At 43.5% G+C, this 72089-nt stretch overlaps 1 protein-coding gene across 2 annotated transcripts; it reads right to left on the reverse strand.

The window, feature by feature from the left end:
• Window positions 1-10209: 10209 nt before the first annotated feature.
• On the reverse strand, window positions 10210-52921 carry LOC120056874 (prolyl 4-hydroxylase subunit alpha-2-like). 2 transcript variants are annotated; one of them, XM_039005131.1, is made up of 15 exons: window positions 52821-52921; window positions 45420-45519; window positions 44051-44147; window positions 43619-43770; window positions 41773-41910; window positions 40770-41009; window positions 37653-37852; window positions 26793-26969; window positions 26544-26614; window positions 26350-26449; window positions 25763-25816; window positions 24251-24316; window positions 12514-12582; window positions 12190-12286; window positions 10210-11034 (listed from the first exon to the last, which is right to left on the reverse strand). In XM_039005131.1, the coding sequence occupies exons 2-15, from the start codon at window positions 45499-45501 to the stop codon at window positions 10964-10966; spliced, it is 1614 nt and encodes a 537-aa protein (XP_038861059.1). In that variant the 5' UTR covers window positions 45502-45519; window positions 52821-52921; the 3' UTR covers window positions 10210-10963. The 2 variants fall into 2 exon arrangements, with proteins under 2 accessions (XP_038861059.1, XP_038861060.1); XM_039005132.1 differs by lacking the exon at window positions 24251-24316 and adding an exon at window positions 24364-24417.
• Between the last annotated feature and the right edge of the window lie 19168 nt (window positions 52922-72089).

Raw genomic sequence — 72089 nt, forward strand, 5'->3', positions numbered from 1 at the left:
AGTAATAACACAAATATGACGCTTGCTCTTCCTGAGAATTCCTATCAACCTGCTGTAAAAACATATCTCTCTCCTATCGCTCTCTCTTATTTATAGCTGGTCCAACATTTAAAATAACAACTTAACATTTCAATAGCAACTAAGCGTTCTTACCGTGTAATTAATCTCCACAATGTATTAAGGCCTAAGGTTTTTATACCCGTCCCCATGGCCCTTGGTTTTTTCTCCGCTACTGATCAGCATCAGCAGCCTTACAATGATTCGAGAGCGATGATGCTACGAGACCCCGCCCTCCTTCCCGTACAGCGAGAACGAGCTCCCCGACTTCAGCACCCGGGAACTGCAGCGTCTGTAACTCCACCATTTATAAACCCCGGTTCTGTGGGCTACTTGCCATACCCGAAGAGAAGGCTTGTACACAAGATATACACGGACCTAGTCTCAGTTTCTTTCTTCTTTACCTCCTCTCTATCCCCCGTTCACGGGAACGGTGTCAACCACTCATAGACAAAAGGATGACAAGCAGCCAGAAGCTCTTTCGTCGCAGTGGAGTCAGCCATCACTGTCGCTTTCAGATAGGGCGTTAGGCAAATAAACTATGTAAATGGCAAGGCTAGGCCATTTATTGAGGATGAAGACACAGCCTTCCGTTCACTACATAGATAGCCTAGTAGGCCTGCTTGGCCACACAAAATAAATATCCCACCTACCTGTAAAATATAATATGCTAAAAGTGGCTAAAAGTTACTTTTAAAAATGTAACAACATAAATCAATCAGTGTCATAGTTACATGTAGATGCCCACTGGGTACACACTGGTTGAATCAAAGTTGTTTCCACGTCATTGTTGAACCAAGGTGGAACAGACATTGAATTGAAGTCTGTGCCCAGTGGGTGGTATGCTGCTATTCTGCTAAAAACATAATTCTGGGAACATGTGAGAGTTTTCCCCTACAATGATGAACTAAATATGACATTGATTTAGTAATGATTCACAAGAAGTCGTGATGGGTTATGTGGCCTAGTCAAGACACAGATGTAGCCTACAGTACTATATGCTCCTCAACATCCCACTGGGCACAGACATCAATTCAACGTCTATTCCACGTTGGTTCGGTTATTTAATTCAACAGGCACATCTGAGCTATCTTTTTTGCAGGTGCATGGTAACAGTTGAATAAAATGAGAAAAATAGGAACTTGATAGTATCACTGCTTTTCAAGCTCTGACGAAGGCTGTGATGCCGATACGTAAAGCTTATAAAAGAGCAGTGATACTATTAAGAGCAGTGTGCTGGTTCCTTCTTTGTTGTCATTTTATTCAGTTATTTATTTGAAATGATGTGTAAACAATGTTGAAAAATGTAAATATGTCCAAAAAATGTAAACATAGTAAAGCACTGTCAATACCACCAATCAGCATCTGTAATAATGAGGATATGGGTTGATTCGTCAGTGACTGTAACACTACAGAGGGAGAGTTCAACAGACCCCCAATGACAACGGACTGCCACCCCATGGCAGCTTTCTGAACAGCTAATAGTCCACTCCAATTAGGCTGCAGGAAATCTGAAATCTCACATATTACCAGTGCTTGATTTGGGAGTCTTTTTTCAAGTCAGTCCATTAGACTATGTTCCAAATGACATTATGCTATAGAGACTTCTTATTATTCACTGTTAATGGTTCATACACATTTTGACTGATGTAATTTCATGACTTTTCCATGACTTCCCATGACTTTTAAACAAATTTCCATGACCAATAATTGGTGGTGTCTCTATGTAGCCTACATGAAAATGCCCGGATAAATGTGGTATTGATGCGAGAAGGCTGCTGGTCTACTATCTCCTGCCATTGTGCCCTCGATCAAGGCACTTAACCCCCTACAAAGTAAAATAACTGCACTGTTAGGCTACTGCATAAAACACGTGGTCAATCCTCCATCTGGAGAGCTACTGGGAGTGCAGGCTTTTGATCCAACCCTGAAACACCCAAGTCGTCTGCCTATCAAGGTCCTGCTGAGCAGCTGATGTTTAGGCTATAATGTTGTGTGTATGAGCGGTAACCCAATTACAAATATTGGGTTCTATGTGCATGTATATAGCCTACTATAATATATATTCCCTGTGTTATAGACAGGATGCCCCTCCCCCCACCTTTAAGTTTTTATTTCCTTTGCCATTTCTCTTTTGTTGAGAGGGGGGTTACAGGTACAATTTTTATGACAATACACACTTAGTTTATACTCTTCCCTTTTTTGTGTCCTGCATAAAATAATTGTCTACATTTGCTTGAATTAATAACATTTTTCAATTGACATTGTGTATGTTGCTTCAAGGGCCTTTGCCTCCTATGATAAGTGAATAAACAAACACAAGATTAGATGTACAAATGCATATATTATATCAAGAAGAGCCCCAAAAAAAGAGCAAATGGAACACATAAATGTGATGATGTAAAACAATGTTACTAATAAAACAACTGAACCCACCATGCAAGTGATCCATAAACTGATTCCCTGTTACGTTCGTCTTGTGGTGAATGAACGGACCAAGGCGCAGCGGGTGATGAATACATAATAATTTATTAAATGAAAGACGAAACACCAATGAACACTAGAACAAACTACAAAACAATAAACGAAGGCAACAGACCTGAAACAAACTAACTTACATATAGACGAAGAACGCACGAACAGGAACAGACTACCTAAAACGAACGAACAAACGAAACAGTCCCATGTGGTATACACAGACACAGGAACAATCACCCACAAACAAACAGTGAGAACAACCTACCTTAATATGGTTCTCAATCAGAGGAAACGTCAAACACCTGCCTCTAATTGAGAACCATACCAGGCAACACATTAACCCAACATAGAAAACACATAACATAGACTACCCACCCCAACTCACGCCCTGACCAACTAAACACATACAAAACAACAGAAAACAGGTCAGGAACGTGACAGAACCCCCCCCCCCCTCAAGGTGCGAACTCCGGGCGCACCCCTAAAACTCAAGGGGAGGGTCTGGGTGGGCATCTGTCCGCGGTGGCGGCTCCGGCGGTGGACGAGGACACCACTCCACCACTGTCTTTGTCCCCCTCCTTAGCGTCCCTTGAGTGGCGACCCTCGCCCCCGACCATGGTCCAGGAACCTTCACCAACGCCCCTCCTAAATAGAGGAGACAACTCAGGACAGAGAGGTAGCTCAGGACAAAGAGGTAGCTCAGGACAAAGAGGTAGCTCAGGACAGAGGGACAACTCTGGACTAGTGGCAGCTCCGGACTGAGTGGCAGCTCCGGACTGAGTGGCAGCTCCGGACTGGGTGGCAGCTCCGGACTGGGTGGCAGCTCCGGACTGGGTGGCAGCTCCGGACTGGGTGGCAGCTCCGGACTGGGTGGCAGCTCATGACTGGGTGGCAGCTCATGACTGAGGGGCAGCTCATGACTGAGTGGCAGCTCATGACTGAGTGGCAGCTCATGACTGGAGGGCAGCTCATGACTGGAGGGCAGCTCATGACTGGAGGGCAGCTCATGACTGTGGGGCAGCTCATGACTGTGGGGCAGCTCATGACTGTGGGGCAGCTCATGACTGTGGGGCAGCTCATGACTGGAGGGCAGCTCATGACTGGAGGGCAGCTCATGGCTGGAGGGCAGCTCATGACTGGAGGGCAGCTCATGACTGGAGGGCAGCTCATGACTGGAGGGCAGCTCATGACTGTAGGGCAGCTCATGACTGGAAGGCAGCTCATGACTGGAGGGCAGCTCATGACTGGCTGGCGGCTCATGACTGGCTGGCGGCTCTGGCAGCGCCTGACTGGCTGGCGGCTCTGGCAGCTCCTGACTGGCTGGCGGCTCTGGCAGCTCCTGACTGGCTGGCGGCTCTGGCAGCTCCTGACTGGCTGGCGGCTCTAGCAGCTCCTGACTGGCTGGCGGCTCTGGCGGCTCCTGACTGTCTGGCGGCTCTGGCGGCTCCTGACTTGCTGGCGGCTCTGGCGGCTCCTGACTGGCTGGCGGCTCTGGCGGCTCCTGACTGACGGACGGCTCTAGCGGCTCCTGACTGACGGACGGCTCTAGCGGCTCCAGACTGACGGACGGCTCTAATGGCTCGGGACAGACGGGCGGCTCTAATGGCTCGTGGCAGACGGATGGCTCAGATGGAGCTGGGCAGACGGATGGCTCAGACGGCGCTGGGCAGACGGATGGCTCAGATGGCGCTGGGCAGACGGATGGCTCAGACGGCGCTGGGCAGACGAGCAGTGCAGGCGGCGTTGGGCAGACGGCCGACTCCGACCTGCTGAGGCGCACAGCAGGCCTGGTGCGTGGTGCCGGAACTGGTGGTACCGGACTGGAGACACGCACCTCAAGGCTAGTGCGGGGAGCAGGAACAGGGCACACTGGACTCTCAAAGCGCACTATAGGCCTGGTGCGTGGTACCGGCACTGAGGGTGCACGCACCTCAGGGCGAGTGCGGGGAGAAGGAACAGTGCGTACAGGGCTCTGGAGACGCACAGGAGGCTTGATGCGTGGTGCCGGAACTGGAGGCACTGAGCTGGAGACACGCACCACAGGGAGAGTGCGTGGAGGAGGAACAGGGCTCTGGAGACGCACTGGAAGCCTGGTGCGTGGTGTAGGCACTGGTGGTACTGGGCTGGGGCGGGAAGGTGGCGCCGGATATACCGGACCGTGCAGGCGTACTGGCTCCCTTGAGCACTGAGCCTGCCCAACCTTACCTGGTTGAATGCTCCCCGTAGCCCGTCCAGTGCGGGGAGGTGGAATAACCCGCACTGGGCTGTGTTGGCGAACCGGGGACACCATGCGTAAGGCTGGTGCCATGTACACCGGCCCGAGGAGACGTACTGGAGGCCAGATATGTAGAGCCGGCTTCATGACACTTGGCTCAATGCTCAATCTAGCCCGGCTAGTGCGGGGAGGTGGAATAACCCGCACCGGGCTATGAACACGTACAGGAGACACTATGCGCTCTACTGCGTAACACGGTGTCTGCCCGTACTCTCGCTCTCCACGGTAAGCCCGGGAAGTTGGCGCAGGTCTCCTACCTGACTTCGCCACACTCCCCTTTAGCCCCCCCCCCCCAAGAAATTTTTGGGTGAGCCTCTTGGGCTTCCAGCCGCTCTGCCTTGCTAGCGCCTCATAATGCCGCCTCTCCGCTTTAGATGCCTCCAGCTCCGCTTTGGGGCGGCGACACTCCTCTGGCTCTGCCCAGGGTCCTTCTCCGTCCAGAATCTCCTCCCATGTCCATTCCTCCTTGACCCACTGCTGCTGTCGCTGCTGCCCGTTAACCCGCTGCTTGATCCGGGTTTGGTGGGTGATTCTGTTACGTTCGTCTTGTGGTGAATGAACGGACCAAGGCGCAGCGGGTGATGAATACATAATAATTTATTAAATGAAAGACGAAACACTAATGAACACTAGAACAAACTACAAAACAATAAACGAAGGCAACAGACCTGAAACAAACGAACTTACATATAGACGAAGAACGCACGAACAGGAACAGACTACCTAAAACGAACGAACAAACGAAACAGTCCCATGTGGTATACACAGACACAGGAACAATCACCCACAAACAAACAGTGAGAACAACCTACCTTAATATGGTTCTCAATCAGAGGAAACGTCAAACACCTGCCTCTAATTGAGAACCATACCAGGCAACACATTAACCCAACATAGAAAACACATAACATAGACTACCCACCCCAACTCACGCCCTGACCAACTAAACACATACAAAACAACAGAAAACAGGTCAGGAACGTGACATTCCCACCCTGGTGCAAAAGTTTTTCCTCATTTGTGGGTTTCTTGGGGTTTGGAGTGGATTTCCGGGACTGCAGCTACATACAGTGCCTTCAGAAAGTATTCACAGCCCTTGACTTTTTCCACATTTACTTGTGTTAAAGCCTGAATTTTTCACTGGCCTACACACAATTCCCCATAATGTCAAAGTGGAATTATGTTTTTCCAATTAATAAAAAATGAAATGTCTTCAGTCAATAAGTATTCAACCCCTTTGTTATGGCAAGCCTGTCACGTCCTGACCATAGAGAGCCCTTATTTTCTATGGTAGAGTAGGTCAGGGCGTGACTGGGGGGTTTTCTAGTTATTATTTTCTATGTGGGGTTCTAGTTTAGTTTTTCTATGTTGGTGTTTGGTATGATTCCTAATTAGAGGCAGCTGGCTATCGTTGTCTCTAATTGTTGTCGTTGTCTCTCATATTTAAGTAGCATTTTTTCCACCTGTGTTTTATGGGATATTGTTTTGAGTTAGTGCACGTAGCAACTCTGTAGTCACGGTTAGTTTTTTGTTTATTTGTTTTTGTCTTTGCTAAGTTTCACTTTATTATTAAAATATGTGGAAACCATATCGCGCTGCAGCTTGGTCTGATAATTATTCCATCGAACATGACAGAATATCCCATCAAACCAGGACCAAGCAGCGTGCCCAAAGAGGTTAGGATTTCTGGACATGGGAAGAGGTGATGGGGAGATGCGAAACCCACCCTTGGCGACAGACGGAAGGAGATTATGGAGGACAGTGATGACGACATGGTTTGCGGCTACAGAAAGCCCAAGGACAACCCCACATTTTTTGGGGGGAGTGGCACATGGAGCTGGCGGCTGAGCAGAGGGACGAGCCAGAGACTGTCAGGGAGGCAATGGCGAAGTTGGGAGAGAGTGAGATGAGAGAGATGTTGTGCAAGTGTGTTCTGCTCAACATCCGACCAGAGGATCCGGTTAGCAGTCTGGTGCAACCTGTGCCGGTTCCATGCTTCTGGCCTCAAGTGCGCCTTCCCAGTCCGGTGTGTCCTGTGCCTGCTCCTCGCACTCTCCCTCAAGTGCGCCTTCCCAGTCCGGTGCGTCCTGTGCCTGCTCCTCGCACTCTCCCTCAAGTGCGCCTTCCCAGTCCGGTGCGTCCTGTGCCTGCTCCTCGCACTCTCCCTCAAGTGCGCCTTCCCAGTCCGGTACGTCCTGTGCCTGCTCCTCGCACTCTCCATCAAGTGCGCCTTCCCAGTCAGGTACGTCCTGTGCCTGCTCCTCGCACGCTCCCTGAAGTGCGCCTTCCCAGTCCGGTGCGTCCTGTGCCTGCTCCTCGCACTCTCCCTGAGGTGCGTGTCACCAGTCCGGTGCCACCTGTGCCGGCCCCACGCATCAGGCCTCCAGTGCGCCTCCCCAGTCCAGAGCTACAGGCGACGGTCCCCGGTCCGGAACCTCCTGAGACGGTCCCCGGTCCGGAACCTCCTGAGACGGTCCCCGGTCCGGAACCTCCTGCGACGGTCCACGGTCCCGAACATTCAGCTCCATGGCAGGAGCCTTCCTCTGCACTGATGTCCAGTCCAGATCTGGTGTCCAGTCCTGCTCCATGGCAGGAGCCTTCCTCTGCACTGATGTCCAGTCCAGATCTGGTGTCCAGTCCTGCTCCATGGCAGGAGCCTTCCTCTGCACTGATGTCCAGTCCAGATCTGGTGTCCAGTCCCGCTCCATGGCAGGAGCCTTCCTTGATACCGAGGTCCAGTCCAGGCACAGTGTTCAGCCCGGGTCCATGGCTGGATCCACAGGATGAGCGGGTTCTTCAGCCCGCACCAGAGCCGCCACCAAAGATGGTGGAGCCGCGAGCTGAGCGGGTTCTTCGTCCCGCACCAGAGCCGACACTAGACACCCCCACTAACCCTCCCTTTTGGTTTCAGGTTTTGCGGCCGGAGTCCACACCTTTGGGGGGGGTACTGTCACGTCCTGACCATAGAGAGCCCTTATTTTCTATGGTATAGTAGGTCAGGGCGTGACTAGGGGGTGATTTAGTATATATATGTCTGTTGTATTCTAGTTTATTATTTCTATGTGGGTATTCTAGTTTTCATATTTCTAGGTTGGTGTGCTTCATATGGTTCCCAATTAGAGGCAGCTGGTTATCGTTGTCTCTAATTGGTGATCATATTTAAGTAGCATTTTTCCCACATGTTTTATGGGATATTGTTTTGAGTTAGTGCAAGTAGCACCTCTGTAGTCACGGTTCGTTGTTAGTTTATTGTTTTGTTTTGCTAAGTTTCACTTTCTAATAAATTATGTGGAACTCAACATCCGCTGCGCCTTGGTCCGATAATTATTACGACGATCGTGACAAAGCCTGAATACGTTCAGGAGTAAAAATGTGCTTAACAAGTCATATTAAGTTGCCTTGACTCACTCTGTGTGCACTAATAGTGTTAAATAACATATTTTTTTAATGACTGCCTCATCTCTGTACGCCACACATACAATTATCTGTAAGGTCCCTCAGTCGAGCAGTGAATTTCAAACACAGATTCAACCACAAACACCAGGGAGGTTTTCCAATGCCTCGCAAAGAAGGGCACCTATTGGTAGATGGGTAAAAAAATGAAAAACCAGACATTGAATATCCATTTGCGCATGGTGAAGATATTAATAACACTTTGGATAGTGTATCAATTCACCCAGTCACTACAAAGATACAGGTGTCCTTCCTAACTCAGTTGCCGGAGAGGAAGGAAACAACTCAGGGATTTCACCATGACGCCAATGGTGACTTTAAAACAATTACAGAGTTGTGTATACACTCTTTATAGACGGACAGCTCTTCCGAGACAGCTCTATAACACCATGGCTGTACTAAATTCTACGGGGACGTCAGGTGACAGAAAAAAATTATGGGGACTGTAAAAATATCTGAACACTAATTTGAAATGCTCACACGTGCACACAATTACACTGGTGCTCTTCCATGCCGTCCCTAGGAGGGGTGCGTCACTTGAGTGCGTTGAGTCACTGACGTGATCTTCCTGTACGGGTTGGCGCCCCCCCTTGGGTTGTGCCGTGGCGGAGATCTTTGTGGGCTATACTTGGCCTTGTCTCAGGATGGTACGTTGGTGGTTGAAGATATCACTCTAGTGGTGTGGGGGCTTTGCTTTGGCAAAGTAGCTGGGGGTTATATCCTACCTGTTTGGTCCTGTCCGGGGGTATCTTCGGACAGGGCCACAGTGTCTCCCGACCCCTCCTGTCTCAGCCTCCAGTATTTATGCTGCAGTAGTTTGTGTCGGGGGGCTAGGGTCAGTCTGTTATATCTGGACTATTTCTCCTGTCTTATCCGGTGTCCTGTGTGAATTTAAGTATGCTCTCTCTACTTCTCTCTCTTTTTCTCTCTCGGAGGACCTAAGGCCTAGGACCATGCCTCAGGACTACCTGGCCTGATGACTCCTTGCTGTCCCCAGTCCACCTGGCCGTGCTGCTGCTCCAGTTTCAACTGTTCTGCCTGTGACTACAGAACCCTGACCTGTTCACTGGACGTGCTACCTGTCCCAGACCTGCTGTTTTCAACTCTCTAGAGACAGCAGGAGCGGTAGAGATGATGATCGGCTATGAAAAGCCAACTGACATTTACTCCTGAGGTGCTGACCTGTTGCACCCTCGACAACCACTGTGATTATTATTATTTGGCCCTGCTGGTCATCTATGAACATTTGAACATCTTGGCCATGTTCTGTTATAATCTCCACCCGGCACAGCCAGAAGAGGACTAGCCACCACTCATAGCCTGGTTCCTCTCTAGGTTTCTTCCTAGGTTCTGGCCTTTCTAGGGAGTTTTTCCTAGCCACTGTGCTTCTACACCTGCATTGCTTGCTGTTTGGGGTTTTAGGCTGTGTTTCTGTACAGCACTTTGTGACATCAGCTGATGTAAGAATGGCTTTATAAATACATTTGATTGATTGGTATCAGCAACATACACTACATGACCAAACGTATGTGGACACCTTAGCTAATGTCAAAGTCAATATAGCTAATAGAATTAACACCTTAATAAACCTGCTACAATCATGCAGTACAGTGTAAGGTCAGCAAGCAGCTTAGCAGTTACACTGGCGGGCCCCGGTGGCAATAAATTAATAAAACCAAAAGCTTACCACTGTAGCGTTAATTTCCCTTCACTGGAACTAAGGGGCCTAGCTTGAACCATGAAAAACAGCCCCAGACTATTATTCCTCCTCCACCAAACTTTACAGTTGGCACTATGCATTAGGGCAGGTAGCGTTCTCCTGGCATTGGCCAAACCCAGATTCGTCCGTCGGACTGCCAGATGGTGAAGTGTGATTGATGACAAAACAAAGTAGCCTTCAGACCTGTGGAAGTTTTCTCTTTCAGGGTCCAGCTCCAACTGACAGGTTGAATACCATGTGCCTTTGTTTTATTTTTGAAGGGGTAAGGGGGTGATTCTATCAACCAATCAGACCTGTATGTAAATATATTCAAATTTATATCACCACGCCAACACAGTCAGACTGAACATTTCAGTGGCCCAAGGAGGCTCACTGAGATTTAGTAGACAAAGTGATAATTGAAAAATAAAATGAAAAGGACTGAATTGGGGCATTAATAAAAGACACTGTTTCTTGTGGTTCACATTTTCCATATTTAAAAAATGTCACAATCATACGGTGTAATAATTTAAGCAGTCTGTAAATACAAATGTAGTGGACAGAAAACAGTAAGTTCTCATAGGGTTGTGCTGTCAGTATGTGATTATGCATGTCATTTAAAAAAATAATAATAATCATAATGCTAAACAAACAACAAGTAAACAAAACAAGAAATTAGAGCCTTTAACGCCATATACCCACAGTATATTCACATATCCACCTCCTTTTATCTGCATAGGTACTGAAGAGCCAAGACTCAACTCATTGTTAAAAGCCAGAATGGATACCACAGTAGGGGTGTGTGTGTGTGTGTGTGTGTGTGTGTGTGTGTGTGTGTGTGTGTGTGTGTGTGTGTGTGTGTGTGTGTGTGTGTGTGTGTGTGTGTGTGTGTGTGTGTGTGTGTGTGTGTGTGAGAGAGAGAGAGAGAGATCAATAAAATGTTCAGGCACTGTAGGTAGAGTGTACACCTCCAGTCTGAGGTCAGTGGTGAGAGGTTCGGTTCAGTCCACTTCTGTCAGGCCACATGGCCTCCTAAACTCTTGACCTCGCTCATGGATCCATTTGTTGGACACTGGCAACACAGAGAAATATAAAATGTCAGTGCCAATCTCAATTCTCTCCAATGTGCGAGACTAAGGGCTCGGTTAAAACCTACTACTAACAGAACGACTCAAAGCTTAAAGTTTTATTGTCACGTGCACGATTACAGTGAAATTCCTTTCTTGCAAACTCTTTTCCCAACAATGCAGTAATCAATGTATAGTACTATAAAGTAAAGTAAAACTAAAACACACGATAAATAGATATAAGAACAGAGCTAGCTAACCAAGCAAACCAGATGACAGGTTTCAATACAACCTCACCAGATAAAATTACATTTACATTTAAGTCATTTAGCAGACGCTCTTTTCCAGAGCGACTTACAAATTGGAAAGTTCATACATATTCATCCTGGTCCCCCCGTGGGGAATGAACCCACAACCCTGGCGTTGCAAGTGCCATGCTCTACCAACTGAGCCACACGGGACCAAAATGAATGCTAGCTCATGTTAATGCTAACAAGTAGGCTTGTTTCAACTTTGATTTGCAAGCTAATGTTAGCTAACGTTAGCTAGCTATCATTCGAGGGCTGACTGTTCTCATAAAAGTGTATTGTGTAGTGCAAAAATAAGTGAAGGATTCATCTATAGTGGTAATTCGTGTCATGTCTGACTACTGCAGTACTGCTTCTCATTGTGATAGCTAACAGTCAGCAACAAGCCCAGACAACCTAGCTAAGCGTGGTGTCAGCAACCAGCGGTGATCAGCTGGCAGTTGCTTAGTAAAACTGGGCTGTGAAACTGGGCTCCGACCCAGCTCGAATTTGAGTATTCCATTCGAGCCAGCTCGAATTTAGCCCTAATTTGACCGTAATTCAAGGTGCCAGTGGGAATGGGGTTAAGGGCTCTGTTGAAACCTACTACTACCAGGAAGACTCCACTCACAGGTAAAGGCTTCCTATTATCAAAGTAAGTGTATGTGCCATCAGAAGTTTGTGAACAAAAACACTGCCGTAACATTGCTATGAAGGTTTGATTGCAGCCTACATGAGGGATACAATAGAGAAACACAAGGAAGACTGACTAGGAAGTAGTCAAAGAAACACATCAAATGACTGACACCAATAAACAGACTGAGATTAGAGAGGCTGCTTGTGTGTTAAGATTAAACTCTCCATCGGACTCACCCCATTTACTTCCTACTAACACAGGACAGGCAGCGTGTCTGGTCCTGTAGTCTCCCTCTCCACTCCTAAAGAGGTTGTACCAGAAGACTGCAGTTCCCTGTGGACACACATTGAGAAGACATACCCTGTTCAGTACATGTAAGTCACCACTGCATCAACGTAATGGCTCACTATAAGATAGTGTGGGCCCTCTCAACCAAGGCTAACATTGTATGATGGCTAAGGCTAGGAGATTTCTCTGACCGTGTGACCTGACCAATAGTTTTTCCTGGCCCCTAGTGCTGAGGGCTGTGCTTGAGAGCAGTTAAATTGTTTATATCTCACCTTTTTGGGATAGATAGCTGCTCCAAAGTCTGGGAACACAGTGGCTCCTCCAGCTTCAACATCACTCATCTGTCAGGGAAAAGACTGCCTTGTGAGCTGGCTTCACTAATACACTGAAGTACTCCAGCTAATACCATTTACTGTAGCCTACTTCTCTAAGGGATGTGTTCTGTATTTACATTCAACAATTTTATGTAACAGGTGTAATCATACAAATTATAGTTTCCATGTTGTAAAAAAAATGTATCTGTAGCAATTCTAAAGATTACTGAAGATCTGAAGAAGGGTTTTGAAAGTCTTGAAGTCTTGAAACTATGACACCATTGTTTAATAACACTAAACATAACACCAAATCCATAATAACCAGTCATTCAACTAGACAGAAGTGCAGTATAAAAAGTAGTCATCCAAAAGCGCTGTAGTTCTGCAAAGCATGGCATTCTACATCTATTTACACACTCACATCATATTTACAGTATTAGCATGGACCAATAAATGAGATAGCATGTTATGGTGTACTGTAGGGCAGGGGTGGGCAATTCCAGTCCTTGAGGGCCTGATTGGGTACAACACTGAAATTAACTGACAGACTCCAATGGTCAATTTACAGTGTTTGACAAACTTTTTTCCCACCACCATCTACTGTAGCAATGTTAGTGGCCGTGTCCGAATACCCATACTTGCATCCTAAATAGTAGGCCGTTTGGGTATGCGAAAAAATGAAGTTTAATAGTATGCAGTATTTTGAAATTCGAGTATACAGTATACTATAAACGCCCGGATATCGTACTCATTTCGGCTTTGACAACAGCTGATCGATTATATAAATCAACGAATAGTGGGAAACAACGCAATCGCAGATGATGCATTCTCAGAGCTTTTAAACCAAATACTAAACCATCTTTTGATTTCTGAATCTGTCAGCACCAGGGATTCGGGATGTGGTTGCGTTATAGATGTCATGTTAATCCGGCCTTTTGATAAGGAACATACAGTATGGATTGTTTGTTTTGTAGGCTAGGGTACCTATTTAATGATTTAATTTATGGATCACGCCTTGGCAGTCATTTTGATCTCGTTCCCAATTATCTGTCACGCCCTGACCTTAGAGTTCCTTATTATTTTCTATGTTTGGTTAGGTCAGGGTGTGACTCGGGTGGGAAAGTCTATGTTTTCTATTTCTTTGTTTTTGGCCGTGTGTGGTTCCCAATCAGAGGCAGCTGTCTATCGTTGTCTCTGATTGGGGATCATATATAAGTTGTTATTTTCCTTTTGGGTTTTGTGGGATCTTGTTTTCTGTTTCGTGTTTTCTGCCTGACAGAACTGTGCGCTTTCGTTTTTGAAATAAAAGAATCATGAACACTTTCCACACTGCGCTTTGGTCCACTCTTCCTACCACCAACGAGAGCCGTAACATTATCAGTGCTTTAGTTTATTATGTTGTTGTCCAGTGGTTGTGAATTTGCGATGCACCGGACTGTCTAAGTTTTTCTGTGCAATAGCCAATTTGATTTGAACATTTGAAAAGTTTTGGTGTGTGTACTAGGCAATTTGATAAAATGCATATATGTAATATGTTTGGTTTCACTAATACATATGTTGAAATGGAACCAAGTTTCTGTCTTCAGTCCTTTTTAAATAGAATAGATGGGCAGTATATGGACTACTGTGGTAAATTGCCCCTACCCTGACTACAGCCCTCACCCTATCACCAACCACCATCCCCTGTCCAATCCACCTCCAGCAGAGGCAGGACTCCAGCTCATTCACCATCTTTAAATACCCACACCTGTCACTAATCAGTGTGGCAGACCTAACCCTTTCAGTTTGCAAGTGTTTTGTTACAAGACACCTTTTCTCTTGTAACCCTTTCCTTTGTGTATTTTGGATGTTTATGACCAAGTCATTTTGTTATTATTTCTTAATTTATACTATAATTTGATTTAGTACATTTACTGTATGATATATTCGTTTCCTTTAAGCATTTACTCATGTTTAAACCTATTGTGTACGTTTCTTCACCGTAATATTCATTTAATATGTTATTGAGATTCATGAGTATATTTGTTTATCTTGTTTATGTGAAATCACTACCATGTATGTTTTTGTTACCTAGTTAACTATCCTTGTTAACCATCCCATTCTTACATACTCAACCTTATCCATCTTCATGATCTTCAACAATTCAACTGAAATAATAAACTGGGCAACAGCCCTTTGAACATCAAACGACGCCGCAACAACCACACTGTAAATGAGCTACAGGCATTTTTTTTCACACATCCCCATAAATGCATATGCTAAAAGAACACGCACCTAAACACCCTAGTCTTCTAATGCATGCATCCAGTGTATTTCCCCTATCTGGCACAGTGCCCAGCATCATACAACATACTGTTGAACACTTCCTGTGGAACGAGGGAGAGCTCGGTTTCTTGTTTTGTAAAGTTTGTTGTTTTGAAAGTGTATTGGAAAGTTTCTTAGTAGCTAGCTAACTTTTTAGTTTGGATCCTGTGACACATTTGGCATCAGTTGCTGGGACTGCTACTCTCTGTTCAGTGATCCTGCTGACCAGGCCGAGTCTGAGGCACAATTTGGCGTCGGCTAAATGGCTATCAAGCTAGAGGGTTTCTTGAGGGCTTGAATGAAGCCTGCAACGCGGTTAGCCATTGTGGCTGGGTCCGCGGATTGTCCCGGGTTTGTGGCTGTCTAGATCCCTGCTGTTTGTTGTGTTCAATCTTTCCTGTGACCTGCCCTGTCTGGAACTGCGAGGAGTAACAACATAACCTACGTTGCTAGCTACCATGACAAAGACCAAAGCCGTACCGTTGAGTACCGTTGAGGACAGTGGTGTCTCTCTATCACAGGTGAAGGATCTTTTAAACAAACAAAAAGAGTTCTACAAGCAGTTGTTACAACAACAAGACAATAGCTTCAAGTGTTTTGTCCAAATAGTCGTGGATTCTACTAATAAAAGAATGGACGACCTGACCAGAGAGGTCCAGGACCTGAAGAACAGTTTGTAGTTTTCTAAGGGTCTGATCGATAAGTTGAAACAGGAGAACAGCAAGATGACAGCAATCTTTAAGTAATTGAGAGAGCACATCCGTTCTGTGTGTGAATCCATGATAATAATTACGGATACATCTCGAGGGACAATCAAGGCGGAACAACATGGTTGTGGACGTAATTTCAGAATCTCCACATGAGACCTGGACAGAGTCTGAGGACAAAGTGAGGGAAATGATCTCTGAGAAATTGAAGATGGACCACCGACTGGAAGGCGCCCACAGGACTGGAAAACCCACCACCAGCCCAGGTGACAGGCCCAGGCCGATAGTGGTCAAGTTCAAGGTTCAAGGACAAGGTAGCTGTTCTGGAAAGAGCCATGAACTTGAGAGGAATGTATATCTTCCTCAACGAGGACTATCCTAAAGCTGTGCGCCAGAAGAGGAAAGAACTGATCCCAGCCATGAAAGCTGCCAGAGCGCGTGGGGACATTGCTTACATCCGCTATGACAGGCTCATCTTCCACCCTCCCTCCCAGAAGCTTTTTTTCTCTTGCTTTGTTTGTTCTTTTCCATGTTATGTCTATCTCTGATAAGCTACCCAGGAAAGGGCTGAAAATGGCCCATATTAATATATGTAGCCTTAGAAATAAGGTTAATGAAATCAATAACTTGCTAACGTCAGATAACATTCATATACTAGCCATTTCTGAGACTTAGATAATTCATTTGATGATACAGCAGTAGCAATACAAGGATATAACATCTATAGAAGAGACAGAAATGGTTATGGGGGAGGTGTTGCTGTATATATGCAGAGCCATATCCCTGTAATGCTAAGAGAATATCTTATGTCAAGTGTTATGGTTGCAGGTTCACTTGGCACATCTAAAGCCTTTTCTTTTGGGGTGTTTTTATAAGCCACCAAGTGCTAACAGTCTATCTAAATAATATGTGTGAAATGTTTGATAGTGTACGTGATGTAAACAGAGAGGTCTACTTTCTTGGGGACCTGAAAATTGACTGGTTTTCATCAAGCTGTCCATCAAGCTGTCCTGGGGTGGCAGGTAGCCTAGTGATTAGAGCGTTGGGCTAGTAACCAAAAGGGTGGTGGATCGAATCCCTTGAGCTGACAAGGTAAAAATCTGTCGTTCTGCCCCTGAACAAGGCAGTTAACCCACTGTTCCTAGGCTGTCATTGTAAATAACAATTGTTCTTAACTGACTTGCCTGGTAAAAAAAAAAAAAAGAGGAAGCTTATCACTCTAACCAATGCCTGTAATCTGGTTCAGGTTATTAATCAACCTACCAGGGTGTTTACAAACACTACAGGAACAAGCTCATCCACATGTATCGATCACATTTTTACTAATACTGTAGAACTTTGTTCTGAAGTTGTATCTGTACCCATTGGATGCAGTGATCACAATATTGTGGCTATATCCAAGAAAGCCAAAGTTTCAAAAGCTGGGCCTAAAATAGTGTATAAGAGATCATACAGAATATTTAGCTGTTACTCTTATGTGAATGATGTTAAAAATATTTGTTGGTCTGATGTGATTAATAAGGAGCACAAACACTGCACTTGATGAATTTATGAAATTGCTTCTTCCAATTATTGATAAACATGGACCTGTTAAGAAAATGACTCTTAAAACTGTTAAGGCTCCATGGATAGATGAGGAATTGAAAAACTGTATGGTTGAAAGAGATGGGGCAAAAAGAGTGGCTAATAAGTCTGGCTGCACATCTGACTAGCTGACTTAATGCAAATTGAGAAATGATGTGACTAATCATCAACATGTATTGATCACATTTTTACTAACGCTGCAGATATTTGCTTTAAAGCAGTATCCAAATCCATAGGATGTAGTGATCACAATATAATAGCCATATCTAGGAAAACCAAAGTTCCAAAGGCTGGGCCTAATATAGTGTATAAGAATTGAAAAATTGTATGGTTGGGAAGGAAAAGGGTATGGCAATTAAGTCTGGCAGCCCAACTGATTAGCAAACGTACTGCAAATTAAGAAACCATGTGACTAAACTAAATAAAAATAAACTACACTATAAAACAAAGATAAATTATATAAATAATGATAGTAAAAAGCTTAGGGGCACCTTAAATGAAATTTTGGGGAAAAAAGCAAACTCGGCTCCTTCCATTTATTGAATCAGATGGCTCATTCATCACAAAACCCACTGATATTGCAAACTACTTTAATGACTTTTTCATTGGCAAGATAAGCAAACTTAGGGATGACATGCCAGCAACAAACGCTGACACTACACATCCAAGTATATCAGACCAAATTATGAAAGACAAGCATTGTAATTTTGAATTCCGTAAAGTCAGTGTGGAAGAGGTGAAAAAATTATTGTTGTCTATCAACCAGCCACCAGGGTCTGACAATCTAGATGAAAAATTACTGCAGATAATAGCAGATGATATTTGCTTCTCCTATTTGCCACATCTTCAATTTCAGCCTACTAGAGAGCGTGTGCCCTCAGGCCTGGAGGGAAGCTAAAGTCATGCTGCTACCCAAGAATAGTAAAGCCCCCTTTACTGGCTCAAATAGCCGACCAATCAGCCTGTTACCAACCCTTAGTAAAATTCTGGAAAAAATTGTGTTTGACCAGATACAATGCTATTTCACAGTAAAGAAATTGACAACAGAATTCCAGCATGCTTATAGGGAAGGACACTCAACAAGCACAGCACTTACACAAATTACTGATGATTGGCTGAGAGAAATTGATGATAAAAGGATTGTGGGGAATGTCCTGTTAGACTTCAGTGCAGCTTTTAACATTATTGATCATAGTCTGCTGCTGGAAAAACGTATGTGTTATGGCTTTACACCCCCTGCTATAATGTGGATAAAGAGTTACTTGTCTAACAGAACACAGAGGGTGTTTTTTAATGGAAGCCTCTCAAATATAATCCAGTTAGAATCAGTCATTCCCCAGGGTAGCTGTTAAGGCCCCTTGCTTTTTATTTTTTTTTACTAATGACATGCCACTGAATTTGAGTAAAGCCACAGTTTCCATGTATGCGGATGACTCAACACTATACACGTCAGCTACTACAGCGACTGAAATGACTGCAACACTCAACAAAGAGCTGCAGTTAGTTTCAGAGTGGGTGGCAAGGAATAAGTTAGCCCTAAATATTTCTAAAACTAAAAGCATTGTATTTGGAACAAAACACTCACTAAACCCTAAACCTCAACTAAATCTTGCAATAAATAATGTGGAAATTGAGCAAGTTGAGATGACTAAACTGCTTGGCGTAACACTAGATTGTAAACTGTCAGGGTCAAAACATATTGATGCAGTAGTAGCTAAGATGGGGAGAAGTCTGTCTATAATAAAGTGATGCTCTGCCTTCTTAACAACACTATCAACAAGGCAGGTCCTACAGGCCCTAGTTTTGTCACACTACTGTTCAGTCGTGTGGTCAGATGCCACAGAAAAATTGCAATTGGCTCAGAACAGGGCAGCACGGCTGGACCTTGGATGTACACAGAGAACTAATATGAATTATATGCATGTCAATCTCTCCTGGCTGAAAGTGGAGGAGAGATTGACTTCATCACTACTTTTATTTATGAAAGGTATTGACATGTTGAATGCACCGAGCTGTCTGTCTAAACTACTGGCACAAAGCTCGGACACCCATGCATACCCCACAAGACATGCCACCAGAGGTCTCTTCACAGTCCCCAAGTCCAGAACAGACTATGGGAGTCACACAGTACTACATAGAGCCATGAGTACATGAGTACATGGAACTCTATTCCACATCAAGCAGTAAAATTAGATTTAAAGAACAGATAAAAAATAAATAAAAAAACACCACACAGCGGTGACTGTGAAGCAACACAAACATTGGCACAGACACATGCACACACACACACATACGATAACATATGCACTATAAATACACATGGATTTAGTACTGTAGATATGTGGTAGTGGTGGAGTAGGGGCCTGAGGGCCCTCAGTGTGTTGTGAAATCGGTGAATGTATTATAATGTTTAAAAATTTTATAAACTGTCTTAATTTTGCTGAACCCCAGGAAGAGTAGCTGCTGCTTTGGCTAATGGGGATCCATAATAAATAAAAATACAAACTCAATAACAAAAAAGAAGAAACTATATTATTAAGCCAAGATCAATGATATTAAGAATGTTGGAAAACTTTAAATGAAATGATGGGCAGAAAGACAAATTCAACTACATCTTTTATCGAATCAGATGCCTTATTTATCACAAAACCATTTGATGTTGCCAATTATTTTAATGATTACTTAATTGGCAAAGTGGGCAAACTTAGGCAGGAAATGCCAACAATGAACAGTGAGCCATCGTATTCATGCATAAAACACTAATAATATAAATAATAATAAACTACTAAAAAGACTTAAAATTTTGTAAAGTTAGTGTGGAAAAGGTGGAAAGATGATTGTTAATGATCAATAATGACAAACCTCCTGGCATTGACAACTTAGAGGGAAAGCTACTGAGGATGGTAGCTGACTCTATAGCCACTTCCATCTGTCATATCTTTAATCTGGGCCTAGAAGAAAGTATTTGACCTCAGGCCTGGAGGGAAGCCAAAGTAATTCCGCTACCCAAGAGTGGTAAAGCGGCCTTTACTGGTTCTAACAGCAGACCTTTAACTTTTACCGCCTCTCAACCCCGGATCCGGGATCACCCCCCACCCCCCCCACACTGATTAGCATCGCTAGCATAGCGTCACAATTAAATAGTAGCATCTAAATATCATTAAATCACAAGTCCAAGACACCAAATGAAAGATACAGATCTTGTGAATAAAGCCACCATTTCAGATTTTTTAAATGTTTTACAGGGAAGACAAAATATGTAAATCTATTAGCTAACCACGTTAGCAAAAGACAGCACTTTCCTAACTCCATCCGTTTCTTACTCCATCAGGTGCTATCACCAATTCGGCCAAATAAAGATATTGATAGCCACTAACCAAGAAAAAACCTCATCAGATGACAGTCTGATAACATATTTATTGTATAGGATAGGTTTTGTTAGAAAAATGTGCATATTTCAGGTATAAATCCTAGTTTACAATTGCACCCACCATCACAACTCGACTAGAATAAATACACAGAGCAACGTGTATTACCTAATTACTAATCATAAAACATTTCTTAAAAATACACAACTCACAGCAATGGAAAGACACAGATCTTGTGAATTCAGACAATATTTCAGATGTTCTAAGTGTTTTACAGCGAAAACACAATAAATCGTTATATTAGCATACCACATATGAAAACGTTACCCGACCATTGATTCAAGCCAAAGAGAGCGATATCGTTATCATCGCCAAAATATATTAATTTTTTCACTAACCTTCTCAGAATTCTTCCGATGACACTCCTGTAACATCATATTACAACATACATATAGAGTTTGTTCGAAAATGTGCATATTTAGCCACAAACAACCGTGGTTATACAATGACAATACTAGCAAAACTAGCCTGAAAATGTCGGACGCCATCTTTCACAGTGATCTTGTCTCATGGATAACTATTCATAAACTTGACTAAAAAAATATAAGTTGGACAGCTATCGAAAGACAAATTAGTTCTTAATGCAATCGCTGAATTACATTTCTAAAATTATCCTTACTGTGCAATACAGGGTTCGCCAAGCGAAGCTATACCAAACAAAATGGCGGAATATGCGTTTAAAAAATTTCGACAGAACAACGATTTATCATCTTAAATATTTCTTACTATGAGGTGATCTTCCATCAGAATCTTGGGCAATGTATCCTTTCTTGGGTCTAATCTTCTTTTGGTCGAAAGATGTCCTCTGTCCGTCGAAATGCCCACTAACGTTCGACCGGGACCCCGAAACGTGCCCAGCTCTTGGATGGGCGTCACATAGAACTGCCTCAAAATCGCACTAAATGGATATAAATTGCTATAAAACGGTTTAAATTAACTACCTTATGATGTTTTTAACACCAATAACGAGTAAAAACATGACCGGCGATATATAAGTGGCTAAACAACAGCTTGGAAAGAGAGGAGGTCCAACGTCCATCCTGCGTCAGGCGCAGGGAGCAAAGGGACGGTACATCCGGTCTTTGCCGTTTTATACAGGCACTGATTGCGCAATCGACTCCATTCAAATTGTCACCACTTACTGACATCTAGAGGAAGGCGTGGGCAGTGTTTGTATCCTCATAGGATTTACAGGGACTTTAAAACTGATCTGGAACCAGAGGCCAAGATAGCTGAAATCTCACACACTGGGAGGAAAAGTGCTGTAGAATGAGTTCTGTTTCACTCAGAGACATAATTCAAACGGCTATAGAAACTAGAGAGTGTTTTCTATCCAATAATAACAATAATATGCATATTGTACGAGCAAGAATTGAGTACTAGGCAGTTTAATCTGGAGAGCAAATTATGCTAATGCGAAACAGCACCCCCTATAGTGGCAAGAAGTTAAGCTTGCTGCCAGCTTTTAGCAAACTGTTGGGAAGAATTGTGTTTGACCAAATACAGACTTTCAGAATGCTTATAGAGAAGGGCACTCAACATGTACTGTACTTACATAAATTACTGATGATTGTTTGAAAGAAATTGATAATAAGATTATGAGAGCTGTACTGTTAGATTTCAGTGCAGCCTTTGATATTATTGACCATAACCTGTTGTTGAAAAAAAACGTATGTGTTATGGCTTTTCAACCGCTGCCATATCGTGGATTCAGAGCTATCTATCTAATAGAACTCAAAGGGTTTTCTTTAATGGAAGCTTCTCTAATGCCAAACACGTAAAGTGTGGTGTACCACAGGGCAGATCTCTATGCCCTGTACTCTTTTCTATTTTTACTAATAATCTGCCTCTGGCATTAAACAAAACGTGTGTCCATGTATGCTGATGATTCAATCACCAACCACAGCTAATGAAGTCACTGAAACCCTTAACAAAGAGTTGCAGTCTGTTTTGGAATGGGTGGCCAGTAATAAACTGGTCCTGAACATCTCTAAAACTAAGAGCATTGCATTTGGTACAAATCATTCCCTAAGTTCTAGACCTCAGCTGAATCTGGTAATGAATGTTGTGGCTGTTGATCAAGTTGAGGATACTAAATTACTTGGCTTTACCTTAGATTGTAAACTGTCATGGTCAAAACATATAGATTCAATGGTTGTAAATATGGGGAGAGGTCTGTTCGTAATAAAGAGATGCTCTGCTTTTTTAACACCACATTCCAAAAAGCAAGTCCTGCAGGCTCTAGTTTTGTCTTATCTTCATTATTGTCCAGTCGTGTGGTCGAGTGCTGCAAGGAAAGACCTAGTTAAGCTTCAGCTGGCCCAGAACAGAGCTGCACGTCTTGCTCTTCATTGTAATCAGAGGGCTGATATAAATACTATACATGTCAGTCTTTCTTGGCTAAGAGTTGAAGAGAGATTGACTGCATCACTTTATCTTTTTATTAGAAACATTGTTGAAAATCCCAAATGATTTACATAGTCAACTTACACACAGCTCTGACACACATACTTACCCACAAGACATGCCACCAGGGGTCTTTTCACAGTCCCCAAATCCAGGACAAATTCAAGAAAGTGCACAATATTATATAGAGCCCTTATTGTATGGAACTCTGTTCCATCTCATATTGCTCAAATGAACAGAAAACCTGGTTTCAAAAAACATATAAATTAACACCTCGTGGCACAACGCCTCTCCCCTATTTGACCTTGATAGTTTGTGTATGTATTGGTATTGATATGTAGGCTATGTGTGCCTTTAAAAATAAAAAAATGTTTAATTGATGTAGTTCTGTCCTTGAGCTGTTCTTGTCTATTAATGTTCTTTATTATGTCATGTTTCATGTTTTGTGTGGAAACCCAGGAAGAATAGCTGCTGCTTTTTGGGACATCATCTCTGTGTTTTACTGGACACCACCATGATAGCCCTAACTCAAACCAGCAGTTATAGCAAGATCAAGTATGTTTACCACCACAACTCCGATCAGTTTTTTACACTACGGTATAGTTGGCTGTGATAGTCTGGCTATAATGTGATAGTCTGGCTATAAACAGCCTGAGTAGGCCTATAACGCAATTCCTATTTTTTTCAGAGTTTAGAGAAAATAACTATTATCAGGCTGGTTAATGCGATGCATGTCTGTTGAATTTGAAAAAAATACACCCGCACTCAGTTCCGCCCCACCTACTCAGCCTGTCAGGAGTCGCTACTGCATTGCGGCCGTGGCATGCTGTATACTTTTCACTAACCGGTACATGATAAATAGTATGCGACGACGAGTACATAGTATGCAGTTTAAGTATGTCGCACACTAATATGTGTATTCGGACATGGCCAGTGATTTTATGAGTATGCGGTAACATTGATTGACATTCCATGTTTCTCAACCATTTGGCAATCAATTGAAGTCCAATATTGAAATGGAGGTCATGGATCTGCGAAAAACAATTATGCAAAACAGAGAGCCACAAAGAAGAATCTAAGGGCTCTATTCAATCTGTTAAGGTAACTGCCGATTGAGCCGACATATGCAGCATTCAACGTGAATGCTGTCTCCGCTAAAGCGGGAACATTGCCTTTAAATTTCAGTCACGCTGTAATGTTGAATAGAGCCCTAAATCAGTAGCTGCTACTGTAAATTGACAGCAGCAACTGGATTCCCATACTTACGTAATTTAAAAAAGTAGCCACACGATTTCCAGTGCCTAATGTTTTGAAAGCATCAGGTTCCTCTTTCTATGAAGTAAAACACAAGTTGAATACACACAGAGACATGTACTTACGTAGTTCAGGAAGGTAGCAAGTCTATTTCCATCGACCATGATGTCCTGAGGACGCTGCAACAAATATTTATAACTTTTAACCCAGACTAAAATGGCTGTAGGATCCTGCCATTAAAGAAATCCTTTGTAACCAAATTGATTGTTAATATCTGTTTGACTTAATGTGGTTATTGAAAGTCATTGGGATAAATTGACAAATTTCACAAAAATATGAGCAACAATTGAATATTTAGTATATTAAATATAATCTACTATTGAATCCTTTGATTATAGATTAGATTAACTGGATATATTTTCATGTAGTCCGATTGATACAGTACGTTGTGCACTTCAACTGGGTGCCGCTAAGAAACAGTAGAGCCACTGTCTACCACTGGGTTGAGGACCTGAGCATCTTGCGTGCAGTCTGAAATCTTCCTGACGGAAGAAACATACTCACTGAATATAAAACATGAGGTCCCCAAGGCTCAAAATGCAATCTTCATCATGCTGTGATCTGCATGCCAACAACTTCAAACCAGCTTCTGACGGTGTGTTGAATGTATTTTTTTTTTGCACGATTCACTATTTCTTCTCAAATAAGTTAAACTTGAGAACTTTTGGTGTGTACACATGTATTTGTTTACACGTGTATAAAATCTAAACTTAAATTGAGATTTTTCACTTCAAAGTAAAAAATGGCCTGGACTAAATTTGACAAAATTCAAATGAATTTGGTTGGAGGTAAGGATTCTTGTTCATGATGTCGTTTATCTCCCCTGTGGTAGGTTGCAGGTGCCTACAGGGTAAAAATAGCCATTCAACCAGTTTTGAATAGAGAAAACAGAACATTCTGCTCCGTTGCACTCCATTGTAAAATGCAAGGCTGCCAATATATCTGTACATACTGTTCCTAACTATTCTTCCTCTACTAGGAATATGCTCTTGGGGTTATGGACGTGGTTGAACTGTGACTCAACCCGTCATCTAGGTCTCCTTTGGCAATCTGCCATAAAATAATTCAGGGCCCCTCTTGGATACACACCACTCTATCTGTGCCACAAATGACACTGTATTCCCTTTACTCTATAGTGCACTACTTAAGGAATAGGTTGCCATTTGGGACGCAGCCTCTAGCAGTAGGTGAGAGCCAGAATCCCCCTAATTTTACAGGTCCACATTGACCTTAGACACTGTCTTGCATGTTGACAGCTAAATGTGCAGCGCTAATTTATTTTTAGGTCAACATATATTGTCATTGTAATGGAGAAAAACAACATAAGCAAGTGGCGTGTGGCTACACGTGTGAAAACGTACTTCTCTATAGATCACAGCAGGATAAACGATTACATGACTGTTGCATCCCTTCCCAGATGCAACAGAGAGCACACTTTAGTCCCCGTCTAGAGGTTACCCTTACCCTGGAGAAATCAAAATGTGGCTCGTATTGTCCTCCGACCCCATAGTTAGCAATCTGTTTAGTGAGACAAAGAGTAGAAGCTAAGTTATTGGACAACCTCTGGGCCTCGTTTTTCAGAAGTTAACTGATCGGATTTCTTGAATCGGATAGGATTAAAGTCATAGAAATAGAATTAACAGAACGGGCATCCCCATTCAAGTCAATGATACGCCTGTTCTATTCATTCTATTTCTATGCATTTAATCAAATCCGATCAGATAACTTTTGAAAAAATGGGAGCCTGAAGTTTACAACGACTCACACAAAACCGGATGACTGTTAAATGATCAGCTAAGTTTCACAAAGTGAAGAGGGGTATTCTAACATGATGCACAATGTTGATATGAGTGTAACAGGTAGACTACAGTATACGCTTGTCTAACAGGACTATATGTATAGTTATCTATGTCTACCAGGTAGGCTCATCGCTGCAGGAAGTAGGGATGCTGAGGGGATTGCAGCACCATCTGATAAATTGAAATGAACGCCCCTGTCCCCCCCTCCCACGGCCATGGGTAGACTGTATGTATTATGTATGTGATCGGTACCTGGAGTAATTCGGCAGTCTGCGTTGTCAGACCTGTGATGTCCTCTATCCTTTGGTTGACGCGTTCAATAACAGGGTCCTCTTCCCCCTCCAGCCACGCACTGAAGGACAAGACATCCACTGACTCAACCCAACAACATGACTCATTCACCCAGAGATGAGGCATGACTAAACATGATCTACATAATGACTCACCTTTTGGATACCCTGTAGTTTGCTGTGGTCAGAACGCCTGTTATGGGGTCTCTAACAGTAGCTCTTGCAAGCTATACAAAGACATACAGTATAAATTAATATTGACACCATCGTGTGTTTCTGAGACATTCTCTCTCTTATGATAAGATGTTTCAATACTACCACTGAGTCATACGGTATAGTATTCCATTTACTAATAGACAATCTAAGGTTATAGTGGAACTGGCCCAGTTTGGCTGCTCCTCTCACCCTGGGCTTGGCCAGCTCCTTGATCTTCTCTATCTCCTGGTCTGACAGAGCGTTGAGGTAGCGGACGATGTGTGGGCTGTCCCACTCATCCTCCTCCTTCATGGGCTGGAGCAGCAGACGAGGGTTCCTGTTCCCGTCATGGTAGCGGCAGTACAGCCGTCTGCGCCTCTCAGTGGTCTGGATGGGGTGGAGGGTGGAATGGGTTGGGAGTGTGAGTTAAAGTGGAATTCACATCTCCTCTTCAAAACCCCGTTAAAGTTACCTCACATCTCCTCTCCAGTGCTTAATTTGTACATTGGGAGGTGCCGGAACGAAAAGGGAGATGAGAGGGGTGTGACCTGGGGGGTCCTGAGGTACCGGAACACCAGAAGAAACAACAACTTTATAATAGAACATTGCATGCATATCATCGCTCTTGCGTGTTGGCATAGAGCAGTAGAGTAGAGGCGCTTTCAGAAGCTGCACACACGGGAGAGGGGGGGGGGGGTGTAAGCCTAGAGTCTGAGAAAAATTGGGCCATTTATTAATGCATTTCATGCAATTCTACAAATGTTAGATAATTGGAAACTTTAGCTGAATCTTTTTTAATACAAATTATCGAACGGACAGGCTACTTTCACACTGACAAACTGAGAATCTGAGATAAAAACGTCCTTGTCTTGAATCCATCTGTAGCCTAGACCTAGCCTAGGTGTGTGGAGACACACATAATGTTCAATATGAGGAGGAAATTATAGTCCTAAAAAAGCTTTCCAGTTTTACTGACTCACCGAATGATGCGTAGCTCACTCACCGGCGATGGCCGATGCGCTCGTGACAAAAGCTTATATCGCTCTTGTTTAACTTTCGAAAACACAATGCTCTTCACTCAATAGGCCTATTTGGAAGTTGATAACTATCTACAGTCAGATTAGTCATCTCTTTTCAGCAGGAACCATTTGCTTTCCAACTTGTGTTTTTGTATTCTACATACTGCGAAAGGCTTGTTTTGGCTGTATGCTGTTCACTGGCAGATGTGCATTCCTGACTGTAGACTGTTACACACAATCTACAGATAGGCAATACATTTTTTTTTTTTTACAAGCTATTGTTGATCCTCTGTGACTAAATTATAGGCCTGCTCCTGGTGCAGTATTCTGAACTATTTAATGTATTTCTGAACAGACCAGTAATTCTATAACTTTGGCAAATGTATTTCAATTTATCAGGGGTGCTGAAGCACCTCCAGCCGGTGGTGTAAAGTACTTAAGTAAAAATACTTTAAAGTACGACTTTAGTAGTTTTTGGGGGTATCTGTACTTTACTTTATTATTTCCCTTCTTTACAACTTTTACATCACTACATTCCTAAAGAGAACAATGTACTTTTTACTCCATACATTTTCCCTGACACCCAAAAGTATTTTTTACATTTTGAATGCTTAGCAGGACAGGAAAATGGTCCAATTCACACACTTATCAAGCGAACATCCCTGGTCTTTCCTATTGCTTCGGATCTGGTGGACTCACTAAACACACATGCTATATTTGTAAATTATGTCTAAGTGTTGGAGTGTGGCCCTGGCTATCCCTAAATAAAAAAGAAAATTATGCCGTCTGGTTTGCTTAATATAAGGAATTTGAAATGATTTATACTTTTACTTTTGATACTTAAGTATATTTTAGCAATTACATTTACTTTTGATACTTAAGTATATTTAAAACCAAATACTTTTAGACTTTTACTAAAGTAGTATTTTACTGGGTGACTCACTTTTACTTGAGTCATTTTCTATGAAGGTATCTTAACTTTTACTCAAGTATGACAATTGGGTACTTTTTACACCACTGACTCCAGCACTCTTCCTGCAACTACAGTGGCTTGCGAAAGTATTCATCCCCCCTTGGCATTTTTCCTATTTTGTTGCCTTACAACCTGGAATTAAAATGGATTTTTGGGGGGTTTGTATCATTTGATTTACATAACATGCCTACCACTTTGAAGATGCAAAATATGTTTTATTGTGAAACAAACAAGATATAAGACAAAAAAAAACTGAAAACTTGAGTGTGCATAACTATTCACCCCCACAAAGTCAATACTTTGTAGAGCCACCTTTTGCAGCAATTACAGCTGCAAGTCTCTTGGGGTATGTCTCTAAAGCTTGGCACATCTGGCCACTGGGATTTTTGCCCATTCTTTAAGGAAGAACTGCTCCAGCTCCTTCAAGTTGGATGGGTTGTACAGCAATCTTTAAGTCATATCACAGATTCTCAATTCATTCCAAGACATTTAAATGTTTCCCCTTGAACCACGCGAGTGTTGCTTTAGCAGTATGCTTAGGGTCATTGTCCTGCTGGAAGGTGAACCTCCGTCCCAGTCTCAAATCTCTGGAAGACTGAAACAGGTTTCCCCTCAAGATTTTCCCTGTATTTAGCGCCATCATTCTTCAATTCTGACCAGTTTCCCAGTCCCTGCCGATGAAAAACATCCCGACAGCATGATGCTGCCACCACCATGCTTCACTGTGGGGATTGTATTCTCGGGGTGATGAGAGGTGTTGGGTTTGCGCCAGACATAGCGTTTCCTTGATGGCCAAAAAGCTTAATTTTAGGCTCATCTGACCAGAGTACCTTCTTCCATATGTTTGGTAAGTCTGCCACATGCCTTTTGGCAAACATCCAAACGTGTTTGCTTATTTTTTTCTTTAAGCAATGGCTTTATTCTGGCCACTCTTCTGTAAAGCCCAGCTCTGTGGAGTGTGTGGCTTAAAGTGGTCCTATGGACAGATACTCCAATCTCCGCTATGGAGCTTTGCAGCTCCTTCAGGGTTATCGTTGGTCTCTTTGTTTCCTCTCTGATTAATGCCCTCTTTGCTTGGTCTGTGAGTTTTGGTGGGCAGCCCTCTCTTGGCAGGTTTGTTGTGGTGCCATATTCTTTCAATTTTTAATAATGGATTTAATGGTGCTCCGTGGGATGTTTAAAGTTTCAGATTTTTTTTTATAACCCAACTCTGATCGGTATTTCTCCACAACTTTGTCCCTGACCTGTTTGGAGAGCTCCTTGGTCTTCATGGTGCCCCTTGCTTAGTGGTGTTGCAGACTCTGGGGCCTTTCAGAACAGGTATACTGAGATCATGTGACAGATCATGTGACACTTAGATTGTACACAGGTGGACTTTATTTAACTAATTATGTGACTTCTGACAGTAATTGGTTGCACCAGATCTTATTTAGGGGCTTGATAGGAAAGGGGGTGAATACATATGCACGCACCACTTTTCCATTTAGAATTTTCTTCAAATTTTTTGAAACAAGTTATTTTTTTCATTACATTTCACCAATTTGGATTATTTTGTGTATGTCCATTACATGAAATCCAAATAAAAATCCATTTAAATTACCGGTTGTAATGCAACAAAATAGGAAAAACGCCAAGAGGGATGAATACTTTTGCAAGGCACTGTATGTTTCTACTTGTATTTGCATTTATTATGGTTCCCATTAGCTGTTGCCAAAGCAGCAGCTACTCTTCCTGGGGTCCAGCAAAATGAAGGCAGTTTATACAATTTTAAAAACATTACAATACATTTACAGATTTCACAACACACTGTGTGCCCTCAGGCCCCTACTGGACCACATATCTATAGTACTAAATCCATGTGTATGTATAGTGCGTATGTTATTGTGTGTGTGTGTGTGTGTGTGTGTGTGTGTGTGTGTGTGTGTGTGTGTGTGTGTGTGTGTGTGTGTGTGTGTGTGTGTGTGTGTGTGTGTGTGTGTGTGTGTGTGTGTGTGTGTGTGTGTGTGTGTGTGTGTGTGTGCATGTGTCTGTGCCAATGTGTTGCTTCACAGTCCCCGCTGTTCCAAAAGGTGTTTTTTTAATCTGTTTTTTAAATCTAATTTTACTGCTGGCATGAATTACTTGATGTGGAATAGAGTTCCATGTAGTCATGGCTCTATGTAGTACTGTGTGCCTCCCATAGTCTGTTCTGGACTTGGGGACTGTGAAGAGACCTCTGGTGGCATGTCTTGTGGGGTATGCATGGGTGTCAGAGCTGTGTGCTCGGTGCATTCCACTTGTCAATACCTCTCATAAATACAATTAGTGATGAAGTCAATCTCTCCTCGACTTTCAGCCAGGAGAGATTGACATGCATATAATTAATATTAGTTCTCTGTGTACATCCAAGTTCCAGCCGTGCTGCCCTGTTCTGAGCCAATTGCAATTTTTCTAAGTCCTTTTTTGTGGCACCTGACCACACGACTGAACAGTAGCCAAGGTGTGACAAAACTAGGGCCAGTAGGACCTGCCTTGTTGATAGTGAAGGCAGAGCATCGCTTTATTATAGACAGACTTCTCCCCATCTCAGCTACTACTGCATCAATATGTTTTGACCATGACAGTTTACAATCTAGTGTTACTCCAAGCAGTCATCTCAACTTGCTCAATTTCCACATTATTTATTGCAAGATTTAGTTGAGGTTTAGGGTTTAGTGAGTGTTTTGTTCCAAATACAATGCTTTTAGTTTTAGAAATATTTAGGGCTAACTTATTCCTTGCCACCCACTCTGAAACTAACTGCAGCTCTTTGTTGAGTGTTGCAGTCATTTCAGTCGCTGTAGTAGCTGACGTGTATAGTGTTGAGTCATCCGCATACATAGACACTCTGGCTTTAAAGTTAGTGGCATGTCATTAGTAAAAATTGAAAAAAGCAAGGGGCCTAAACAGCTACCCTGGAGAATTCCTGATTCTAACTGGATTATATTTGAGAGGCTTCCATTAAAGAACACCCTCTATGTTTTGTTAGACAAGTAACTCTTTATCCACATTAGAGCATGGGGTGTAAAGCTATAACACATACGTTTTTCCATCAGCAGACTATGATCGATAATGTCAAAAGCTGCTGTCATGTTTTGTCTTTTGATTATCATGTCTTGTCCCTGTGCTTCCCTTCCATTTGTCTCCCTCTGCTGGTCTTAGTAGGTTCTTTCCCTCTCTCTTCCCCTCCCTCTCTTCCTCTCTCGCTCTCTCTCTATCGTTCCGTTCCTGCTCCCAGCTGTTCCTCATTCTCCTAACTACCTCATTTAATCTTTCACACCTGTCCCCTATTTTGCCCTCTGATTAGAGTTCCTATTTCTCCCTCTGTTTTCCGCTTCTGTCCTGGTCGGATCTTTGTTTGATGTTTGCTGTTCCGTGTCCTGGTTCCGCCCTGTCGTGTTTTTGCCTTCATCAGATGCTGCGTGTGAGCAGGCGTCCTGGTTCCGCCCTGTCGTGTTTTTGCCTTCATCAGATGCTGCGTGTGAGCAGGTGTCATCTAAGATATATCCAGGAGTACCGTTTTGTTTAAGTTTGGAATAAAGACTCTGTTTTTGTTAAGTCGCTTTTGGGTCCTCATTCATCTGCATAACAGAAAGATCCGACCAGTATGGACCCAGCGACTACGGATTCTCGCAACACTGCCATCGAGATCCAGGGAGCAATGCTCGGCAGACACGAGCAGGAATTGTCTGCTGCTCGTCATGCCGTTGAGACCCTGGCCGCTCAGGTTTCCAACCTCTCAGGACAGTTTCAGAGTCTTCGTCTCGTGCCACCTGTTACTTCCTGGTCTTCCGAGTCTTCGGAACCTAGGGTTAATAACCCACCATGTTACTCTGGGCAACCCACTGAGTGCCGCTCCTTTCTGACCCAGTGTGATATTGTGTTTTCTCTCCAGCCCAACACATACTCACGAGAGAGAGCTCGGATCGCCTACGTCATATCACTCCTTACTGGTCGGGCTCGGGAGTGGGGCACAGCTATCTGGGAGGCAAGGGCTGAGTGTACTAACGATTATCAGAGCTTTAAAGAGGAGATGATACGGGTTTTTGATCGTTCAGTTTTTGGGAAGGAGGCTTCCAGGGTCCTGGCTTCCCTATGTCAAGGTGATCGATCCATAACGGATTACTCTATAGAGTTTCGCACTCTTGCTGCATCCAGTGACTGGAACGAGCCGGCGTTGCTCGCTCGTTTTCTGGAGGGACTTCACGCTGAGGTTAAGGATGAGATTCTCTCCCGGGAGGTTCCTTCCAGCATGGACTCTTTGATTGCACTCGCCATCCGCATAGAACGACGGGTAGATCTTCGTCACCGAGCTCGTGGAAGAGAGCTCGCGTTAACGGTGTTTCCCCTCTCCGCATCTCAACCATCTTCTCCCATCAGCTCAGAGACTGAGCCCATGCAGCTGGGAGGTATTCGCATCTCGACTAAGGAGAGGGAACGGAGAATCACCAACCGCCTTTGTCTCTATTGCGGTTCTGCTGGACATTTTGTCATGTCATGTCCAGTAAAAGGCCAGAGCTCATCAGTAAGCGGAGGGCTACTGGTGAGCGCTACTACTCAGGTCTCTCCATCAAGATCCTGTACTACCTTGTCGGTCCATCTACGCTGGACCGGTTCGGCTGCTTCCTGCAGTGCCTTGATAGACTCTGGGGCTGAGGGTTGTTTTATGGACGAAGCATGGGCTCGGAAACATGACATTCCTCTCAGACAGTTAGGGAAGCCCACGCCCATGTTCGCCTTAGATGGTAGTCTTCTCCCCAGTATCAGATGTGAGACACTACCTTTAACCCTCACAGTATCTGGTAACCACAGTGAGACCATTTCCTTTTTGATTTTTCGTTCACCTTTTACACCTGTTGTTTTGGGTCATCCCTGGCTAGTATGTCATAATCCTTCTATTAATTGGTCTAGTAATTCTATCCTATCCTGGAACGTTTCTTGTCATGTGAAGTGTTTAATGTCTGCTATCCCTCCTGTGTCTTCTGTCCCCTCTACTCAGGAGGAACCTGGTGACTTGACAGGAGTGCCGGAGGAATATCATGATCTGCGCACGGTCTTCAGTCGGTCCAGAGCCAGCTCCCTTCCTCCTCACCGGTCGTATGATTGTTGTATTGATCTCCTTCCGGGGACCACTCCCCCTCGGGGTAGACTTTACTCTCTGTCGGCTCCCGAACGTAAGGCTCTCGAGGATTATCTGTCTGTTTCTCTCAACGCCGGTACCGTGGTGCCTTCTTCCTCTCCCGCCGGAGCGGGGTTTTTCTTTGTTAAGAAGAAGGACGGTACTCTGCGCCCCTGTGTGGATTATCGAGGGCTGAATGACATAACGGTTAAGAATCGTTATCCGCTTCCCCTTATGTCGTCAGCCTTCGAGATGCTGCAGGGAGCCAGGTTCTTTACTAAGTTGGACCTTCGTAACGCTTACCATCTCGTACGCATCAGAGAGGGGGACGAGTGGAAAACGGCGTTTAACACTCCGTTAGGGCATTTTGAATACCGGGTTCTGCCGTTCGGTCTCTCTAATGCTCCAGCGGTCTTTCAGGCATTAGTCAATGATGTACTGAGAGACATGCTGAACATCTTTGTTTTCGTTTACCTTGACGATATCCTGATTTTTTCACCGTCACTCGAGATTCATGTTCAGCACGTTCGACGTGTACTCCAGCGCCTTTTAGAGAATTGTCTCTACGTGAAGGCTGAGAAGTGCGCCTTTCATGTCTCCTCTGTCACTTTTCTTGGTTCTGTTATTTCCGCTGAAGGCATTCAGATGGATCCCGCTAAGGTCCAGGCTGTCAGCGATTGGCCCGTCCCTAAGTCACGTGTCGAGTTGCAGCGCTTTCTCGGTTTCGCTAATTTCTATCGGCGTTTCATTCGTAATTTCGGTCAAGTGGCTGCCCCTCTCACAGCTCTGACTTCTGTCAAGACTTGCTTTAAGTGGTCCGGTTCCGCCCAGGGAGCTTTTGATCTCCTCAAGAAGCGTTTTACATCCGCTCCTATCCTTGTTACTCCTGACGTCACTAAACAATTTATTGTCGAGGTTGACGCTTCAGAGGTGGGCGTGGGAGCCATTCTGTCCCAGCGCTTCCAGTCTGACGATAAGGTTCATCCTTGCGCTTACTTTTCTCATCGCCTGTCGCCATCGGAACGCAACTATGATGTGGGTAACCGCGAACTGCTCGCTATCCGCTTAGCCATAGGCGAATGGCGACAGTGGTTGGAGGGGGCGACCGTTCCTTTTGTCGTTTGGACTGACCATAAGAACCTTGAGTACATCCGTTCTGCCAAACGACTTAATGCACGTCAAGCTCGTTGGGCGTTGTTTTTCGCTCGTTTCGAGTTCGTGATTTCCTATCGCCCGGGGAATAAGAACACCAAGCCTGATGCCTTATCCCGTCTCTTTAGTTCTTCTGTGGTTTCTACCGACCCCGAGGGGATTCTCCCTGAAGGGCGTGTTGTCGGGTTGACTGTCTGGGGAATTGAGAGACAGGTAAAGCAAGCGCTCACTCACACTGCGTCGCCGCGCGCTTGTCCTAGTAACCTTCTGTTTGTTCCTGTCCCTACTCGTCTGGCTGTTCTTCAGTGGGCTCATTCTGCCAAGTTAGCTGGCCACCCCGGTGTTCGGGGTACGCTTGCTTCTATTCGCCAGCGGTTTTGGTGGCCTACTCAGGAGCGGGACACGCGCCGTTTCGTGGCTGCTTGTTCGGACTGCGCGCAGACTAAGTCAGGTAACTCTCCTCCTGCCGGTCGTCTCAGACCGCTTCCCATTCCTTCTCGACCATGGTCTCACATCGCCTTAGACTTTATTACCGGTCTGCCTTCGTCTGCGGGGAAGACTGTGATTCTTACGGTTATCGATAGGTTCTCTAAGGCGGCACATTTCATTCCCCTCGCTAAGCTTCCTTCCGCTAAGGAGACGGCACAAATCATCATTGAGAATGTGTTCAGAATTCATGGCCTCCCGTTAGACGCCGTTTCAGACAGAGGTCCGCAATTCACGTCACAGTTTTGGAGGGAGTTCTGTCGTTTGATCGGTGCTTCCGTCAGTCTCTCTTCCGGGTTTCATCCCCAGTCTAACGGTCAAGCAGAAAGGGCCAATCAGTCGATTGGTCGCATTTTACGCAGCCTTTCGTTTCGAAACCCTGCGTCTTGGGCAGAACAGCTCCCCTGGGCTGAGTACGCTCACAACTCGCTTCCTTCGTCTGCTACAGGGCTATCTCCGTTTCAGAGTAGTCTTGGTTACCAGCCTCCTCTGTTCTCGTCCCAGCTCGCCGAGTCCAGCGTTCCCTCCGCTCAGGCTTTTGTCCAACGTTGTGAGCGCACTTGGAGGAGGGTCAGGTCTGCACTTTGCCGTTACAGGGCGCAGACTGTGAGAGCCGCCAATAAACGTAGGATTAAGAGTCCTAGGTATTGTCGCGGTCAGAGAGTGTGGCTTTCCACTCGTAACCTTCCCCTTACGACAGCTTCTCGCAAGTTGACTCCGCGGTTCATTGGTCCGTTCCGTGTCTCTCAGGTCGTCAATCCTGTCGCTGTGCGACTGCTTCTTCCGCGACATCTTCGTCGCGTCCACCCTGTCTTCCATGTCTCTTGTGTCAAGCCTTTTCTTCGCGCTCCCGTTCGTCTTCCCTCCCCCCCTCCCGTCCTTGTCGAGGGCGCACCTATTTACAAGGTACGGAAGATCATGGACATGCGTTCTCGGGGACGTGGTCACCAGTACTTAGTGGATTGGGAGGGTTACGGTCCTGAGGAGAGGAGTTGGGTTCCATCTCGGGACGTGCTGGACCGTTCGTTGATTAATGATTTCCTCCGTTGCCGCCAGGGTTCCTCCTCGAGTGCGCCAGGAGGCGCTCGGTGAGTGGGGGGGTACTGTCATGTTTTGTCTTTTGATTATCATGTCTTGTCCCTGTGCTTCCCTTCCATTTGTCTCCCTCTGCTGGTCTTAGTAGGTTCTTTCCCTCTCTCTTCCCCTCCCTCTCTTCCTCTCTCGCTCTCTCTCTATCGTTCCGTTCCTGCTCCCAGCTGTTCCTCATTCTCCTAACTACCTCATTTAATCTTTCACACCTGTCCCCTATTTTGCCCTCTGATTAGAGTTCCTATTTCTCCCTCTGTTTTCCGCTTCTGTCCTGGTCGGATCTTTGTTTGATGTTTGCTGTTCCGTGTCCTGGTTCCGCCCTGTCGTGTTTTTGCCTTCATCAGATGCTGCGTGTGAGCAGGCGTCCTGGTTCCGCCCTGTCGTGTTTTTGCCTTCATCAGATGCTGCGTGTGAGCAGGTGTCATCTAAGATATATCCAGGAGTACCGTTTTGTTTAAGTTTGGAATAAAGACTCTGTTTTTGTTAAGTCGCTTTTGGGTCCTCATTCATCTGCATAACAGCTGCACTGAAGTCTAACAAGACAGCCCCCACAATCATTTTATCATCAATGTCTCTCAGCTAATCATCAGTCATTTGTGTAAGTGCTGTGCTTGTTGAGTGTCCTTCCCTATAAGCATGCTGGAATTCTGTTTCTTTACTGTGAAATAGCATTGTATCTGGTCAATCACAGGTTTACTAAGGGTTGATGAAGATGCAAAGGTGGAGAGATGAATGTTGCAGGCTCATGTCTATCAGAGCAGAGAGATAACATAGAAAGGGAATCTCATTCCAGTTCTGTGAGAGATACAGGCGCACGCTTCTCTTACCACAGCAACGGTCACGCGTTGGTCTATAGGCTACAATGTTGCTCAAACCATAAACCCGGGCCGGCCCAACACGAATCAATTCTTAGAATATCAGGTACGTTTTCACATTATGTTTTTTAGGGGACAGGAGAATTAAAGAGGAGGCAACTTGAATTAACCCTGATTGCTTTTTTTGGAAATTTGTACAATGCACATAGTGAAAATTATTTTTCATACCACGAGAGGTACCAGGTCCTGGAAAATGGCACCACTCGGACAGTTTATTCATCATGGCCCTCTCTCTAGATTGACATTATCAAGGCATAGCCATACAGATTGTAAATCTAACTTTTGGCCATTACCCCTAACCAACTGTCATAGGAGAGTCTTAGACAATCGGTCTCTTACCATTTTGACTCCCTCTCCCCTGCACAGGGCCTCGTAGATCTCCCTTTCAGGCAGGTAGTCATTGGGTCTCTTGTAGGTCCCCAGCTGGATGGGCTCCTCTGTGGCTGGCTCCTGGCCCTCCTGGTTCAGCTCGTTCAGCTGCTTGGACAGCAGCTTCTCAAAGTAACGCAGGTTTCCTCCTGCCCTCTGGTGGCTAGAGTCTGTAAGTACACCACGGGTCATGCAGTTACGCAGACTAACAGGACATGGGGAATATGAGGGAAATATATTAGAATCAGCATTAATTAATTGTGTGATTGCACAATTCGACAATGTGTAACTCTCATCATTGGTTTGAGTGAAAAACAACTGTCTCTCTCCTACATGCTACTAAAACATGTATTTTTTTTCAAGGATAAGAAACACTGACATTGAATGTCTGAAATAAGATGCCCTCTTGTGGTCTTTAGAGTCAGTCAACTGCAGTTATTTCATAATTGCCGTTATGTGTTATGAGATGAGAGGCAAGACTAGGGATTATATGGCAACATTGCATTCAGTTACAGTGCATTCAGAAAGTATTCAGACCCCTTGACTTTTTCCACATTTTGTTACATTACAGCCTTATTCTAAAATTGATTGAATAGTTTTTTGCTCATCAATCTGTAGATACCCCACAATACCCCATAATGACAAAGCAAAAAAACAGAAATATCACATTTACTTAAGTATTCAGACCCTTTACTCAGTAAAGACCCTTTGCTCAGTACTTGTCTTGGCTATGTGCTTAGGGTCGTTGTCTTGTTGGAAGATTAACCTTCAGCCCAGTCTGAGGTCCTGAGCGCTCTGGAATGGGTTTTCATCAAGGATCTCTCTGTCGATGTTCCGTTCATCTTTCCTTACTAGTCTCCTAGTCCCTGTCGCTGAAAAACATCCCCTCAGCATGATGCTGCCACCACCATGTTTCACCATAGGGATGGTGCCAGGTTTCCTCCAGACATGACACTTGGCATTCAGGCCAAAGAGTTCAATCTTGGTTTCATCAGACCAAAGAATCTTGTTTCTCATGGTCTGAGAGTCCATTAGGTGCCTTTTGGCAAACTCCAAGCGGGCTGTCATGTGCCTTTTACTGAGGAGTGGCTTCCGTCTGGCCACTCTACCATAAAGGCCTGATTGGTGGAGTGCTGCAGAGAGGGTTGTCCCTCTCGAAGGTTTTCCAATCTCCACAGAGGAACTCTGGAGCTCTGTCAGAGTGATCATCGGGTTCTTGGTCACCTCCAGGACCAAGGCCCTTCTCCCCCGATTGCTCATTTTGGCCGGGCGGCTAGCTCTAGGAAGAATCTTAGTGGTTCCAAACTTCTTGCATTTGAAGAATGATGGAGGCCACTGTGTTCTTGTGGACCTTCAATACTGCAGAAATGTTTTGGTACCCTTCCCCAGATCTGTGCCTCGACACAATCGATTCTCGGAGCTCTACGGACAATTCCTTCGACCTCATGGCTTGGTTTTTGCTCTGACATGCACTTTTAACTGTGGGACCTTATATAGACAGTTGTGTGCCTTTCCAAATCATGTCCAATCAATTGAATTTACCATAGGTGGACTCCAATCAAGTTGTAGAAACATCTCAAGGATGATCAATGGAAACAGGACGCACCTGAGCTCAATTTGGAGTCTCATAGAAAAGCGTCTGAATGCTTATGCAAATAAGGTATTTCTGTTTTTTATGCAAACATTTAAAAAAAAAACTGTTTTTGATTTGTCATTATGGGGTATTTGTCACGACTTCTACCGAAGTCGGTCCCTCTCCTTGTTCGGGCTGCGTTCGGCGGTCGATGTCACCGGTCTTCTAGCCATCCTCGATCCACCTTTCACTTTCCATTTGTTTTGTCTTGTCTTCCCACACACCTGGTTTCAATTCCATCATTACATGTTGTGTATTTAACCCTCTGTTCCCCCCATGTCCTTGTCCGGAATTGTTTATTGTAGTGCTTGTGCACGTTATGCTGGTGTGTAATGGGTTTTGTTTACCCATTGATTTATGGTTCTGTTTATGGTGGTTTTGTTTATTAAACTGCGCCGTTGGAAATCAGTTTTTGCTCTCCTGCGCCTGACTGACTTCTCTGCCGCCAGTACGCACCCCCTACAGTATTGTGTGTAGATTGATGAGGGAAAAAATGAATTTAATCAATTTTAGAATAAGGCTGTAACGTAACAAAATGTGGAAAAAGTGAAGGGGTCTGAATACTTTCCGAATGCACTGTATTTTAGTTAGGTCAGTTACAGTTACCTTGACAAAAAACAATCTACTGACAACTCCCTACTATGGTATTTCCATTAATTTACTTCAAACGCTTTAAAGGGTTAAAAGTAGCACTTTTTCAGCCACTTATCCTGCACTTTTCCTGCCACAAACACAAAAAACATACCAAAACTAGGGATAACTACACGGCAATATGTTATTCTAGCTAACTACAGTAGCTAATGTTACTCTTTTAAATCTGATTCTTTCCTTGGTAAATATGACAGCGCTGGTAGATTTTCCTAGTTGTTCGCCTTCGGGTTTGGTCCATTTAACTTCACATTCAAACAAAGTAACCAGATCGCCATAATTGCAGCCTTCAACACACAACATCACTGATGCAGTTCAAAATAGTAAACCATGACCACTCTCTTGGTTACACCCTGGAACTATGGAAGATGTATATGAGAGTTGGTGAGATGGTGATTATGTGAGAATGCATGAGAATATTAGATTATGTGAGGAATCTGTGTGAGAGAGTGAGAGTATACGTAATTGATATAGTGAGAAATTGTGATAGAGAGTGAGAGTAAAAGAGATTGAGATAGTGAGAATATGTGCGAGAGAGTGAGAGTATAAGTAATTGATATAGTGAGAAATTGTGACAGAGAGTGAGAGTAAAAGAGATTGAGATAGTGAGAATATGTGAGAGAGTGAGAGTATAAGAGATGGAGATAGTGACATTGTGTGAGAGAGAGTGAGAGTATAAGAGGTTGAAATTGAGAGAGTGAGAGAGAAAGACATCTCTCGTGTTCTCAAACACCCCTAAAAATAAGCTCCTGGATATGAAACAAGTTCTGAAGATGTTTCAGTGGAATGTCGCGTGTGTGTCCTACCGATGGCCACTAGGCGGCGTGTCAGCTCGATGGCGCGGGACAGGTCTCCCATCTGATAGACGGAGTAGCTGAGATAGTCCAGGACATCGGCCTTGGACACCACGTGCTCCTCCTCTGCATCCATCTGCCTGAGGGCCTGCTGCATCCACAGCACCGCGTGGTAGTAGTCTGCCTCGTTGTAAGCTGTCTTCCCCATGTCGTAACAGTCATCCACCGTCAGGATGGCGTTGTGGTGCATCCCTGCAGTTATAGTATAGTATAGTTAGGGTTGCAAAATTCCAGTAACTTTCCCAAAATTACCAGGTTTTCCAGAATTCCCAGTTGGAAGATTCCTGGAATCAGGAGGGAATTAGCAGGAAATCTGTGAATCCTCCAAACAGGATTTCTGCAAAGTATTGGAATTTGGGGAAATGTTGCCACCCTTAGTATAGTGTAGTACAGTATAGTATTAATGCACCATTCTGTTCTTAGCACTTCATAACAACTTCCATGAATAAGACTGTCTATAACCAGTTTATGAACTGTTTATGAGGTTTACTCCATAAAATTGCTCCATAAATCCATAATGGTGCTGTGATACTGTAGATTATGTTTCTATTGCAGCAATACGAGGGTCATATCAAAACACTTTGCTTTGCAAACTTTTTCTGACAGAGTTGTCAGACTTGGTGGGGTAGAATACTAAGATAGGATGCACATTTGTCATAAAAAAATATATACACAGTGAATGTGTGGCCAAAGCATCTGCTCTTGGTGTCAAGGCTGTTCTGTTTTAGCTTGCATTTCTGGAGAGGTTAGACATCTGTCTGGAAGAAATAGAAACCACTCTGCAGTAGCACTTAGCTTGTTCGAAGCGTTCTGGAAGGGCCAGGTTGAGATACGCTCAGCTCACACACTGTGATAACACATATGGAGGCTTCTAGAATCTTCCTTGGCAGCGTTGGAGCGATTTTATCTGTGTCTGCAGGGAGTCAGAGAGAGAATAACAACACTCCTTTTTTACCTGGCAGTTTGCCCCTGGCAAAACTCTCAGAGTCCAGTTTGTACGTATCCTGGAGACGCATCAGTGCCTTGGCAGCACCCTTCTCATCCTCCTGGTCAGGGAAGTACTGCCTGTGTACTGTCATGTTGGAGATAAACTCTGAAGAGGGACCACAGTGATACATACACAGAGTGAAACGGTTAAAAATGATTCAAGTCTTGTGAGTCATCGAAAGCTTTGTCCCAAGTACCACTCTATTCATTTTATAGTGGACTACATTTGACCAGGGCATATTTGAGCAAATTGACCAGGGCACATAAATAATAAATTGACCGACATCGGTTCAATTATTTGAATTCCATTTTCTTCCTTTTTTTCCTGTGAGCTCGATTCTCAGTTTCTGTAGAAATAAATCAGATCAAGCCTGAACTGTGCGATGTAGTAGGGAGTTGTAGTTTCAAACAGGCCAATATTCTACATAGTTTAGAGCTGAAAACACGATAATTAACTACAATGACCATAATCCATTGCATGCCCGCTTACTTGTCCGTTCTGTGTGGAGCAGACACGGAGACAGAGAGAAGAGAGAATGTGCGAGAGGGATAGAAAGCAGTTGCTTCGCGAGGTATCTCTACCTGAAAATATATGATCTAAGTGATTGATAGTTGGTATTCAGCAATCATAAAAGTATGCCTTATTTACTTTAAAAAAACTACTGAAATCGTAATTTTGTCAGACAGCATAGGCAGCAGCTCTATAGAGATGAGATGATGACTTGGAATAAAGTCATCAAATAAAACAAATATTTTATTAAAGTAAACTCATATGAATAAATGATGGTTAATAAGTGATAAGCAGTAATGGGCAGTCACTATCATCACGGGACTTTTATAATTGTTTTATTCTATGTTGTTAGAACATTCCCCCCACATAACGCATAGTGCCTTTACTGTCTAAAAAAAATACTGAAATCAAAAACAGTAATAATTTTAAGTAAATTCGAAATGAAACCGAACCGACCTCAAACAGCACTAATCGCTCAGCAATAATAGGGTGCCATTTGGGACGCATTCAAATAGTCAAAGGCACCAAGCACAGAACATCTGCAGTGGAGCTGCCTGGTGTGCAATGATATAATGTGTGATCTAGTGTGTGAGGTTCAGATAACTAGAGAATGTCAACTGTGATTCTAGTCACGTATAGCAATGGTTCTCAAACCTCTCCTCAGGGACCCCCAGACATTTCAATATTTTGTTGATTCACCTGATTCACCTAATCAAGGGTTTGCTGATTAGTCGACAAGTTGAATCAGGTGTGCTAGCTCTGGAATATATCAAATACATGGAACGGCTGGGGGTCACTGAGGAGAGGTTTGAGAACCACAGACGTATAGGCTAAGGGAGACTAGCTGATATAGTAACGGTATCTACAGGTATTTTTGTTGCCTCTAGCGATGGTTAGATAACAAACACACAGAGTGTGTTACGATCCAGCCCTAATATCAACAAATATACTGGACCTTCCATTTAGCCTCCTTCCAGACATCTGACAACACCAAGTTGGTGGGTCCACATTTACACACATTTGCATGGCTGTGCATACAGCATGCAAAGACAAACATATAGGTAAGACAGAAGACAATTACACACACAGACACACACTGAAGACGTAACCAATGTAAACAGATACAGTTACAGCTGCACAGCCAGTGTTCTCTCTCAGCTCCACTCTACTCTGCAGATGTGGGGTTGGAGCATGATGGATCACAATTGGCCCCACACCCCTTTCTCCACAAGCCTCCACACACCCAAACAGAGAGAAGCTATATAGAAGCTGTAACCTCTCCCTCCCTCCATCCCTATGGTACCGTCTGAAGGGTCCTGCAGCACCAGGCTCTCCAGTTCGGACCACTCCGTGTTGAGTCTCTTCATCAGCTTGTAGGCGTTGACGGGGTGGGCCAGGTAGCCCTCCGGGTCTAAGGTGGAGGCACGCGTCAGCACGTCCAGCTTGTTGGCCCAGCTACAGCACATGGAGGGAAAGAGTCAGGTTCAGTCTAGTAGAAAAGTATCTCCAGTCGTGCTACAATCCGATCATTGATCATCTCTCAAACTGACCTATTCCATCTGTCAGTTAGGCATGTTCTGGCAAATGAACATCATTGGGAAAAAAAGGCTAAAAGGATTCTATGGTTACAGATTCTATGGTTACAGATTCTATGGTTACAGATTCTATGGTTACAGATTCTATGGTTACAGAGTCTATGGTTACAGATTCTATGGTTACAGATTGTAGTGTTCACCTTTTCACAGCATCTAGTTTGGACTCCTCTGCTTTGATGTATTCTTTCAAGGACTGAACCAACTCCTTCTCTGTGTATATCAGGTCTGTCATTTGACCTAATAGAAGGTTTAAGGAAAAAAAGCAATTCTGTGAAGTTGAAAACTGAAGATGACCCATTCAATATCCTGAATCTTTTGTGTTAGAACTGTGTTATACACCTATGTTATAAACGTGTTAGGCAACCAGGTCGAGTCATTTCCCATGATCATAATTTCCTGAGAGAAAGTGGATGCAGAATGTGCTTCGGTTTAATGGTCCGTGAAATATTTAAGCTATTTTCTGAACAGTTTCCTACACAGACTTTAGTAAGTGAAAACGCAAAAAAATGCTCAACACGTAGCCTCCTCTGCTGAGATTGTATAGTATTATGTGTCCAACCACACCGCATTCTAAATACCCATGTGTCTTTGAGGTAAGGGGGCGTGGATGCCGCTGTATGCAGAAAACAATTCCATAGCAACGCTGGACAGTTTGGTGTGAGCTCAATGCGGTTGCCAGGAGGAGAGTGAAACAGCTTCACGGCACATTTGTATCTTAGTCTAATGGCTGCCAAACTAAGCAAAGTAAAGTAAATTACTACTTCCACTAACATTATACAGGCTGCTGGTGCTACTTGGAGTGAAATTAAGTTCAAAATGTTATTTCAGAAATTTGACTAAATAAGAACAACTTCTACTTGCTTAGTTACTAATATTTGTTGTATTGAGAAAATCTGTTAATAAGGCTGCTTTAAACGATGTAAACTCTCCTAAGCTTTGTCTGACGCAGGCGCTTCCTTCCGTTGTCAGCTTTGCTGCTTTTATGTGGGTCAGATGTGAGAAGAGTTCAGGGACTTAGAAAATGTGTTCGAGATTTAAAAAAATATTGACTTATGCCATGTTCTTATGCTATCTGAGTGACTCAAACATTATAACAAAATCAATGTGGGTCCCATGCCATGACAAAATACTCCTAAATGCATCATCTTTGGCATTTTAGATTCTCCCTGACTGTCTAGCTTTAATTTGGTGATTGTTAGTTCTCAAAGATTCTATATATATATATACTCTACTATATAGGTCCATTATCTTTTCTGCATACTTTATATCTGCTTTAAGTTGTTTAAGTTTACACTGAAAAAGTTGTAGTATTATTTGATTTTATTGTTTGGACTTAGGTGGTCAGAAAAAACATTTAGGCAGCCCACTCAATACTTTTCTACACAAAAAAACCTGATGTCATGTCATACATATAAGGGTAATGCTATAGGCCTACTTATAGATTTGTAGTGGTAAAGGCATACAGTACAGAGGCGTAATGGTATAGGTATACAGTACATATAGGCTTACCTATAGAGGTGAAGACTTCAGCCTGTACGCTCCAGCAGCAGCAGACCAGGGCCAGGGAGAGGAGGGACGAGTATTTTCTCATTGTACTGGTAGACAAGACCTGCAATGACATCACACAATCACCTCAGTCAGTCATTCAATTCAATGTTATGTATGCCCTCAGGGGCAATTAAGAAAGGCAAGTCAGTTAGTCAATCAGGCATATCCTTCATTATCCACACAACAAATTACATTAGGCTTTCAGAGATGCAATATGAATTTTTTTTTTTAACTGGCAATGTTTCCATTATTTGAAAGTTGTCTGTGCAATAATGCTGTGTTTATAGTTTCCAACAGGCCTTTTCCTATTATGTGAGCCATTACTGGCCAGTTGTTACTTGGTAGGCCCTGTGCTGTCTGGCGTCTTGTCATCTGAGTCTAAAATGGCTGCAAAACCAAGGGCCTTCATTGGGGCTGGCCCGCCACGTGCCTGATGAGAAAGGATGACTAATAGAGTGAATCTCAAAAGAATTTCCCTTGACTCATCATATCCGCTCTCCTCGCCTCCTAAAACACATCAGAGGGAATCTAGTAGAGCTTCGGAGTAGAAGACTGCTAAAAGGTCTGGTTACCAACTACAGTATGTCTGGAACTTGGGTTCATGGGGTCATGGGGTTAGGGGACAGGCAGAGTGTACTAGACGGCTGCTTCATTTGCTTCCCTAATGGTTAAGAAGCCCAAAAACCTGTCTGGCTCACAAATACAGAGGAATTACTTGGTTGAAAGAAGTACTCATTCGACCAAAGACAAAACAACATTTTCCACTTTCTCTCTCCTATATAAAACCCAAAATACTGTTGACATAGACACACATAAGACATGCTTCAGAGAGAGAGATAGAGTTTACAGTGAGGTTATACAGGGTGTGAAGCAGCATTGTGAAGAGTGTTTCTAAACTCTCTCCAGCTGCTTCACCATATCATTTCTCAGTTATGACTGTTTACTGACAGTTTGTCTAATAAATCACAGCTCACTCCACACTGTCTGGACCCCTTTCTTCTCCTTAATCCAGCTCTAATTTGGCATTACCACCAACAACAACGTCTAGTAAAATACAGTGTGATATCTAATTGTCAAACAGAGCTCATTAATCTGAAGCATGCTAAAGGTGTTCTATGGAGAGGGAAAAAAACTAGCTTAATCAATAACTGTTTGTGTCTAGTTTTGATTGAACCGTGAAAGCTATGACAACGGATTTAAAATTCTTAAATATTTGTGACTAGTCCTACATTATGCTTCCAATTGTTTATTACTATGCTATACTTTTAAAAGTGAAACACTGAAAAAGGAGGGCAGAATTGATAGATTTATACGTATGCCATCATTTTGCAAACCATAGTTTCATCAAAATTATACCAATCCATTGAGTCTTTCCAGATGATGAGTCCAATAATCATTTGGGTGATGTTATGAGCAGAGGGAGAGGAGGAGGAGCAGAGATGGCTTCTAGCTAAAGCACTACCTACAGTGCCTTCGGAAAGTAATTTGACCCTGAGCCTGCCTGCCGTCCTGTACGGTTGCCTCTGTTGCTGTAATAAACATTGTTACTTTGACACGGTCTGCATCTGGGTCTTACCTTATCCTGATATATATAAGGTCCCACAGTTGACAGTGCATGTCAGAGCAAAAACCATGCCATGAGGTCGACAGGATTGTGTTGAAGCACAGATCTGGGGAAGGGTACCAAAACATTTCTGCAGCATTGAAGGTCCACAAAAAACACAGTGGCCTCCATCATTCTTAAATGGAAGATGTTTGGAACCTCCTAAACTCTTCCCAGAGCTGGCCACCCGGCCAAATTGAGCAACCGGGTGAGAAGGGCCTTGGTCAGAGAGGTGACCACGACCCTGATGGTCACTCTGACAGAGCTCTAGAGTTCCTCTGTGGAGATGGGAGAACCTTCCAGAAGGACAACCATCTCTGCAGCACTCGACCAATCAGGCCTTTATGGTAGAGTGGCCAGTCGGAAGCCACTCCTCAGTAAAAAGGCACATTACAGCCCACTTGGAGTTTGCTAAAAGGCACCTAAAGACTCTCAGACCTTGAGAAACAAGATTTTCTGTTCTGACGAAACCAAGATTTAAAAAAAATATATATATATATTTAACCTTTATTTAACTAGGCAAGTCAGTTAAGAACAAATTCTTAAGATTGAGGTCTTAGCCTGAATACCAAGGACATCTGGAGGAAACCTGGCACCATCCCTACAGTGAAACATGGTGGTGGCAGCATCATGCTGTGGGGATGTTTTCAGCAGCAGGGACTGGAAGACTAGTCAGGATCGAGGCAAAGATGAACGGAGCAAATTACACAGAGAACCTTGATGGAAACTTGCTCCAGAGCGCTCAGACTGGGGTGAAGGTTCACCTTCCAACAGGACAACGACCCTAAGCACACAGCCAAGACAATGCGGAAGTGGCTTCGGGAAAAGTCTCTGAATGTCCTTGAGTGGCCCGAAAGAGCGCGGACTTGAACCCAATCGAACATCTCTGGAGAGACCTGAAAATGGCTGTGCACGTTGACTCCCCATCCAACCTGACAGAGCTTGAGAGGATCTGCAGAGAAGAATGGGAGAAACTCCCCAAATACCGGTGTGCCAAGCTTGTAGCATCATACCCAAGAAGACTCGATGCTGTAATCACTGCCAAAGGTGCATCAACAAAGTACTGAGCAAAGGGTCTGAATACTTATGTAACTGTGATATTTCTGTTTATAATTTTTTTACTAGCAAACATTTCTAAAAACCTGTTTGTGCTTTGTCATTATGGGGTATTGTGTGTAGATTGATGAGGGGAAAAAACAATTGAATACAATTTAGAATAAGGCTGTAACATAACAAAATGTGGAAAGTCAAGGGATCTGAATACTTTCCAAAGGCACTGTATATCTGTGATATAGGTTGTATCACATCCGGCTGTGATTGGGAGTCCCATAGAGCGGAGCACAATTGGCCCAGCGTTGTCCAGGTTTGGCCGGGGTATACTGTCATTGTAAATAAGAATTTGTTCTTAACTGTTCTTGCCTAGTTAAATAAAGGTTAAATAAAATAAATAATGACTAAATATCGGCATGGGTAAGTTTTGTCCCCCCCAAAAAACGGAATTGGTATCGGACCCCAAAAAAAAACATATCGGTAGGGCTCTAATTTATATACCAATTTAGCTACTGACTGTACATTATATTTATTTTTGCTTAACATTGACCAGAGGCTGGGATAAACTCACAGTGAAACTGTTGTTGTGTAAAAATAGATATTCTCTAGTTAATCTGGATAAATGACCTGATCAAGCATAAACACACACACCCTCCCCAGGCTGAGAACATGCTGAGACAACCCACCCAAGCCTCAGACTTCACCTTTCCAGATATCTGTCATTTCCTAACATTAACTCATTACTCACACAACACTGCTAAAACATACATCCCACAACACCTTTCACCTCAGGAGTAGTATTCCCTCAAATATTTTGGGGCGCTGAGCAAATTTCCGGTCTGCTGAGCGCAAACTTCAACGTTGTGAAAATTCTGTGCGTTTACTGTGAAAACTGAGGCTGTACCCCCTTTACATTACTGTATCAGACAGTGGTCAAGTAGGTTACTGTGGATGATGATAATGTAGACCTACCAGAGTGGCCTACCATCAAAAACAATGGAGAAAATGCATCCCTTAACATGGAAATAGCTGTTCAATCATTCAGCCTAAAGCAGCAGCCAACGTGTGGTGTTCAATGTAGTTCTACATCCCATGAGACTGAAAAAAACATGCAGGGCTGTTTATACACTTCCCATACCATTATTACAGAGAATCAGACAAATCATGCTACCCTGCCTATTGGCTACTTAGCTTATTCAAACCTGTCTCAAAAGTCAAGACAAAAAAAGCTCTTTACCCAACTCGCCTTTCAAAGTTGTCTAGAAATGTACACGTTTTGTGCTCTTGTAAGAAGCAATCACTCCCCCATTGCTGACTGCAAATTATCTATAACTGGGCTAATTACTCACAAACTAGCAAAGGATATGAACAAATGTGCACACATGGCTACATGCAGCTCTCGCTTTGATCTCTAAAAAAATCAAATCAAATTTTATTTGTCACATGCGCCGAATACAACAGTGAAATGCTTACTTACAAGCCCTTAACCAACGATGCAGTTTTAAGAAAATAGCTAAAAAATAAAAATGTATAAAAAAGTAAGAGATAAGAAAAACAAATAATTAAAGAGCAGCAGTGAATAACAATAGCGGGGCTATATACAGGGGGTACCGGTACAGAGTCAATGTGCGGGGGCACCGGTGTCGAGATAATTGAGATAATTATGTACATGCAGGTAGGGTTGTTAAAGGGGCTATGCATAGATAATAACAGAGAGCAGTAGCAGTGTGTGTGTGTGTGTGGGGGGGGGGTACAAATAGTCTGGGTAGCCATTTGATTAGCCTCAAGCACATCTACTCACGACCGCTCATACTGTTAACACAGTCCAGTTCAAAGTGAATTCCACAGATCCATATGGCAATGGTCTATCATATAGGCGTGCTGCAGCTCTGATTGGTTATGGTGCACCGGTCTGTGTAGAGTACGGGCCTGAGTCGTGCCTGTCAATGCAATAGAAACCTACTCCGATGCGTTTGCATACAAAGTCTTGCATAGTTGTTTCGGGCACGTTGCATTGAAAGTGGCTAAAATTGCATTGATTTGATCACAATTCCCACAGTAAAGCAAACGTTGATAGTGTTACCTGTCACGCCCTGACCTTAGAGAGCCTTTTATTCTCAAATTTGGTTAGGTCGGGGTGTGACTAGGGTGGGTACTCTAGTTTTGTTATTTCTATGTTGGCCTGGTATGGTTCCCAATCAGAGGCAGCTGTCTATCGTTTTCTCTGATTGGGGATCATATTTAGGCAGCCTTTTCACACTGGGTTTTTGTGGGATCTTGTTTGTGTATCGTTGCCTTGAGCACTGCATAGCTTCACGTTCGTTTTGTTCTTTATTGTTTTTTGCCGGTTCACGTAATAATGATGAACCCAAACCACGCTGCATTTTAATACGATTCTTACAACAACGCTCGTGACAGTTACCTATGGGGGAAAAGTTGAATATTGTGCTTCTCTGCGCGGGCTAATAATTCTTCTGGGTGGCAGTCTCCAGGGAGCTGCACGCCCCCGCACAGCTTAGAGGGAACAGGAGGCCAACCCGCTCACTCCCTTCCATCTCGGCAGCACACTGGTCAAAAATGTTTGCTAGGTGTTACTTGAGTTGAAAGGAGATGTGTCCAAGAACAGAACTCTGAACCATTCCAGAGCAGTATTGGCTACCGAGTGACCTCTCCAATACGTATGATGAGCTGAGATCCAGTAAGTTTGATAAGGGTCCAGAGTTGACACAAGGTCAGGGCTAAGTGATTAAGATCCTCAATACATTCCAGGTCTTACTGTAACTGTTTGTTGTTTGTCAGCCTGAGCAATCTTTGACGTGAGCTCCACAATGAACTGCAAAGCATCCAATCAAGGACGCAGCAACACTGTCCAGCATTCAGCCTCATGTTGTCACTGCTAGCTCACCTCTATTTTGGCATTTCTCTGGATATCTGTTTATACAGTTTGACTCAAGCAGTGCAGGCACTCATTACACAAACTTGATCTAGCACCAAGCTCCCTCCTGGCTGTGTACACATATGGGCTCAAATAATTCCGGTGTTATATTGCAGTAACATTTACAGTTTTACATTTACATTTACAGTTACACCACACACAGACGTACACACACGCACACGCACACACACTCACACACTCCCACAAGTAATGCTGTTCTTTAAACAGAATATTGAGATGTAAACCTACATTGTAGTAGAGTCTCTGTACACAGATAATGACATTGCAAATGAGAAATGTCCCTTGCAAGTTTCTTCCCCCAATTAAATCGAATTTGTTTCTGGGGAATGATGACTTTCTTATTTGAGCAGTTCTCTCCGACAGTAGGGCTATAGAGGATTAAATGACGTCAATGACGACTTTACTGAGTCTGATGGATTATAGAGCAGAAAGGGTTCAATTCAGTCTGAAAATGTGTAGACATTTTCTTATTTCTGAAAACGGATTGTTTTGGGATGCTTGCTTCTTAGTTTTCTCAGTTCTGTAACCTGCATGGCTGCTTGCCATATCTGCAGCCAGAATGCACAAAGATGTACTAAAAGTAAGAGGTTCCACCTAGGGCAATATCAAATATGCATTGTAGTACTGTTATAACTAGGCGATTTAGCCTATTGCGGATCTTTCTATTGTTTCCCTGTTAAACAGATACATTGGATACGTGTATATTTGATTCACGGATCAAAGTAAAGTATCCAATAACCCTCCCCAGCATAAGGACAAAAATAACCCAGACCGGCTGTCTCAACGTCTGGAAATCACATCTTCTTGCTACTTCACGCCGTTACAATGCCAGTGACGTCAGCCAAGACACCGATTTTTCTAGAAATCCCCGTCACTGGAACACTTCTGGGTCTCGTGAATGTAAATTGTTCTGAAATCTCTATATATATTTTTTATGTTGAGAGAAAGGTGTAATGTTATAAATACCTATAGCTTACCTACCCCTCAAAAACCTGAAGTTATAATGGCATTCTGCAATATTGGCTAAAACTTTTAAAACTTTCTCTGTAAATCATGTTACATGTTTGCTGCATTATGCTACAGTTGCCAACAAGGCACGTAAAGCAAACGAATGCGCAAAAGCGAGCAATTCACGATTTCATTAAATAATTCGGCAGAAATCCCAAGTTTAGCATCAAGAATGTCCCATAAAACGGGGCAGTTGTTATTGACAACCATACACAGCATGTTAAAGTAATGTAATGAAACAGCAGGGAGCAGGTCTCGAACCCTCGACCTCCTAGCCCGAGGTCCGGCGCGCTATCGACTGTGCCGCAAAAGCATGCTCAAGCGGCAGAGTCGATTTCCGCGCTTATAAACCCAGGGTCGTTACACTACTCCCTCCTTTCAAAGAGCGCGTCCTCGCGCTAGCTTGCGACTTTACGTCTTACAGGAACGCGCTCACCGGCCAAGCACACGCACTGTCGTGGATGCGAGGTCCGATCACTTCCGACACCAGTGTAATGAAACAGCAGGGAGCAGGTCTCGAACCCTCGACCTTCTAGCCCGAAGTCCGGCGCGCTATCGACTGTGCCGCAAAAGCATGCTCTTTTTAAAGCATGCTCAAGCGGCAGAGTCGATTTCCGCGCTTATAAACACAGGGTCGTTACAGTAATAACATGATGCGCGCCTCTGTGTGGATATTACATATTAGATCAAGTAAGATATCATGACAGTATGCATTTGGAACATTAAAATGTATATGAAATCTTACCGTTTCTTTCCCTTGTAATTGCAAGACTATCCTACACCTTTAACAGCATCAGAACATATATTCAAGACCGCCCGGGATAGGTGATTAGCACGAGTATTCTGCCAGCAGCACAAATGATGACCTCAGTTTTATGTGGTAATGACACCTTCAAAATAAAACGCCCTCATTTCAAAACAGTGCAACTCATTCAGATTATATAGAATTTTTATACATTTTTATGAGGGCTTTTTTAATCAATGGCCACAGGGGTGGTGGAGAACGAAGTGCTGCTGGGTATGTATGACACAGTCCCCCTCCAAAAATAACTCTATTTGGTTAGTAGAGACCCTACTGAGTATTTCCCACCCTACTTTAGCTGAGACAGGTAGAATAGTTTTCTCTTTACAAGCCAATAAGCATCCCAATTATTATAAGGAGTCACCAGTAATCTGTATTAACGCCTTTACGCAGCACAAGAGAACCATTTAAGTTTTGCAGACTCTATTGAGTAATTCAAATACCATATATTTGTATTTTATTAAAAGTGTATTTAAAAATATATATAAACTACACAATAGCTTTCAACATACCAGTATTTGTGTAAACGTTCAAGTAAATGCTGGTATAAATACAATATATATTTTTAAATATGTAAATTTATCCTTTTAATCTTTTAAATGTGTTTTCAATGCTGTGAAAAACAGTTGTACTACACTAGAGTGCAAAACAATTGTGATATTACAAAGTTTAACATGTCTTTGCAGGGGGACTCTTGTTTTTTTTTATTGTCCACGATCGTGCTGCGAGCATAATATCCTGCTGCTAGGAGAACGGTGACTAGCAGAGATGTTTTCCCCTGCCACGTACAGAACCTCCTCTCATCCGTAGAGAAGGTCAAAGACCTCCTACAAAATGCGCACTTCATTCTGGGACCCTTCAACCCCACCGGTGGTATTAGCATTAATCAGACTCGTATAGTTGACTACTGATGACAAACCGTAATAGAAGGGCTGTGGATACCATGACGCACTTAATGCAAGGAAGGTCCTTATTACCAAAATTATACATTATAAGAAGGTAGCATACCTACAACCTAGCGCACAAAATGACGACATCTGTGGAATGGTCCAAATTCCTTCTTGTAGGCTACTTTCCAGCACATGTCTGAAGCCAGCTTAACTGGAATGTTATGTAAATAATGAGTTGGTTCGAGCCGTTCGACACGTCTTGGAAGAGAAAATACATTTTGGGATATAGACTAGGCTACAGATGCAACCAACATTCATACTGCTGTCTGGACTGAAGGTAATTACGGTAATATAATACATGCCCATCTGCACGTTTACACAGTCCAGTTTTTTTTTCTAAAGCACTAAAGTTCTACATCTTTCTGGAAACTCAAGACATTTCACCAGAACTCCTGCTTCACCCGGCCTAGTTTGCATTTTAGTCCTGTAAAGTGCCAATCTTTTAAGTAATTTGGTTATTCATGATTAATTGCTGACCACTCAGTAATGAAGTTAACAATTAGGCTACAAAGAACTGATTCTGATTTTGAGGTCAGTTTTGTGCATGCAGCTACAGCCTGTTGCCTACAAGCAACAAGCCTGTTGATACATTTTGAATGAAAACCATAAAGGAAAATGCAACACTGTTGCATATAATCTGTCTAACTATAAATTGCGTACAAACTAGTAGACTCTTTCCATACTCATTATATTGACATTAGGCCTTATACATCAGTAAATAGGTCTATATGTTAATATTAATTACAAGAGCCTGTAATCATCTACTAATCTTGAGCAATAGCCCTTACGCATGTATGTTTATTTAATTCATCATTAAATGAACTACATTATAATGTTTATAGAAAGATTATTTGAAAGGAGACTCAAATTAAGTGTTGCCAAGCTTAGGGTTATTGCGCAGGTTAGGTTATTTCCTTATAAACACTTACTTGGGATGAATAAATGGCTCTGGATAAGAGTGTCTGCTAAATTACTCAAATGTGAATGTAATGAATATGTCATTTAAATCTGAATTTAAAGATGTGTTGTCTCCTGAACTACTTATAACCCTTGAAAAAGGGTTGTTGTCAAATACTATCCTTATTTATGGATACATCAAACTCCACTTTTTGGTGAGTATATTGTATTTTCATTATTTTCTACTTTATGAACCACAGTATTGTTTCTGAACGTAAATCAACTCTTCAACAGTTCACCATTGAATTGAGGGGTCATGCTCCGTTTTTGAGAGAAATCAAAGATCATCCCGTATATTGACAAGATAGCCGAGTGACCGCTCTAAGAATGGAAATACATGTCCAGGGTCAAAATGATTGAATGCAGGCGAGATCAGGTGGGACCATTCTAGCCAATGAGAGGGCAGATACAGGTGTGAACAACAGTCACAACTAAGTAATTTTTCTCAAATCAAATTGTATTTGTCACAAATTTGCACCAAATACAAGAGGTGTACATGTTACCATGAAATGCTTACTTACGAGCCCTTTCAAACAATGCAGAGTTAAAAAGTGTGTGTGTCAGTGGAGGCTGCTGAGGGGAGGACAGCTCATAATAATGGCTGGAATGGAATAGCGTCAAACACATGGAAAACAAGTTACCTTCGATCCACAGAGGCAAAAAGGACAATGTCGGAGTTTAATTCAATAAGACAAAAGCTGTGAAATGGAGAGTTGAAAATAAAGAGAAGGGAGGGACAGAAAAGGAATGTTTGTGGTAAAAGAGGATGATAGCAGTGCCGACCGACTATGTTATGTGTGATGATAGTGAGGTACTATACAAATTGCATTTTCTCCCTGGTCCTTAAACATCTTTGCTCCTTGAAAGAAGCAGAGATCCCTAACTAGATTGAAGCATTCATTCTATCGATTTATGACATTATTCTGGTGAGCAAGGGTTTGTTTAGTCTTCTAGGGCCACATATAATGACAGAAGATTAGCTGCATGTTTCTAATTATAGACAAGTTGACTAACAAATAACTTACCAAAATGTTGGAAATTAAAAGCAGAAAAAATTATTATATACATACACACACGCACATACATACATACATACATACATACATATATATACACATACATACATACATACATACATACATACATACATACATATATATATATATATAGTTGAAGTCAGAAGTTTACATACACCTTAGCCAAATACATTTAAACTCAGTTTTTCACAATTCCTAACATTTAATCTGAGTAAAAATTCCCTGTCTTAGGTCAGTTAGGATCACCACTTTTTATTTTAAGAATGTGAAATGTTAGAATAATAGTAGAGAGAATTATTTATTTCAGCTTTTATTTCTTTCATCACATTCCCAGTGGGTCAGAAGTTTACATACACTCAATTAGTATTTGGTAGCATTGCCTTTAAATTGTTTATCTTGGGTCAAACGTTTCGGGTAGCCTTCCACAAGCTTCCCACAATAAGTTGGGTACATTTTGGCCCATTCCTCCTGACAGAGCTGGTGGAACTGAGTCAGGTTAGTTGGCCTCCTTGCTCGCACACGCTTTTTCAGTTCTGCCCACAAATTTTCTATAGGATTGAGGTCAGGGCTTTGTGATGGCCACTCCAATACCTTGACTTTGTTATCCTTAAGCCATTTTGCCACAACTTTGTAAGCATGCTTGGGGTCATTGTCCATTTGGAAGACCCATTTGCGACCAAGCTTTAACTTCCTGACTGATCTCTTGAGATGTTGCTTCAATATATCCACATAATTTTCCTGCCTCATGATGCCATCTATTTTGTGAAGTGCACCAGTCCCTCCTGCAGCAAAGCACCCCCTCAACATGATGATGCCACCACCGTGCTTCACGGTTGGGATGGTGTTCTTCGGCTTGCAAGCCTCCCCCTTTTTCCTCCAAACATAACGATGGTCATTATGGCTAAACAGTTCTATTTTTATTTCATCAGACCAGAGGAAATTTCTCAAAAAAGTACTATCTTTGTCCCCATGGGCAGTTGCAAACCGTAGTCTGGCTTTTTATATGGAGGTTTTGGAGCAGTGGCTTCTTCCTTGCTGAGTGGCCTTTCAGGTTATGTTGATATAGGACTCGTCCCATGGTGTTTATACTTGCGTACTATTGTTTGTACAGATGAATGTGGTACCTTCAGGCGTTTGGAAATTGCTCCCAAGGATGAACCAGACTTGTTGAGGTCTACAATTTCTTTTCTGAGGTTTTGGCTGATTTCTTTTGATAATCCCATGATGTCAAGCAAAGAGGCACTGAGTTAGAAGGTTGGCCTTGAAAGACATCCACAGGTACACCTCAAATTGACTCAAATGATGTCAATTAGCCTATCAGAAGCTTCTAAAGCCATGACATAATTTTCTGGAATTTTCCAAGCTGTTTAAAGGCACAGTCAATTTAGTGTATGTAAACTTCTGACCCACTGGAATTGTGATACAGTGCATTATAAGTGAAATAATCTGTCTGTAAACAATTGTTGGAAAAATTACTTGTGTCATGCACAAAGTAGATGTCCTAACCGACTTGCCAAAACTATAGTTTGTTAACAAGAAATTTGTGAAGTGGTTGAAAAACAAGTTTTAATGTCTCCAACCTAAGTGTATGTAAACTTGCGATGTGTTCCAGCGCGTCAGTGTGCAATGCACATACAATTGAAGTCGGAAGTTTACATACACTTAGTTTGGAGTCATTAAAAAAAAAAATCACAAATTTACACATATACACACACACACTAGTGGTGCGTGGGCCAACAATTTGTTTACCTGCACCCGCCCACAATTTCAAACAACCACCTGACTATATGTGATGAAGTGAAAATCTGAGGCCAGCACCCAACCCTAACCCGCTATAGAAAATGCACTGTAGGCTACAGTCAGAGACAGTGTAATGATTTTTCCACAGGGGGTGCAGGAATTTATATATATATATACACTGCTCAAAGAAATAAAGGGAACACTAAAATAACACATCCTAGATCTGAATGAATGAAATATTCTTATTAAATACTTTTTTCTTTACATAGTTGAATGTGCTGACAACAAAATCACACAAAAATTATCAATGGAAATCAAATTTATCAACCCATGGAGGTCTGGATTTGGAGTCACACTCAAAATTAAAGTGGAAAACCACACTACAGGCTGATCCAACTTTGATGTAATGTCCTTAAAACAAGTCAAAATGAGGCTCAGTAGTGTGTGTGGCCTCCACGTGCCTGTATGACCTCCCTACAACGCCTGGGCATGCTCCTGATGAGGTGGCGGATGGTCTCCTGAGGGATCTCCTCCCAGACCTGGACTAAAGCATCCGCCAACTCCTGGACAGTCTGTGGTGCAACGTGGCGTTGGTGGATGGAGCGAGACATGATGTCCCAGATGTGCTCAATTGGATTCAGGTCTGGGGAACGGGCGGGCCAGTCCATAGCATCAATGCCTTCCTCTTGCAGGAACTGCTGACACACTCCAGCCACATGAGGTCTAGCATTGTCTTGCATTAGGAGGAACCCAGGGCCAACCGCACCAGCATATGGTCTCACAAGGGGTCTGAGGATCTCATCTCGGTACCTAATGGCAGTCAGGCTACCTCTGGCGAGCACATGGAGGGCTGTGCGGCCCCCCAAAGAAATGCCACCCCACACCATGACTGACCCACCGCCAAACCGGTCATGCTGGAGGATGTTGCAGGCAGCAGAACGTTCTCCACGGCGTCTCCAGACTCTGTCACGTCTGTCACATGTGCGCATGTGCTCAGTGTGAACCTGCTTTCATCTGGGAAGAGCACAGGGCGCCAGTGGCGAATTTGCCAATCTTGGTGTTCTCTGGCAAATGCCAAACGTCCTGCACGGTGTTGGGCTGTAAGCACAACCCCCACCTGTGGACGTCGGGCCCTCATACCACCCTCATGGAGTCTGTTTCTGACCGTTTGAGCAGACACATGCACATTTGTGGCCTGCTGGAGGTCATTTTGCAGGGCTCTGGCAGTGCTCCACCTGCTCCTCCTTGCACAAAGGCGGAGGTAGCGGTCCTGCTGCTGGGTTGTTGCCCTCCTACGGCCTCCTCCACGTCTCCTGATGTACTGGCCTGTCTCCTGGTAGCGCCTCCATGCTCTGAACACTACGCTGACAGACACAGCAAACCTTTTTGCCACAGCTCGCATTGATGTGGCATCCTGGATGAACTGCACTACCTGAGCCACTTGTGTGGGTTGTAGACTCCGTCTCATGCTACCACTAGAGTGAAAGCACCGCCAGCATTCAAAAGTGACCAAAACATCAGCCAGGAAGCATAGGAACTGAGAAGTGGTCTGTGATCACCACCTGCAGAATCACTCCTTTTTTGGGGGTGTCTTGCTAATTGCCTATAATTTCCACCTTTTGTCTATTCCATTTGCACAACAGCATGTGAAATTTATTGTCAATCAGTGTTGCTTCCTAAGTGGACAGTTTGATTTCACAGAAGTGTGATTGACTTGGAGTTACATTGTGTTGTTTAAGTGTTCCCTTTATTTTTTTGAACAGTGTATAATAACAAACTATGGTTTTGGCAAGTCGGTTAGGACATCTACTTTGTGCATTCCTGCACCCCCTGTCGAAAAATCATTACACTGTCTCTGACTGTTGGCCCACGCACCACTTGTGTGTGTGTGTGTGTGTGTGTGTGTGTATATGTTTAGCAGTGAGTGTGCACAGAGTCAGTGCAACAAAGGGTCAAGGCAATAGTCCGCGTAGCCATTCGATTAACTGTTCAACAGTCTTATGGCTTGGGGTAGAAGCTGTTCAGGTGCCTTTTGGTCCCAGACTTGGTGCTCCAGTACTGCTTGCCATGCAGTAGTAGAGTGAACAGTCTATGGCTTGGGTGGCTGGGGTCTTTGACAATTTTCTGGGCCTTCCTCTGATAGGTATAGAGGTCCTGGATGGCAGGGAGCTCAGCCCAAGTGATGTACTGGGCCATCCACACCACCCTCTGTAGGGCCTTGCGATCAAGGGCAGTGCAGTTGCCATACAAAGCGATGATGCAGCCAGTCAAGATGCTCTCAGTGGTGCAGCCGTAGATGCTCTCAGTGGTGCAGCCGTAGAACATTTATTTTTTTAACCTTTATTTTACTAGGCAAGTAAGTTAAGAACAAATTCTTATTTACAATGACAGTCTACACCAGCCAAACCCAGACAATGCTGGGCCAATTGTGCGCAGCCCTATGGGACTCCCAATCACAGCTGGTTGTGATAGAGCCTGGAATTGAACCAGGGTGTCTGTAGTGACACCTCCAGCACTGAGATGCAGTTCCGTAGACTGCTGCGCCACTCTAGAGCCTAGGTTCCATGCTGCATCTTTTCAACCTCCTGGAGGGGAAGAGGAGCTGTCCAATATAGTCTCTTATTTTGCTCTGTTTGCTTCCGTTTGGTTCTTAAACGGTAAACAGTTTCCATAATGAATACACCCCTGGTTAGATACAAGGCTGCATTATTCAGTTACATCCATTGGGTGTCAGCAATGGTCTTTGTGTGAGAAAAGAATACTGTTCTGAAATGGTATTGTCTCAAATAAAGGACCATGTTCTTTCCTTATTGTACCTTGGCCCTGCAGGGCCTCTATACAGGTATCATAATAGGCAACTAAACATTGATTATCAGGTTTATCTTATTATTACATATCGTATCATTGTAATACCATTGAAGATACTAAGGTCAGCAGATGTCACCCTCTACAGAACTTTCTGAACTCTGAACTCCATCAAATGGCAGAGTAAAGCTTTCCATCATAGAATTGGTTTATCACTTGTAGTTGTTTATCATGTGCGACGTAGGCTATAATATGTATGTTTTGTAGTCAGTTTGATTGTATGAATATTCCGATATTTTGCTATTGTTTATTTACGTAAGGCCTCACCTCTCTTTCACCTTTCTCATTGTGACGCTACACGAGGAATCACATCTTGTTGACTCAAACAGGTGTGTCATTTATTCTTAGCTACTAAACACAAAGGTATTCAGTCACCTCAGTTGGTTTTAAAGAATAACATGCCATTGGGTGTATTTTACACCTTAGCAGAGGCTCTGAAAGCTCTGACTGAGACAGTGATTTAGTAATTACGTGTAAAGCGGCGAATGCATGGTATGAGACCAAAGACAATAGTCCGCTATGGTCCTCTGTAGCTCCGTTGGTAGAGCATGGTGTTTGCAACACTAGACTCGTGGGTTCATTTCCTGGGACCACCCATATGTAAAATGCATGCATGCATGACTAAGTTGCTTTGGATGAAAGCATATATTAAATGGTGCAGTGGTCCTATGGCACTGCATCTCAGTGAAAGAGGTGTCACTACAGTCCCTGGTTTAATTCTAGGCTTTATCACATAGGGTGGTGCACGTTTGGCCAGTTATTGTAAATAAAAATTTAACTTAACTGACTTGCCTAGCTAAATAAAGTTTACATTAAAAAATATATGTTACTTTATAATATATGTTACTGTATAATATTTATAGATTGTAGAATGTATATAGTATGTTCCATCATCTGACACTCTGATGACTATGTACTAAATATGTTGGTGGCTTTGTCTACTCGGGCATCAGGTAGCTGAGTATTGTGCATATAGTGGCAGAATTGCTGGAAAAACCGGCATTCCTTCCACCCATTTACTTAAGTTAACTCTAATCAACTTTTATCAGTCATCTGAAGGTACTGTACTTGAAGGTATACCTCTACTACTCCAGAACCATTTCTCCAGAGCTGATCGTTCTGCCTGGCTTCCAGAACACAGAACATGACAGAGAAACAAAAGGCAGGGAACAGGAGATTTAGGCTGGGGGAATTAGTGTGTCCAGCCGCCCAGCCAAGGAATGACTCAAGGGCGATCTCTCAACGAGAGGGATCAGGTTACAAGCTGTGTCTGTCATTACAGCTCTTTCTCCAACAATAGAGCAAATAGTATTTTTGTTGAGGTTAAGCTGGTAGATCATTTCAATCAGTTGGTGACATCACTCTGGCAGAGAAATTAAGTATGATTGCGTTTATTTAGTGAGCAGGCTTTTCTGATCCTGATGCTATATCTGGAGTACTTACGCACTATTTGTGCATATGTGTGTGTGTGTGTGTGTGTGTGTGTGTGTGTGTGTGTGTGTGTGTGTGTGTGTGTGTGTGTGTGTGTGTGTGTGTGTGTGTGTGTGTGTGTGTGTGTGTGTGTTCGCTTGAGTACGCACCCATGCAAATCTATTAGTGTGTGTGTCAGTAATGGCCCTGTCACTCAAGCATCCCTTACTGTTTAACATATCACTTTGTCTTTTGTGTATTTTGTATTCTTCTGTAATATTTTATGGACACGCTGCTATTTCCCTGTTTTGCCTTCTTGCAAGGTCGCCCTCGCAAAATAGTTTTTTTAACCTCAATGGGTTTAACCTGGTTAAATAAATGTTGAATTAAATTAAAATTAAAATAAAAAGTTATGGCTTCACGACCCTGTCACTCAAGCATCCCTTACTGTTTAACATATCACTAAGTTATGGCTTCACTAATATTGACTCAGTTCTTTCCTGAAAGGATAAGTAGCCAAGCCAGATGGACAAGCAGGTTGCCACCCATTACAGTGGTAAAATACAGGTGAAAACAAGGGAGAGGCTTTTCCTTATGTAACCGATGTGAAATGGCTAGCTAGTTAGCGGTGGTGCGCGCTAATAGCGTTTCAATCGGGTGACGTCACTCGCTCTGAGACCTGAAGTAGTTGTTCCCCTTGCTTTGCAAGGGCCGTGGCTTTTGTGGCGTGATGGGTAACAATGCTTCGAGGGTGGCTGTTGTTGATGTGTGCAGAGGGTCCCTGGTTCGAGCCCAATTAGGAGCGAGGGACGGAAGCTAAACTGTTAAACTTACACCAAAATAACCACTGAGTACTGACCCAGGTCAGAGAGGGACCTCTCAGTAGGGAGTAGCTCTCAGCACCAAGCCCCTGATTCAAAGGCCTCTAATGAAAGTGTTCTGTAGGTCCTATCTGGTTTATAGTGGCAAGGAACCCAAGAATAAGAAGAATATGAGGATGAAATATAACTTAACCTAAAGAGACTCCATCTCTGGGGGGATAAACGTCCACTATACGTCAGTACAGATGTAGCATCTTCGATTGATTATGTTGCTGAGAATTTTCCTGCCCAGCAGGAAATGCAAAATTGTAGTGTATTTGAGTTTTAAAAAGGCTTCTAAAGTTTGTCATTTCCATTGGAAAATTCAGACTTGATTTGCCCCAACAAAAAATGTATCAACCTCTACAAAAATGTCCATTAATTATAATCCACATAATAATTTACATTTCCTGTTACTGCAGGATTATTTTCCTGCTGTAGCAAACTGGCTCAAATTATGATCCTACATATCTACCACACAAGGACTGGAAATCACCCTTCTGGCATTCCCAGAAATTCCCACAGCAATAAAAACAGTGAATGAGAAAGACAGATTGACAGACACTGCTGCAGAACTGCTTTTCAATCCGGCTAGCGTATGGCTAATGCCACAACTCAGCTGGAGGAGCTCTCCTCTTTGAGATCTGAAATCAGGTCAAGCAATTTCCTATACAATGTTAAGCCCAGAGCCCACAAAATACAGTTTTAAGCGTCTCTAGGTTTGGGACAGGCTCTTTTATCATTCAATTACATCTATGGTACACTATATGACCAAAGGTATGTGGACACCTGCTTGTCGAACATCTCAGTCCAAAATCATGGGCATTAATATGGAGTTGGTCCCCCTTTTGCTTCTGTAACAGCCTCCACTCTAATGGGAAGGCTTTCCACTAGATGTTGGAACATTGCTACTGGGACAAGAGCATTAGTGAGATCGTTCCAATTCATCCCAAAGGTGTTCGATGGGGTTGAGGTCAGGGCACTGTGCAGGCCAGTCAAGTTCTTCCACACTGATCTCAACAAACCATTTCTGTATGGACCTCACTTTTTGTACAGGAGCATTGTCATGCTGAAACAGGAAAGGGCCTTCCCCAAACTGTTGTCATAAAGTTGGAAGCACACAGAATCGTCTAGAATGTCATAATATGCTGTAGCGTTAAGATTTTCCATCACTGGAACTAAGGGGCCGAGCACGAACCGTGAAAACCAGCCTCAGACCATTATTCCTCCTCCACCAAACTTCACAGTTGGCACTATGCATTCGGGCAGGTAGAGTTCCGCCAAACCCAGATTCGTCCATCGGACTGCCAGATGGTGAAGCATGATTCATCACTCCAGAGAACTCGTTTCCGCTGCTCCAGAGTTCATTGGCGTCAAACTTTACACCACTCCAGCCGACGCTTGGCATTGTGCATGGTGATCTTGGGCTTGTTGACCAATTTCATGAAGCTCCTGACGAACAGTTATTGTGCTGATGCTTCTTCCAGAGGCAGTTTGGAACTCGGTAGTGAGTGTTGTAACCCGAGCACAAGCGATTTTTATGCACTACACGCTTCAGCATTCGGCGGTCCAGTTCTGTGAGTTTGTGTGGTCTAACACTTCGCAGCTGAGCTGTTATTGCTCCTAGACGTTTCCACTTCACAATAACAACACTTACACTTGACCGGGGCAGCTCTAGCAAGGCAGAAATTTGACTAACTTGTTGAAAAGATGGCATCCTATGACAGTGCCACGTTGAAAGTTACTGAGCTCTTCAGTAAGGCCATTCTACTGCCAATGTTTTTCTATGTAGATTGCATGGCTCTGTGCTCGATTTTATACACCTGTCAGCAATGGGTGTGGCTGAAATAGCTGAATCCACTAATTTGAAGGGGTCCACATACGTTTGTATATATAGTGTATATGGCTATTCTCATTTGGAAAGGGTGCTTGACTAGCAACACTCAGGGTGTAATATAAATATATAGAGGAGAGGAGGCATGGGCAGTGTTTCAAAGAGCAGCTTAAAGAGGGAATCCAGACCCCCAGGTCTTCTGTGCATTTCACTCTAAATCCTATTTGACCACATAAGACCAGAAACCATGAATCTCTAACCACGGCCTGTTATAAAAAGCCAACGTAGTTCCTTCCTGAGTGAAAGATTCCACCACTCAGCACAAAATCCTTGAGGCCTGCAACTCAAAACAAATATGCAATTGTAATACGTTAATTGACAGGCCAATTGTGCGATACCCAAGCCTGCACACCACACATCAAAGGAAAATAAACATTTCTGAGTTATTGTTTAGGACTTTTGTTTCATTGGCTATCTAATATGAAACACACCAAGACATGTTATGTCATGTTATGTTGGTAAAGTGTGTAAAGTACCTGAAGAAATAAGCAGAATATAATGTAAAACATGTGTGCACCCATAATTACATTTCCTTTGCAAGGCAGTAGTGGAGTATTGCACAGATATTGAAGTGTTGCATTTCACCAAAGGGTTAGATGAGGACGGGACAGTGGACTGATTGTTGAAGCTCATCTGTTTGAAACTCTGAAGTTGGCCATAAAAGGTTGTTAAGGACGTCTCTCACCGAGGATCAACTCACTGATGTTCCTTGACAGAGGTATGCAGCTTAACGAGAAGGAAACAGCAGATAGTCTGGAAGTAATTATGCAAAGAAGGTAAGGCATTATCCTGCAAACTCCCCCTAAAGCCACAACATACTTTCCATTCCTTAAGTCTGGGGACGTAAATAAGGGTCACAGCTAGATTCCCTTCCATCACTCAAAGGTATGTAGACACATGCTCGTTGATCATCTCATTCCAAAATCATGGGCATTAATATGGAGTTGGTACCCCCCTTTGCTGCTATAACAGCCTCCACTCTTCTGGGAAGGCTTTCCACTAGATGCTGGAACATTGCTGCGTGGACTTGCTTCCATTCAGCCACAAGAGCATTAGTGAGGTTGGGCACTGATGTTGAGCGATTAGGCTTGGCTCACAGTCGGCGTTCCAATTAATCCCAAAAGTGTTCGATGGGGTTGAGGTCAGGGCTCTGTGCAGACTAGTCAAGTTCTTCCACACCTTCCTCGACAAACCATTTCTGTGTCGACCTCGCTTTGTGCACAGGGATATTGTCATGCTGAAACAGGAAAGGGCCTTCCCCAAACTGTTTCCACAAAGTTGGAAGCACAGAATCGTCTAGAATGTCTTTGCATGCTGTAGCATTAGGATTTCTCATCACTGGAACTAAGGGGCCTAGCCCGAACGCCCCAGACCATTATTCCTCCTCCACCAAACTTCACAGTTGGCACTATACATTGGGGCAGGTAGCGTTCTCCTGGCATCTGCCAAACCAAGATTCATCCATCGGACTGCCAGATGGTGAAGCATGTTTCATCACTCCAGAGAACGTGTTTCCATTGCGCCAGAATCCAATGCCGGCGAGGTTTACACCACTCCAACAGATGCTTGGCATTGCGCATGGTGATCTTAGGCTCGTGAGCAGATGCTTGGCCATAAAAACCTATTTCATGAAGAGTCCTATGAACAGTTCCTGTGCTGACATTGCTTCCAAAGGCAGTTTAGAACTCGGTAGTGAGTGTTGCAAGCGAGGACAGACAATTTTTATATGCTACGCGCTTCAGCACTTGTGGTCCCGTTCTGTTAGATTGTTTTGCCTACCACTTCACAGCTGAGCCGTTGTTGCTCCTAGATGTTTCCATTTCACAATAACAGCACTTACAGTTGCCCGGGACAGCTCTAGCAGGGCTGAAATTTGTGAACTGACTTGTTGGAATCAAATCAAATCAAACTTTATTTGCCACACAAGCCGAATACAACAAGTGGAGACTTAACCGTGAAATGCTTACTTACAATCCCTTAACCAACAGTGCAGTTCAAGAAGAAGAAAATATTTACCAAGTAGGCTGAAATAAAAAGTAATAATAAAAAGTAACATAATAAGAATAACAATAACGAGGCTATATACAGGGGGCACCGGTACCGAGTCAGTGTGCAGTGGTTCAGGCTAGTTGAGGTAATCTGTACATGTAGGTGGGGGCGAAGTTGTCACGACTTCCGCCGAAGTCGGCTCCTCTCCTTGTTCGGGTGGCGTTCGGCGATCGACGTCACCGGCTTTCTAGCCATTGCCGCTCCATTTTTCATATGTCCATTTGTTTTGTCTTGTTCCATACACACCTGGTTTTCATTCCCCAATCAATCTACATGTATTTAGTCCTCTGTTCCCCATCATGTCTTTGTGTGTAATTGTTCATTGTTAATGGTGTATGTTCACACACGATACTTTTATAGTTTATGTTCCGTGTTTTTGGGCACTTATGTCATTTTTTGTGCCTATTGTTGAACGGAATAAAACTGTGCCTGTTTACTCTACTCTGCTCTCCTGCACCTGACTTCGCCTCCCTTACACAGCATTAACAGAAGTGACTACGCATAGGTAACAAACAAACAGTGAGTAGCAGCAGTGTACAGTGGGGGGGGGGGGGGGGGGGGGTAACTGTAAATTGTCCAGTGGCAATTTTGATGAATGGTTCAGCAGTCTAATGGCTGGGGGGTTGAAGCTGTTGAGGAGCCTTTTGTTCCGAGACTTGGCGCTCCGGTACAGCTTGCCGTGCGGTAGCAGAGAAAACAGTCTATAGCTTGGGTGACTAGAGTCTGACAATTTTATGGGCTTTCCTCTGACACCGCCTATTATATAGGTCCTGGATGGCAGGAAGCTTGGCCCCAGTGATGTACTGGGCTGTTCGCACTACCCTCTGTAGCGCCTTACGGTCAGATGCCGAGCAGTTGCCATACCAGGTGGTGATGCAACAGGTCAGGATGCGCTTGATGGTGCAGCTGTAGAAGCTTTTGAGGATCTGGGGACCCATGCCAAATCTTTTCAGTCTCCTAAGGGGGAAAAGGTTTTTGTCGTGCCCTCTTCACGACTGTCTTGGTATGTTTGGACCATGATAGTTCATTGGGGATGTGGACACCAAGGAACTTGAAACTCTCAACCCGCTCCACTACAGCCCGTTGATGTTAATGGGGCCTGTTCGGCCCGCTTTTTCCTGTAGTCCACGATCAACTCCTTTGTCTTGCTCACATTGAGGGAGAGGTTGTTGTCCTGGCACCACACCGCCAGTTTTCTGACCTCCCTATAGGCCGTCTCATCGTTGACACCCTGTTGTGTCGTCAGCAAACTTAATGATGGTGTTCGAGTCATGTTTGGCCACGCAGTCGTGAGTGAACAGGGAATACAGGAGGGGACTAAGTACACACCGCTGAGGGGCCACAGTGTTAAGGATCAATGTGGCAGACGTGTTGTTACCTACTCTTACCACCTGGGGGCGGCCCGTCAGGAAGTCCAGGATCCCATTGCAGAGGGAGGTGTTTAGTCCCAGAGTCCTTATCTTAGTGATGAGCTTCATGAGCACTATGGTGTTGAATGCTGAGCTGTAGTCGATGAACAGCATTCTCACATAGGTGTTCCTTTTGTCCAGGTGAGAAAGGGCGGTGTGGAGTGTGATTGAGATTGCGTAATCTGTGGATCTGTTGGGGCGGTATGCGAATTGGAGTGGGTCTAGGGTGTCCGGGAGTATGCTGTTGATGTGAGCCATGACCAGCCTTTCAAAACACTTCATGGCTACCGATGTGAGTGCCACGGAGCGGTAATCATTTAGGCAGGTTACCTTTGCTTCCTTGGGCACAGGGACTATGGTGGTCTGCTTAAAACATGTAGGTATTACAGACTCAATCAGGGAGAGGTTGAAAATGTCAGTGAAGACACTTGACAGTTGGTCCGCGCACGCTTTGAGTACACGTCCTGGTAATCCGTCTGGCCCTGCGGCTTTGTGAATGTTGACCTGTTTAAAGGTTTTGTTCACATCGGCTACCGAGAGCGTTATCACACTGTCATCCAGAACAGCTGGTGCTCTCATGCATGCTTCGGTGTTACTTGCCTCGAAGCGAGCATAAAAGGCATTTAGCTCATCTGGTAGGCTCGCGTCACTGGGCAGCTCGCGTCTGGGTTTCCCTTTGTAGTCCATAATAGTTTTCAAGCCCTGCCACATCCGACAAGCGTCAGAGCCGGTGTAGTAGGATTCAATCTTAATCCTGTATTGATGCTTTGCTTGTTTGATGGTTCGTCTGAGGGCATAGCGGGATTTCTTATAAGCGACCGGATTAATCTCCCGCTCCTCGAAAGCGGTAGCTCGAGCCTTTAGCTCGATGCGGATGTTGCCTGTAATCCATGGCTTCTGGTTGGGATATGTACGTACGGTCACTGTGGGGATGACGTCATCGATGCACTTATTGATGAAGCCGATGACTGAGGTGGTGTATTCCTCAATGCTATTGGATGATTCCCGGAACATATTCCAGTCTGTGCTAGCAAAATAGTCCTGTAGTGTAGCATCCACGTCATCTGACCACTTCCGTATTGAGCGAGTCACTGGTACTTCCTGCTTTAGTTTTTGCTGGTAAGCAGGAATCAGGAGGATAGAATTGTGGTCAGATTTGCCAAATGGAGGGCAGGGGAGAGCTTTGAATGCATCTCTGTGTGTGGAGTAAAGGTGGTCTAGGATAATTTTTCCCCTGGTTGCACATGTGACATGCTGGTAAAAATTAGGTAAAACTGAATGCCACCGGAAAGGTGGCATCCTATGACGGTAACACATTGAAAGTCACTGAGCTCTTCGCTACGGGCCATTCTACTACCAATGTTTGTCTATGGAGATTGCATGGCTGTGTGCTCGATTCTATACACCTGTCAGCAACGGGTGTGGCTGAAATAGTCTAATCCACTAATTTGAAGGGGTATCCAAATAATTTTGGCCGTGTAGTGTACCTTTAGTCTGTCCCAAATGGCACACTATTCCCTACATAGTGTGCTACTTTCGACCAGACCCTATAAGGTCCTTCCTGGAGAGCTAGAACAAAGGCTTGGGCATAGGTAGGAGGAATACCTCTTCCTGGGGAGAGCTAGACCAAATGCTTGGGAATAGGTAGGAGGAATGCCTCTTCCTGGGGAGAGCTAGTATTGACCGTTGCTCCTCGGCTGGAGCCTGACCTCTGTTATTTGAGGATAGAGATGGGCACTAGGATAAACAGACAGATGGCAATTTTTTCAGCCTCTTCTTTCAAACTTTTTTTCAAACTGTCTGACAGTAGGCCAGGGATTTCACAGATGGTTTTCAAAATATATCTGGGAGAAAACAAACTGTGCTTCCTTGTGGATCACAGCTAAATTCCCCTCCATCAGTCAAAGATACCTTTAGGTGGCCTAAATGCCACCCTATTCTGTATATAGTGTGTTACTTTTAACCAGACCCCCATGGGTCCTGTTCAAAAGTAGTGCACTACATAAGGAATAGAGTGCCATTTGGGACAAAGTCTCTGAGTAGTTCTTCCACCCATACCCCAAAACAGGGCAGAAAGGAACCAACAAACATTAGACAAGCTGAGCGCCAGCAAGCAAACAAACCCTTAGGGTCTGGAGAGCATCAGTGAAAGGCTAGTTGCTCATAGTGGACAACGTGTGGGGGATAGATGTCTGAATGATGGGGATCGATTGCCAAAACCACAATAAACACCAATCAGTGTCTCTGCTTTGTTTCTCTGTCATCCACTTTTCTCTATTTAGATATGTACCTTCTTGTGGTAGCCTGCAGAACACAACCCACTGTGCACAAACTGGTTGAATCAATGTAATTTGTCAAAGTATTGTGACGTGGAATCTACGTGGAAAATACAGTGGCTTTGAAAAAAGTCAAAACGTTAGTTTTCAGGGTGAAATTTCAACCACAGGATTATTTCATCATTGTAACGAATTTTCAACATTGACAAATCTTGTATAAAATATGTTGAATTTGTACCTTTGAAACAACATCAGATCTCTAACATTATATCCACTACCAGAAGAAAAAAACTATAGGCTGGGCAGCACCTCCTACTGGAGAGTTCTATCTACAGCTATGAATTTGGTTTCCCATGCAGGGTTCTAACAATGCCCAGCCCTACTTAGCTTTGATATCTGTCACTGACTACTACACTAATGTGCTATCGTGAGATTGATTCTTGAGCAATCTCTTAATAATATTTACTGTTGATAGTGAAGTCATTGCAAAGGGCAGGTTTAGCAGAACAAATGAAATGTGACCATACCATATCACATCCATACCATATCACAATGAGATTATTTAGGACTACATAGCATTTAAAAAAAACAAGTTTAACTAGGCAAGTCAGTTAAGAACAAATTCTTATTTACAACGACAGCCTAGGAACAGTGGGTTAACTGCCTTGTTCATGGGCTAAACAACAGACTTTTCCCTTGTCAGCTCTGGGATTTTACCTAGCAACCTTTTGGTTACTGGCCCAACACTCTAACCACTAGGCTACTGGTAGCCAAACTTTGGTTTGCAAAGTCATCATTTTACATTTTAGTCATTTAGCAGACACTCTTATCCAGAGCGACTTACAGTAGAGTGCATACATTTTATTACATTTTACATACTGAGACAAGGATATCCCTACCGGCCAAACCCTCCCTAACGACGCTATGCCAATTGTGCGTCGCCCCACGGACCTCCCGGTTGCGGCCGGCTGCGACAGAGCCTGGGCGCGAACCCAGAGACTCTGGTGGCGCAGCTAGCACTGCGATGCAGTGCCCTAGACCACTGCGCCACCCGGGAGGCATCATCAACAGCTATTGTTTCAATTATACCCAGTGTTGACCTAAAAATAGACAATACATACAGGCCTGGAGTTTGAAGCTTTGGTTGATTTCAAATGTAATCTTCAATTTACAGTAATCATTAATATGTTGTATTCACATCTCAATCCAAACCAAAATCTAAGTTAAAGAATAGGACTAAATCAAATCAAACTTTATTTGAAGTGCATTTAAAGTTTGTTTAAATTAGATTTAGTCCTATTTTGAACTTGGATTTTTGGCTGAGGAGACGTGAATCCAACATATAAATTATTAATTTGTAGACCAACTGGAATTAAAGCCAGACTAAGTCAGTGGCACAAAATATACATCTCTCTCAAATGTTGATATTTGACTGTGTTGTCAACTAGACTCAATTCAATAATACTTTTTTAATACAGTACGTAGCCTAAAGTTAAGGCTATTTTACAAACTAATGTAACAGTATTTATTCAACCTGAAAATGAGTAACACATCCATGGCCACATTTTGAGGTTAGCCTAGTGTAACTATAAATGTCTTATGTACTCATAGAACGCCTGCATTTTCAAGATAGCATGCAAAGGTCACAGGTTTGTGGAGATCTTCACAATTGCTATAATAACCTGCGCAGAATGTTGAACAGCATTGATCACTTGAACTATTAACTTTTAATGTAATCTCAACTGCAATCCAGGTCATTTGATTG

This window comes from Salvelinus namaycush, chromosome 12, assembly GCF_016432855.1.
Source record: "Salvelinus namaycush isolate Seneca chromosome 12, SaNama_1.0, whole genome shotgun sequence".
Taxonomy (NCBI): domain Eukaryota; kingdom Metazoa; phylum Chordata; class Actinopteri; order Salmoniformes; family Salmonidae; genus Salvelinus; species Salvelinus namaycush.

Coding starts and splice junctions, on each gene's coding strand:
- LOC120056874 (XM_039005131.1), bottom strand. CDS start 45,501: ATGAGAAAATACTCGTCCCTCCTCTCCCTGGCCCTGGTCTGCTGCTGC. Junction 26,615..26,792: donor AGGAGCTGGCCAAGCCCAGG/GTGAGAGGAGCA, acceptor GTCTTTGTATAG/CTTGCAAGAGCTACTGTTAG. Junction 12,583..24,250: donor TGGCTACTTTTTTAAATTAC/GTAAGTATGGGA, acceptor TTTCCCTGACAG/ATGAGTGATGTTGAAGCTGG.